The 72,089-nt window shown below is 40.5% G+C and overlaps 1 protein-coding gene across 11 annotated transcripts; it reads left to right on the forward strand.

Annotated features, from left to right (window-relative positions):
- Positions 1–7,303: 7,303 nt before the first annotated feature.
- On the forward strand, positions 7,304–56,767 carry LOC141917785 (chromodomain-helicase-DNA-binding protein 1-like). Of its 11 annotated transcripts, none has more exons than XM_074811288.1 (33): positions 7,304–7,367; positions 8,331–8,480; positions 8,780–9,030; positions 14,778–15,003; positions 15,934–16,034; positions 16,285–16,463; positions 16,943–17,070; positions 17,157–17,373; positions 17,997–18,086; positions 18,941–19,131; positions 20,223–20,411; positions 20,577–20,739; positions 22,430–22,582; positions 23,471–23,542; positions 28,790–28,939; positions 29,608–29,756; positions 30,029–30,125; positions 30,216–30,311; positions 37,259–37,435; positions 37,633–37,793; positions 39,616–39,657; positions 40,401–40,531; positions 40,956–41,094; positions 41,811–41,961; positions 42,952–43,074; positions 43,437–43,571; positions 44,776–45,033; positions 45,469–45,609; positions 48,651–48,829; positions 54,059–54,155; positions 54,338–54,395; positions 55,372–55,579; positions 55,777–56,767. In XM_074811288.1, exons 2-33 carry the CDS (start codon positions 8,344–8,346, stop codon positions 56,138–56,140), a joined length of 4,953 nt encoding a protein of 1,650 aa, XP_074667389.1. In that variant the 5' UTR covers positions 7,304–7,367; positions 8,331–8,343; the 3' UTR covers positions 56,141–56,767. The 11 variants fall into 11 exon arrangements, with proteins under 11 accessions (XP_074667389.1, XP_074667390.1, XP_074667391.1 ...); XM_074811289.1 differs by having other exon boundaries at positions 54,341–54,395; XM_074811290.1 differs by lacking the exon at positions 55,372–55,579 and having other exon boundaries at positions 55,777–55,996.
- The last annotated feature ends 15,322 nt before the right edge of the window (positions 56,768–72,089 follow it).

Genomic DNA, 72,089 nt, shown 5'->3' on the forward strand with positions numbered 1-72,089 from the left:
ACCTCAGTGCCCACTACGAGCACTCATCTCTTCCTTTTGCACTATCACTGTGTGCTGCTGGTACAGTTTTTCCTTGCAGACCTTGCTTGTGGATGTCTAGAGCTGTTAAAGCTTCATATCTGGTTTTGGTTGTAATGCTGGACAGTGGGGACTGAAGCAGAGTCCTGCTTTTGTGGGTCACCAGCGTCCAATGTGCCTCAGTCTCTGTGGTGTCCACCACAGGAGCATGGTTCTGAAACCACTTATCTCCCTCTTGGCCCCTCAAATACTGTGCAGCCTTTTAACTGTTTCCTGCAACTCCGCCAATTGATGCAACAGATCATCTTTTGCAGGTACTTATCTTTTATCCAGGAGAAGGGTCTGGGCACTTGTTGCAATCTACACTCTGTACTGAAGTCTCCTTCCTTAGCAGTTTCATCTGGGTGGAAGAGTCAGACATCTTGGAGGCTTTCTCTGTAGAAACACTGGTTTTAACTCTGAGGCGAGTGACCACTATCCTGGCAGAGACCTAGAGCACTTCCCTGGGCTGTGGGCCTACAAGCAGGGTGCACAGCCCCTCTCACACACCTTTCTGCATGAACTGCTGTGCAAACTCTGGTGCCCTCTCAATCCCTGTTTGCAGTTTTCCATTTTATTTTTGTGTGTGTGTGTATGTATATGTGTGTATATAAATATATATATTTTCCCCTAGGTTTAAGAAAAAAATTATTTCTGTGAGAGAGCAGAGGCAGTGAGTTTGATAGAGGGAGTGGCTAAACTGAGTTCCTTGTTCTTAAGCCTTTTCATGACACCTATGTTAGTGTAAAATTGAATTTGAAAGATGCTAGTATTAAGTTGTTATTTAAAAAAAAGTCAGTTGAATGTCATAGTTTGAAATAGTGACATATCAGTTTTTACACTTTGTGAAAGAAGGAATGTTTTTTAAAAAAAAAATAATTTTTTTTTTTAAGGTTTGGCCGAAGTACAGGAAAAACAAGGACACAGTCTGCACCTGGAAATATGTGACAGCTAGTGATTTGCCTTGGCACAACTTGTTCTCTTCTGGCTCTTAGACTACAGTGATCTCAGTGGTAGAAATAAAAATATCCATTTTCTCTCTGATATTTGGAAAAGTTGGGGTTTGGGGGTGTTTTTGGGGGGTGTTGGTTGTGTTTGTTTTATTTAATGCTGAAAACTGAGCATTTATCCTGTAGCATTTACTGTATAGTGTGTGTTTTGCCTGGGGTTACTCATCACTGTTACTGTTGTTTAAATCCTTTATATTTCTCAGAGGAAAGTCCTTTGATATACAGACTATTGCAGCTATTTGAGTTTTAAAAGTATTGTGTCATGTAGTGCTGCTTGTACGGTCTCAGCAATCTATAGTGTATCTTCATTGCAGAATATGCAGAATGTCCTCATATATTGCCCTGCTTCCTATCTCCTTTGCAGATACAAACTTTTGGGTTTTAGGTTATAATATTGTCCTTGTAGGGGTTGTGTCTCCAAGTCAAAGTTCTGCTGAAGATTAGGGTAGAAATGGACCTCCCCCACAGTGCAAACACATGATACATTAAATGTGTGCTAGTAGTCCTCAGAGCCTTCCACAGCTGGCCATCCTGTGGCCAGTGAATAGGCAAGTTCTCCACACTTCAGTAAAAATAAAGTCACAGCTATTCATCTTGTCTGGTTTTTGTGTGTGCTGTAGTTACATCAAGATCTCTGGGAATATGTGGTACATATAAGAGGGTGTACAGACAGAAACTCTAGTGTAGTTTCATACATCTGCATTAATTTGGATGACTAGAATTGAAGTAAACTACCCAGTATGCACTAGTCCTCTGTGCTTGAACTCCCATAGGTACTTTTTACCAGTGAATTTGTAACTTTTTTTTTCTTGTATTTTCCTTTCTTCATCTCCCCATCCCTCTTGCTTCTAGCTACAGATTTGTATTATAATCTTGCATTTATTAATAAATCAGTTGAATATTGACTTTGAAGCTTTTACTCTGTTTCAGGTGTTATTATTAATTGATATGCAGTCTGGTCATATTACCGTCCTCATGTCCGAATTGGGTCAATTTATTGTGAGAAGCAGGGATGATGAGAGAGGTCTTGTTTTGCTGATCCTGCTAAGCCAGTGGGGAATCCATTCCCAGGCAGCCATTGTTAAGAGGTAGTGTTGCACTAAGGAATCTGTATTTTGTCTGAACACTGAATGTTGTATGATCCACATCTGTTGACAGATTGGTATTACTTAATGGAGAGCATAGATGATAGCTAGTTGATCTCTTCATAAAGAAAATGATTTGGAATTAGTCAAGTTCTTTACATCTAGCTCCTGAGCAAATACTTGCAATATCTATTAGACTTTTTCTTTCTATCTCACAATCCTTTTATTTTTGAACTTGCTACTTACTATGTTGAAAAACATTAGACTGTTAAAATTTCCCATCAACTGTGAATCTTACTGACATGATTTTTGCTTATTTATCTAAATGTAGGATTTAGGCTTTTTTGGTGGTATTTTGTCACAGGACTTGTCTGGCAGGTATTTACTTGTATCTCAAGGTTTCTCCTTGTTGAATTTTCTTCTCTTCATGTACCATCTTCCACTGTCCCTGTGACATTTACCTGTGGCACTGTGCTATGCTGAGAAATGCTATTGGTTTATAATGCTCTAATTTACCCAACACTAAACGTAAGGTAAACAGTTGTGTATAATAATACTATTGTATTTGAAATATCTTTGGTGAATCATGGTGGATATTGCCCTTAATTTCTGTAAATAGTTTAAAGTCCAGTCATATTCTACAGTGGGTGCCTTGCTTTTATTTTTCAAGTTAGGTTAATATGTTAGTGTTATAGCATCATGCCTGAAGTAGGCCCTTGATGACAGGAATGGAAATATGGAAGCAGCCTTGTTGCTCCTCAGTTTTGTCCTCAGTAAGTGTAAGTAAACCTAGCAGTCGTGTTTCTTCATATCCCTGACTTCAAAATAAGGAAGCTTTTTCATGGTTTGTTTCTTTCTTTCAAAGTCAACAGATGCAGATGGTTGGTTGATGTACTGTCTACAGGACTCAATTTGTGAAGACCTTAATTTTTTTTTTTTCCCTCACTAGTGCAATTTAATTGGTGTTAGGAACAGGGAGAGTAGTAGTTCTGTTTTGTGGCTTAAATGTTGTCAATCTAGTGCAGAAGATGATCAACCTGCCACCACCACCCCCTATACATAACCCCTTGCTGGCTGACAGCCAGATGAATTGTGCTGTCAGTGATAGGCTTAGACTTTGATATCAGCTTTGGGTTTTTATTGTTTCGGATTTTGGTATTATCTTTACTGGGGGTTTGTTTCTTTTTAAATGCTTGCAACCCAAGTGTACATAATTTAAAATTATTTTGCTTGTGTGGTGGTAGTATTCCAATGTTTTCCCTCATGATATCTCTAAAGTATGGTAGTATTTAACTAATGAGGAATTTGATTAAAGTTTTAACTCAGTTCCTTTTTAAAATTGTTTTAGAAAACCAAATGTTTTCTATGTTTTGAATAGACATGAAATAAATGTTTAACTTCAAATATTACTCTATGTTAAATCTAGTGCGAAATGAATATATAGGTGGAGTAATTCAGTGGCTCAAGAATATGCTAAGGTCACTGATTATATGACTTGGCACAAGTCATATAATCAGTGACAAATTCAGAGATTGTCTGCATGGGGAATTTTACTGCTGTTATTTTAACAGTATAAGATGGTCTGCATGGATTTATATTATGTGGGACAACACACTTCTGGTTTTCCAGTTACTTTTATAAACACTTTATTTAATCAAGTGTTTGGTAGTATTTTGTATATAGTTGATCCAAATCACAACATGAAATGTAGTTTGCAAGTACTTCCTTAAGATACGTTTATCCCCTATTGTTTTATGATCTAGGAAACAAAATGGACTTTATATTTCCTTTGAAAAAATGAATGCTCAAAAAAAAAGGGGGGGGGGGGTGAATGACACTGCTGATCTGAAAAGACTTAAAACAATTGCGTGTCTGTGTATACACAAAAATGTGTGAGGTTTGATAGAGCTAAGTAAGAGTTTGGGTGGGTGAGAAATACACTTGTTTGACTCCTCTATATTAATGATTATTGTTCTCTCCTCTCTCCCCCCCACTCTCCTCTCTCTCTCTCCCCCTCCTCTCTCCACCCCCCCTCCTCTCTCTCCCCCCTCCCCCCCTCTCCCCCCTCTCCCCCCCTCTCCCCCCTCTCCCCCCCCCTCCCCCCCCTCTCCCCCCCTCCCCCCCCTCTCCCCCCCCTCCCCCCCTCTCCCCCCTCTCTCTCTCTCTCCTCCCCCTCCTCTCTCTCCCCCCCCTCCTCTCTCTCCCCCCCTCCTCTCTCTCCCCCCCTCCCTCCTCTCTCTCCCCCCTCCCCTCCTCTCTCTCCCCCCCTCCCCCCCCTCTCTCCCCCCCCCCTCCCCCCCCTCTCTCTCCCCCCCCCCTCCCCCCCCCTCTCTCCCCCCCCCTCCCCCCCCCTCTCTCCCCCCTCCTCCCCCCCCCTCCCCCCCCTCTCTCTCTCCCCCTCCCCCCCATGCATTGTGTAATGTCCTGTTAACTTCTAATTACAGCCAATCGGATGATGATTCTGGGCCAGCATCAGCTTCTGGATCGGTTCAAGCTCTGGAAGCAGTAGTGATGGAAGTAGCAGTCAATCAGGTAGCAGTGACTCTGAGTCATGTTCAGAGTCATGCAGTCAATCAGAATCAGAGTCTGACACCTCTAGAGAGAAGAAACAAGTTCAAGCTAAACCACTACCAGAAGTTGATGGATCTGAGGTATAACAAAACATAAAAATTAACCCTTTGTGGGTAAAAAACCCACTCTGTACAGAGTAGTTACAAAAGCAGTTTTAATTTAAACAAACAAAACCACCATAATTTGTACTCAGAATTTTAACTTGATTGGGTTAGTGAATGCAGATGCTTAGCTCTCATAACAAACATTGGGCTCTAAAGCCACACATAGTATTTTTATTTCTAAAATTTTTTAAAGTTCTCTCTAACACTTAGATTCTTTTGTATCAATAAATGATTGTACAACAGTTTCAGGGTTAGATACGGCCTGTCTTCTGTATGGTGAAAAAGTGCCAATTCAGAAAAAAAGTGTTTAGAAATATCTTAAATCGCAATGGATGAAAGTTACCTGAACTCTCCTCTGTTTGTCTGTATAATATACACAACTATCGTTATACTTACTGTTAAAATTGTGCTGGTAATTCTCAGATACATTCCTTTCTGCAGGAGTCTCACTACTTTAAAATGCTATCCAGTATTATTAATGCGTGCAATATTTTATAGTGAGTTGTTTATTATTAATAAAATTGAGATCCATCTAACAGTGATGCAGAAAGTAAGTATGTGGAAAAATTTAAAGTATCGATAGGTTTAAATCACTCTTGTATCTGAATTCCAATTCAGTTTTGGAAGTCCAGTCCAAATATACTTGCTGTGCAGAGATCAGCAGTGCTCAAGAAGCAACAACAGCAGAAGGCAGCCTCATCAGACAGTGGTTCAGAAGAGGTGAATAACATAAGTTAGTAAATAAAATGTAAACATGCATGTCTCATTACCCCATATGTTAGAATAAATTTATGTAGAGCCAAGTTCTGTTCTCTTAAGTGTGTGTGTTTAAAAAGTCTGGTGTTAGTTTATAAAAGTAATGTTCAAATAACTGTCATGTTTATAAGGAAACATAGGGGGGAAATATTTAGTTGCATGTTTTCAGGTGAGTTGTGCCAAAATTATAGCAGTTTAGATTAATATTTTTAGCTAGATATTCTGTGATGTATGGACAAAATTTTCAAGTCACATAGTATTAACTTTCATTGTATTTCTGCCTTCTGAGTTCCATAAAGACAGTTAAAAATACTAAAAGACCTTTCAGCTATTGTTTCTATATAAAGGTAGCTGCTGAAGCTTTCAAAAACACTATATGGAGTAGAAAGCTAGATTTTTGCAACTTTTGTGACAGTTATGAGAGAATTCTTGTATTTTAAGAACCATACTTCAGTCTTAGAGATTTTAAACGTCTAAACTCTAAACAAAAGTTGACTTTGTACAGTAGGAATATCTTTTAAGGACACTAGTGACTGAATTAGAATTTATTTAAAAGCAGACTTCCATATTTCCTTGATTATAAAAAAACCTCAAAACATAAACATTGTGATCACAAGTCCTAAATCATTACTCTGGGTGTCTGTGGGAGTGTCAGCCCTGCACAGCTGTGGGAGATTCAATACTTAAGAGCCAAATAGACATCGGCTGATCAGCTCAGCCAGGGAGCTCTGTTTGGGAAGCTCAGTGAAGGTGGAGAGCTCTGCCCAGAAGAACTCTGCTTGGTCGAGCCAGGCAGGAGCTCTGTCCTGTGCTGGCTTGGAGAAGCGCCAGCTCTACTCTGTGCAGGCCCGGAGAAGCAGCAAGGTTTGGAGGAGAAACAGGCCACGGAAGAAAGATAAGTCAGCTCAGAGAGATTATGGAACTGTTTGTGGGATAAGAGTGTTGATGACCATCTAGCTGCTGACTTGCTAATTACAAAGTGAGAGCTAAGGTAGCGAGAGCATAGCAAGACCATAAGTATGTATCACTTTAATAATAAAGGATTTATTATCACTTCAATGGAGAGTCTGTGCCTCAGTTGCCACAGGTGTGTTAGTTTTTTTTTTGTCAGATTTAGCTGCTCATGGTTAAAGCTAAATAAAGGAGTTAATCATATATAGTTAAAATATTAATTTAGTTGTTGCTTAGTACTCTTTTCCTGAAGACTCTCAGGATAAAAATGATCTAAATTTAATCTCTATGAGATTGGTTTTAGGAAAATAACTTCAAGAGGGTTCATTGATTTATTTATTATTTTTTGTTTAGGAGTGGAGAGAGAAGAAACATGCATGCTATTCTCAAAATTTTCTTAGGGGTGTTTAAATGTGAGAGGATATGAAAGGTGAGAGAACTCTCAGAGGGTGTGAGGTTTTATCAGGCTTTGGATAGAACCTATGTTTATATGTAGGCACAACTATATTTTAAGATAGGAGGCTTTTTTTCTAGTGTTTTCTAGAGTTCTGCTGACATGGTATATTCATAGATAGAGAAATACGAAATCAATGGCAATCCTGTTCTTACTCAGTATCAGTGGGTACACTGAGAGGGATGAAGAGGATAAGACATAAAGAATATGATTTCTGTTTAAAAGTGGGAGCTGAATTACCTTTTTAATACTAAAAATACTTCATTCTTTTTGGGGTAATGAATCGTATATATTCTTTTCTTTATCTGAAGAATTCATCGAGCAATGAAGATTCTGCAGATGACTCTTCCAGTGAAACTAAGAAGAAAAAACATAGAGAGTAAGATGGTTTTTCATAAATAATTTTTTGTTATGGTGACATAATGCTTATAATTACCCAGGCTTCTCTTCTCTGCACTTGAAATACATAATCTTGTGCTTCTCAATTTTGATTAACATTTTGTAATATTTTGAAATAAATACTCTCAAAGGAACATATAAATAAATGCTCTCAAAGGAACGTTTGACAGTAATAAAATGTCTTGGCTAGTTGTCAATAAAGCTAAGTTGAATTTGAGCTGGTTTTAAGCTGTAGATATACCTTCTTATTGGTAGTGACCTGTGTGTGTGTGGGGGGGTGGTTTTGTGTTTTCTTTGGCATTTTGTGGGTTTTGTTTGGGGTTTTTTTTTATGAACAGTGTATAGAAATTGAATCCTTCTCTTATTCCTCTTCTGCAGTTAATTGTATCATCTCAATATTTAGGGTTGCCAATATAATATCTTCAAGAAATGGGAGGGGAGGAGGAAAAAAGCTTGCTATGCAAAATAGTACTTCTCTAGTCATGAATTGTTATTCACAGTCTTCTGTTACTTAAGAATGTGATTACACCTAATAACATACTCTGTTACAGGAAAGATATTTAAGTTTAGAAACTACTAACCAAATAACCTGATATATCCAGTGCTTCAATTTTGATTTATACCTATTTTTAACTCAATTATTAAAGCTGTAATTTATACAGAAATCCATATTTTTGCTTTGATTTGTTTTTTAAATCTACCTCTTGATAACAGAAAATTTAATTCAACTCCCTTTGAAGCCACTGGGTATTTTTCCCTGTTATTCATTAATGATAAGTTTCTGTCCTTCTAGCTGAAATGACTATTATAACACTTCTAATTCTGTGAAGAATGTTGAAATTAAAGCAGCAAACCTGTGGTGAATACCTGATTTAAAACCAAACCAAACAAAACCCCCAAAAAACCTAATATGAGTTACTGTTTTGTCTCTCAATATGTACAGTGAAGACTGGCAAATGTCTGGGTCAGGGTCAGTATCAGGAACTGGTTCTGATTGTGAATCAGAGGAAGATAGAGAGAAAAGCAGTTGTGAAGATAGTGAATCTGACTATGAGCCAAAAAATAAGATCAAAAGCCGGAAACCTCCAAGCAGGTAAGAAGTCTTGCATTTTAGATACTCTGGTACTATTTCTAATTCGTAATCAAGTATTGTACTACTATACAGGCAAATGAAAACATTAATATTAATTACAGAACTTGAAGACTTTTTCTAAGCTACAAAAGATGTTATCATACCAGTGGTTTGTGTTGAATACCTCTTTCCTGTCTGCTCCATCTGAAAGTGGTGTAACTGAGCAGTCATGAAATATATGTATTCAGAAACAAATAGAGAAGGCTTGTAGTTGTCTGTGTTTAAACCCCCATGTTGTGTTGTATCTTATTGTCGCCAAGAAGTGGCAAAAAGATTGCAGGACAGAAAAAGAGGCAGCTTGATTCATCAGATGATGATGATGATGATGACTATGACAAAAGAGGATCTCGTCGCCAGGCAACAGTCAACGTTAGTTACAAAGAAGCTGAAGAAACCAAGACAGATTCTGATGACTTGTTGGAAGTTTGTGGAGAAGATGTCCCACAGCCTGAAGAAGATGAATTTGAAACTATAGAGAAGTTTATGGATAGTCGAATTGGCCGAAAAGGAGGTATTTTTAAATCAGTGTTTTTAAGATGCTGCAGTGCATTGTGGTGTAATGTAAACAGCAGTTATTCTCAGCTGTAGGTAACCTGTGATGTTTGTAAAGAATAAGTTTAAAAATACCAGAAAGTAATCTTATTTTGGTTTTCATACTCATAAGGATGTTTCTTTTGTAAGCCTTATAAAATAAAACACAGAAGAACTTAAATAACTAATTAATGCAAAAAGAAAAGTGAAGTGGAATATAGCTTCATATTGCATAAATGCATACCATACCGTTACATCACTATTATTGATACCTGGTATAGGTATAAACTATATACAGGGGAGAGGAGAAAAAGTAGACTGGATATGACAGCTAACCAGTAGCCTCAATGCTGAAGGATGATGTTGGGAAGGCTGAACCATTGAGACTGTGACTTCAGTTATTCCTGTACAAATAGTCCAAATACAATGGATGGTGGAATCTAAAATTTCAGTGGTGTGTGGCTTGCATGTGCACTTCTAAAAGTAATTTGATGAATGATGGTAGGGGTGTCATATTTCTAGCAGCTGACGGGATGCAGTGTCCTGCTTATGTGGGCTTTTTTTTTTAGCCTGCAAATTAGGGTTCTGATTATAGAAAACTTGGGCTTACTTATACTTCAGAACTGCCTTTCTTCATTAGTTTTACCTGATCTCTAGAGTTTCTGACCTATCTCAAAGCTTGCACTCTTTCTTCTCAACTTTCTTTTCCCATACTGCCCTAAATTCCAGTGTATTCTTATTCTAGCCTCTTATTCCAATGCACAGTGTCACCACCGTGTTAAAATCCTTTTGGACTAGGCTTCTTACATTCTGCATGCCCAGATGTTGTTACTGCTTGTTCTGTCCTTTGCTATTGTCACGCTCTGTTGCTATATCTGTCCCCTGCATCTGGTTGGGTCCACTTCCTTATTTGGTTCTCCTCACATAAATGAGCCTGTTTCCTGCTGCTAGTGTACTTCAGCTGTAATACTGACTGAATTTAATTAAAAATTACCCCACATAAGATTCCAAAGGGGGGGGGGGGGAGTAGTAGTAAAAGGAGTTTAGGAAGAAATAGTTCAAGAGCAGCCCATCCCAATGAGCAGGAAGTTGGGAAAAAATGCTAGTAGGCCTGCATGGATAAACAAGGAGCTCCTGGCAAAATTCAAAACCAAAAAGGAGGTATACAGAGACACTCTCAAGCATGCAGAGATGCAGTTAGGAAAGCCAAAGCCCACTTGGAATTTAATCTGTTGAGGGTTGTCAAAGACAACAAGAAGGACTTCTATAAGTATATAGGTAACAAAACAAAGACTAGGGAAAATGTGGGCATGCTGCTGAATGGGGCAGGGTCCTGGTAACACAGGACATGGAAAATGCCTTCTTCACCCCAGTCTTTACTAGCAAGACTGGCCTTTAGGAATACCTGGCCTCAGAGGCCATGGGAAAGTCTGGAGCAAAGAAGATAAACCCTCAGTGGAAAACGATCAGGTCAGGGAATACTTAGGCAAACTGGGCGTATGTAAGTCCATGGGCCCTGATGTAATGCACCCACGAGTGCCAAGGGAGCTGGCAGACATCATTGCAAGGCCGTTCTCAATAATCTTTGATCATAGCAATTGGGAGAAGTGTCCAAGGACTGGAGGAAAGCAAATGTCATAGAATCAAAGAGTAGTTTGGGTTGGAAGGGACCTTTAAAGGACATCTAGTTCAGTCCACCTGCAATGAGCAGGGACATCTTCAACTAGATCAGGTTGCTCAGAGCCCCATCCAACCTGACCTTGAACACTTCCAATGATAGGGCATCTACAACTTCTCTGGGCAACCTGTTCCAGTATCTCACCACCCTTGTGATAAAAAATTTCTTCCTTGTAACAAGTCTGACTCTACCCTCTTTTAGTTTAAAACCATTACCCCCTGTCCTATTGCAGCAGGCCCTATGTCATAGTTTAACCCCAGCTGGCAATCAAGCCCCACACAGCTGCTTGCTCACTCCCACCACAGTGGGATGGGGGAGAGAATCAGAAGAGTAAAAGTGAGAAAACTCATGGGTTGAGATAAAGACAGTTTAATAAGTAAAGCAAAAACTGCACATGCAAGCAAAGCAAAACAAGGAATTCATTCACCACTTCCCATTAGCAGGCAGATATTTACCCATTTCCCAGAAAGCAGGGCTTCATCATGCATAACAGTTACTTGGGAACACAGATGCCATAACACTGAACATCCCCTTTCCCTCTATCTTCCCCGCAGTTTTTATTGCTGAGCATGATGCCACATGGTCTGGAATATCCCTCTGGTCAGTTGGGGTCAGCTGTCCTGGCTGTGTCCCCTCCCAGCTTCTTGTGCACCCCCAGCCTCCTTGCTGGTGGGGTGGGGTGAGAAGCAGAAAAGGCCTTGATACTGTGTAAGCGCTGCTCAGCAATAACTGACCCATCCCTGTATTATCAACAGTTTCCAGCACAAATCTAAAACATAGCCCCATACTAGGTACTATGAAGAAAATTAACTCTATCCCAGCACACCCTACTAAAAAGTCTGTCCCCATCTTTCTTATAAGCCCCATCTAAGTACTGGAAGGCTGCATTAAGGTTTTTCCAGAGCCTTCTCTTCTCCAGGCTGAACAAACCCAACTCTCTCAGCCTTTCCTCATAGGAGAGGTGTTCCAGCACTCTGATCATTATTGCGGCCTTCCTCTGGAACCACACCAACAGGTCCATGTCTTTCCTGTACTGAAGACTCCAGAGCTGGATGCAGTACTCCAGGTGGGGTCTTTCTAGAGCAGAGCAGAGCAGAGGGGCAGAATGACCTCCCTCCACCTGCTGGCCATGCTTCTTTTGATGACGCCCAGGATATGATTGGCTTTTTGGGCTGCAAGTGCACATTGCCAGCTCATGTCCAATTTTTCATCCATGGGTACCCCCAAGTCCTTCTCTGCAGGGCTGCTCTCAATCCATTCATCCCCTAGCCTGTATTGATACTGGAGGTTGCCCTGACCCATGTGCAGGACCTTGTGCTTGGCCTTGTTGAACTTCATGAGGGTCACATGGGCCCACTCTTCAAGCCTGTCAAGGTCTCTCTGGATGGCATCCCGTCCCTCAGGCATGTCAATCACACCACTCAGCTTGGTGTCATCTGCAAACTTGCTGAGGGTGCACTTAATCCCACTATGTCATTGATGAAGATATTAAACAGTACTGGTCCCAGTATGGACCCCTGAGGGACACCACTCGTCACTGATCTTCATCTGGACATTGAGCAGTTGACCACTACTCTCTGGATGTCACCATCCAGCCAATTCCTTATCCACTGAATAGTCCACCCATCAAATCCATATTTTTCCAATTAAGAGAGAAGGATGTTGTGGGGGACTGTGACAAAGGCCTTACAGAAGTCCAGATAGATGACATCCGTATCTCTTCCCTTGTCCACTGATGTAGTCGCTCCATCATAGAAGGCCACTAAGTTCGTCAGGCAAGACTTGCCCTTGGTGAAGCCATGCTGGCTGTCTCGAATCCCCTCCCTGTCCTCCATGTGCCTTAGCATAGCTTCTAGGAGGATCTGTTCCATGATCTTCCCAGGGACAGAGGTGAGGCTGACAGGTTGGTAGTTCCCAGGGTCCTCCTTTCTACCTTTTTTTAAAAACGGGTGCAATGTTTCCCTTTTTTCAGTCACCGGGGACTTCACCTGACTGCCATGACTTTTCAAATACAATGGAGAGTGGCTTGGCAACTACATCAGCCAATTCCCTCAGGACTCAAGGATGCATTTTCGTTAGGTCTCATAGACGTATGTATGTTCATGTTCCTCAGGTGGTCTTGAACCTAATCTCCTCTTATAGTGGAGACTTTGCTCCCCCAGTCCCTGCCTTGAGGTCCATGCACTTGAGAGGTGTGGGAAGAGAAAATGCCAGTGAAGACTGAGGCAAAAAGGTTGTTGAGTACCTCAGCCTTCTCCTTGTCTGTTGTTACCAGTTTCCTATCTGCAAGAAGGAGGACCCAGGGAACTACAGGCTCATCAGCCTCACCTCGATCCCTGGGAAGGTGATACAGCAGCTAATCCTGGAAACTGTTTCCAGGTACATGAAAAACAAGGAGGTCATCAGGATTAGTCATCATGGCTTCACCAAGGGGAAGTTATGCTTGATCAACTTGATAACCTTCTGTAATAAAGTGACTGGCTTGGTAGATGAGGGGAGAGCAGTCTAACTGCACTTAAGGAAGGCCTTTGACACTCTCCCAGAAGCTCCTCATGGACAAGCTGTTGATGTATGGGCTGGATGAGCAGACAGTGAGGTGGGTTGAAAACTGAACAGCTGAGCCCAGAGGGTGGTGATCAGTGACACAAAGTCTAGTTGGAGGCCAGTAACTAGTGGTGTACCTCGGGGGTTCAATGTCTTCATTAATGATCTGGATGATAGGGCAGAGTGTATCCTAAGCATGTTTGCAGATGACACCAGATTGGGAGGAGTGGCTGGTATGCCAGAGGGTGGTGCTGCCATCCAGAGGGACCTTGACAGGCTGGGGAAATGGGCAGGCAGGAACGTCATGAAGTTCATCAAGGGGAAGTGCCAACTCCTACACCTGGGGAGAACAACCCAATGCAGGACGTGTTGGGGGACTGCCCAGCTAGAAAGTAGCTTTGTGGAAGAGGTCCTGGGGCTCCTGGTGGACACCAAGTTGAATATGAGTCAGGAATGTGCCCTTGCTGCAAAGAAGGCTAACGGTATCCTGGGCTGCATTAGGCAAAGTGTTGCCAGCAACGTTGAGGAATGTGATCCTTCCCCTCTGCTCAGCACTGGTGAGGCTGCATCTAGAGTATCGTGTCCAGTATTGGGCTCCCTAGTACAAGAGATTGACAGCACTACTGGAGAGAGTCCAATGAAGGGACTGGAGCATCTCTCCTATGAGGAAAAGCCGAGAGAGCTGGGACAGAGAAGAGAAGGCTCAGGGGAATCTCATTTATGTATATAAATACCCAAAGGGAGGGTGCAAAGAGGATGGAGCCAGGCTCTTTTCATTGGTGTCCAGTGACAGGACAAGAGGCAGTGGGCACAAATGGAAACACAGGAGGTTCCATCTGGGCATCAGGAAAGACTTTTTTTGACCATGAGGGTGACTGAGCACTGGAACAGGTTATCCAGAGAGGTGGTAGAGTTTCCTCTCCTTGGAGATAATCAAAAACCATCTGGACATGGTCCTGGGTAACTGGCTCTAGGTCACCTTGTTTGAGCATGGGGTTTGGACCAGATGACCTCCAGAGGTCCCATCCACCCTCAACCATTGTTTGATTCTGTGAATTGGTTTTATAGCATCCATAATAATAATTGAATAGTAGGCTATTCAAGTCTCAAGGCTGATTAAGCACAATGTCAAATATCTATTATATTTTCAGACATGAGAAGGGTATAGTAAAGATGACAGCAAGCAGTGTTAGTGGAGCATTTTCTGGGGATCACTAGAAAAACTAGGAATGCTAAGAAAATTCTCATGAGATGTGATACTGTAGGTTAGATGCAGAGTTTTTTGGTTGCTTTTTTGAATCTTGTTGGTATACTTGTGCATGTGTTAACATAGCTACATTGTAATTCTTCAAATAAGAGAAGTGACATAAGAGTTGTAGATATCATTAGTCAACTTACATGCTCATATAAGAGCATCACAAATTGCTTTCTGCTGTATGTTTTTTACTGGTTAATTTATGGCAGTGCATGCTTAATCAAGCCTTATGGTGTGGTTTCTTTATCAGCCACTGGTGCTGCAACCACCATCTATGCAGTTGAGGCAGATGGTGACCCAAATACTGGGTTTGAAAATTCAAAGGAGCTAGGAGAAGTACAGTATCTTATTAAATGGAAAGGCTGGTCACACATCCATAATACTTGGGAAACTGAGGAAACACTGAAGCAGCAAAATGTTAAAGGAATGAAGAAACTGGACAATTATAAGAAAAAGGATCAGGAAACAAAACGCTGGTAAGTAGGTTTGTAACTACTTCCACATTGCATATTTTTGGTAACAATATAGATGTTTTATGGTGTTTCTGTGAGATCTATTGCCTCTTTGTGAAGGCATAGTTTCAAGTGCTTATTCAACAGGAAGACAAAAGCTTTAAAGTTGAAGTTTCCCTAACACCTTATGATCATGTAAGATTCTGAGCATACCAACTTTACTTGAGCAAGTGAGAATACTCACACATCTTGTAAAATCATGCCTTTAAGGAAACAGCTTCTGCACCTAGTGTCTGTTATAAATGAAGTTTTAAGAAGATGGGTGGTGGGTTTTCTGTTTTTGTTTTAAATCTTACCTTTTACTAATTTTGTCATTGATTGTATTTTGATCAGAATTCTTCAGGAATTGCTGCAGAGATAAAAAAATCAGAAATGACTAAAGCACTCAAAACTACAGCATTTAGTTTTCTTGGCTCAAACTTCTGTTAAAGCCTCAGAACCAAGAAGTGAAAAAAATCCTTATGTTTTAGTGCTCTGTTTTGGTATTCCATTTCATTAGTATGTTTAATATAATTTATGAGTACTGGTGGGATTTTTAGTGACTCCTATTCATAAGATAAACTCTTATAGTGAGCCATCAGTGCTGTTCTGTGAAAATACCATGCGAAGTACACTACTCGGTGTTGAGAACAGATCTTGTAAATGATCTGCGTGACTAGTACAAGCTGTAGCTGATAGTAATGTCTCTTGATAAGCTTTCTCAGTCATCAGTGATGAGGTACCTAGGCTAGATGCAACACTTTTATAGCAGGAATTTCAGAGTTGTAGCTTCTTCAAAGAAGCTTTCTAAGCAGCATTTCTATGGTGCTTATGTTCAAGCTTTAAAATTGCCAGATTTTCTTAGTTTTAGAGCTACACGATGTAATAAGTGCTGCAAATAAATTCCCGTTTCAGGCTGAAAAATGCTTCTCCGGAAGATGTGGAATATTATAACTGCCAGCAGGAACTTACAGATGATCTACTTAAACAATATCAAATAGTGGAAAGGATAATTGGTATGTGACAAATTTCCAGATGGAAAACAGTGTTGAGAATATTACAAGTTTATTGCTTGCATGTTGAATTTATAGTTAAAAAATTTAGGTTATTAATATCCCTTAAGGCAAAACAGAATCTCTGATGAAGAGAAAAGTTGTCATACTGTCTTTTCTGTAAAACTAGTTCATGTTGTCTTATCACCTAAAATGAGTGCTTTCTTAAAATACAGAAGGAAAATATTGATCTGGTATCTTTGCATTTCTGCAGCTCATTCAAATCAGAAATCAGCAGCTGGTTATCCAGATTACTATTGCAAATGGCAGGGTCTGCCTTACTCAGAATGTAGCTGGGAAGACGGTGCTCTCATTGCCAAAAAATTTCAGGCATGTATTGATGAGTATTTTAGCAGAAATCAATCTAAGACCACTCCATTTAAGGACTGCAAGGTGAGTGTGTAATTTCAATGGATTTATACAGTTGCAATAATAAAAAAAAAAAGTTGATGTATTTTACACGTCCAAAAATAAGATGCATATTATAAAATATTTTTGAATGTTGTCCAGAACAGTAATAATGATAGTTATATTTATATATGGAGCAAGTATCACTATTAAGAATAGACTTTTTAAGATATTTGTTCCCTACTTATTTTATTGCCATTCAAAGATGGAATTTTTTAGTAGTTTGTTTTAAAAGTAACCTTTGTGAATGAGTTCATGTCACTTCTGTTGTGGAATTTAGATTAGCAGTCACACTAATTTTAGCTTGCAAATGGGTTGATATTGTTATATGGTTTAGTTGTCTGTGATGAATAAAGATTAGACTTGGTGACCAAACAGATTCCTACTGCTACTTTGTGTCTATAAGAAGACATCTTGGTACCTTCACTTAGTAGTAGGACTGATGCTCAATTTGCTTTTGACAGATTCTAAAACAGAGGCCAAGGTTTGTTGCACTAAAGAAGCAACCATCTTATATTGGAGGACATGAAAGTTTAGAGTTAAGAGATTATCAGTTAAATGGACTGAACTGGCTTGCTCACTCGTGGTGCAAGTAAGTATAGTCTTAAATTAGTCTTCCTGGTTTTAATTTAAAAGCATTTATAATGTTTTGTGTTTTTTTGTTTTTTGTTTTTTTAGAGGGAATAGTTGTATTCTTGCAGATGAAATGGGTCTGGGTAAAACAATACAAACGATTTCTTTTCTGAACTACCTGTTTCATGAACATCAACTGTATGGGCCTTTCTTGCTAGTCGTGCCACTTTCTACCTTGACATCTTGGCAAAGAGAGATTCAAACTTGGGCTCCTCAGATGAATTCTGTGGTTTACTTAGGAGATATAATTAGCAGAAATATGGTAAGTATTTCCTTGTATCCTTGAAAAAGATTAGTGGTAAACAAGACTCACTTCATGTTCCTGTCTTATGCTAATCTCCAATATTTTGATTAGGAATGAGCAAATACTTATTTGAAACATTGTATGTGTTTAAAATGCAAATTAAAAGCATAAATTTTGATCTGATATAAATGTATGTGAAAGTTTTCATTCCTGCTTAATACTAAAAAGGATTAAAAATGCAACCTTGCATTTGAAAATAAATTGTTTTTGTCATGTGATTGTTTAGGTGCATAAAATAAATATTTAAGACATCCAGATATAATCTTAATTTGTTTTCTGAAAGGAGGAGGGTATCCATTAAAGTTTAAAAAAAAAAAAACAAAAAACACAAACCCCAAAAACAACCAACCCACAAAAACCCCAAAACCACACACACAACAAAAAAAATCCACAAAAAAACAACAAAAACCAACACCCCCCACTGTTTAATAACTAAAAAAAAAAAAGCTTCAGTGTTGTTCCTTTTTCATGATCAGATTCTTTTATGTCATTTAACATCTATATTGCTGTAGTACCTGAAGTCATCCTGATCAATAAGACCATTTTTCTCTAGCTTATAGTTCACTTGATTCTTCTTGTAGATAAGAACTCACGAATGGATGCATCCGCAGACCAAGAGATTAAAATTTAATATACTTCTAACAACTTATGAAATTTTGCTGAAGGATAAGGTAATCACACTTATTTCTTCAGGGAGATAAAATCATTTGTAGAATGTAGAACTCCTTTAGAGTTGGCGCATATTTGGGTTCTGGGCCATTAAATAGATGGGGAGTATGACAGCTTTACTCTTGGAAGTATGACAGTGAAGTTTTCTTTAAGCACTTTTAGATTTTATGTATGTGTGGTGAGGCTTTCTGCCCCCTCCCTTCCCCCCCCCCCATTGAGTGGGTAAAACTTCTTTTTCTTCAGTTTGCTTGAGCTTCACGTTGCTGTAGTAATTTCTTCACGTCTCAAAATCTCTCTTTTCCTGTTAGACCATCATCCAGGAACTGAAAAAACAAACCAAACCCTAGCCCCAACCACCTGTGATTCACAACTCTGAAATCCCATGTTTTATCTTTGTATTTGTGTGTGCAGTATTATGTATATTACTACTCTCTTCATGATGGTAGCACATAGAGTTATTGTTAATCCTAACAGCATATGAAAATTTTAATAAAAAAAGTTCTGCTTGTTGGCTATTTCATTTGTTTGTACATGCTGGAAAGAAGAGAGTCAATAGTGGATTTTTACTTTTTTTTTTTTTGTCAATTGAAAATGTATAGATCATCTTTTTGCCTTCCTCCTCCCCAGATATAAACTTGGTTTATACTTTCCTTTTAAACTTGGGATGCCTGCATAGCCTTTTGTTGAATCTAGCAAACATAAAAACCATAATTAATACTAAAAGCATATAGGTGTCCATTTGTTATTAAAATAAAAGGAGTGATGGTGTATATATAACCTCATGTAAAATGTCAGAAATTGCATAATATATTAACTTGTATAATGTCTTCCCCCCCTCCTCCCCAATTTCTTTAAGTCATTCCTTGGTGGTCTGAATTGGGTATTTATAGGAGTTGATGAAGCTCATCGTTTAAAAAATGATGATTCCCTTCTGTACAAGACTTTAATAGACTTTAAGTCTAATCATCGTCTTCTTATTACTGGAACCCCTCTGCAAAACTCCCTCAAAGAGCTTTGGTCTCTGCTGCACTTCATCATGCCAGAAAAGTAAGGAATGTGATATTTTTATTTTTTTTGTGGTCTAGTTTCTTATGATGGAATACTATATTGATTGGAGAATCAATAGAGATAAAGAATTTCATTGTGAAATAGTTTAAATATTTTATATAAAATAGATGCACATATTTTTCATGCTGCTCTTGATAAATTGTTTTGGTAGCACTTTTTCTGTTTTAGCAGTCCACAAAAAAGATGGATTGATGTATGACTCAGAACCCTGAAAAGGCGCTTCATCTTAATCTAAAAGGAAAATCACATGAATTTACTCTAGAGAAATAGAATGGGGCTGAGGATGTCTTCTTTTCTGTGTTAGTACCATGAATGAAAACAAGATTGTACCACAGGGCCCAGTATCCAGTAGTTCAGTCAGGCAGCCAGTTTGCCCTTATGGTTTGCATAGAATAGGTTTACTGTATTGATGTTATTCTATACTGACCTCTGTTTATATCTGGGATAAATAAGAGCACATGTTCCTTTCGGATATCTTGTAAATACAGAGCACTGTAGCTCCAATTAGTTTCAGAGCTATGCATTGCATTGGCTTCTTCATTCTTCAGAACCTTACAAGCAAAGCCACTAAGGTTGTTGTCTGGCACCTATTCTTCATTTGATCACAAAATCCATTCTCATAGTCTGTTAGCACATACCAGATGATAATCACATTTCAGCTAGTCCATTCAAGCTGCAAAAGGTGAAGTGGTCTGTTCTCTTGTACTTCCTCCAGCTAAACAACTATTTTTTCATGCTGTTCTTGAGAAATATAATGGAATTTCTGCAACCTTCTACCTTGGTTTCTACGCAGAAAAGTAAAATGTTGGGTTTTCACTGGAGAAATTAAAATTTGGTAGTTGTGCAGAATGAAAATTTAAAACAAAGTTTGGAAATTTCCATTCTCCTATTTGCAGACAAAATATTTGGAATTGCTTGTGAGATGCAAATTCAGAAACTTATTTAATAAAACAGAGGGGAGTGGGGAAGAAGTCCATATGTGTTTGTGCACATGTGATATATTTATGGTCTCGGTGTGTCTGTGTTCATGGTATGTCACTAGTTTACCTTTATTCTTTCTTATTTTGAAGGTTTTCTTCCTGGGAAGATTTTGAAGAAGAGCATGGCAAAGGGAGAGAGTTTGGTTATGCAAGTCTTCACAAAGAACTTGAACCGTTTCTACTCAGAAGAGTTAAAAAAGATGTAGAAAAGTCTTTACCTGCTAAGGTTGAACAAATTTTGAGGATGGAAATGAGTGCATTGCAGAAGCAATATTACAAGTAATTATACTTTTTAATTCCTGCTATGTTAATGTTATATCTATATGAAAATTACTGAAGTGTAATAGTTCTCAATGCAGTTTGAACTGATATTTTGAGAGCTTACATCCTTCATGTTTCCACAAATGGTTAGAAATTACTTCCATTGCACATTCTATATCGTAGGTGGATTTTAACCAGGAATTATAAAGCCCTAAGTAAAGGTTCAAAAGGCAGTACCTCGGGCTTTTTGAACATCATGATGGAACTCAAGAAGTGTTGTAACCATTGCTACCTCATTAAACCACCGGATGATAATGAATTCTATAATAAGCAGGAGGCCTTACAGGTAACACCTTTTTTTAAATTTTTTTTTTTAAAAAAGTGTTTTTACATCTCTAATATGCACACAGTAATTTTATAGTGTTCTGACAATTCATTAGTTCTTATTAAAGTATATTAAGAAAGAACAAGTTCTCTAATGTGCATCCTGGGTTTTACAGGTAAGTGAATTGATTTTTTTGTTTGTTTCTTAACTAGAACTGAATAATAGAGAGATCAATACTAAATAAAATATCTCTGGCTTGAATTATGATCAAAATAAAAAGGAAATAGTTGAAATACTCTATGTATTTTCAGACTAAACAAACTTAAGACCTATTTTAAACCCAGATTAAAATAAAGCAGTTAAACAGGTAAATTTAATATAAATGCATGTGACTGGCAGTGGTACACCAACAATCCATGTGATAGCAGAAAGTAATCTGCAGAATCTCTTTAAGCTTTTTTTGTAATCAAACAGTTTTCTGCATGCCTTCAAACATCCAAAGTGAAAGGAAATAAAAGTAATAAGCATCCAAAGCTTAGTCTGGTTGTTTTGTTGTTATAAATGAAAGCAATTATAGTATCACTATCAAAGATGGTCTGTGATTGTGTTGTGGGTTTATAGTTTGGGTTTTTTGTAAAGGTTAACTAATCTTTGTACTAAAACTGTTGAGAACCACAGCAACAAATAAAAGGACTGTTATAATTGATGCAGTTTATAACAACATAAATGTTTCTAAAGATCAGGGGTCTTTTTCTGTAAGCTTTGAAGTTCATAATTTAAATACTTTCCCAAAACTACTAGATTGAAATCACAGGCTGTCACTGCACAAGCTATTTTATATTATAAAGCACTTATCAAAGCTAAAAGATGTTTCATTTGCTTCTTGGCACACTCTTAACTACTTAAATTTACAGTTAAACTCATCAGAACTGTTCACCTATTGCTAATAACTGCATACTTGTAACAGTGATTTCCTTGGTTCATCTGAATAAGCTTTGTTAGCTCTAATTATGAATGATACATCCTTCTCATTTCTGGCATAAAGAATAAAAGTACCTAACTCCAAAATTTCTATTTCCCAAAATTCTATCCTGAGCTTCAGCTAAAGAGGCCCAATGTTTTCAACATTAAATTTGGCATGCACCTGAGTTCCTGTTCTAGTTATTCCCACTGGAGCTGAGAAGGCTTAACATTGTAACCTAGCTAAAGCCTGTTGACCTCTGCAAACAAGATTGCTCTCACTTTTATCTTGCCTGAGAAACTTGACTGATTAGGCATTGTTTAAAAATACTTAGATGATCAAGTAGCAATGCTTATTTCTGTTCAAATGACAGAAAGTGAGGAGCAAGTAGTACTAAGGTAGTCAGGTAGTCTCTTTGTTGTTGTTTATTTGGTAGAAAATAACTTGAATCTACACTGTAACTGCTCTAACTCATAGCACAGTATATTTACTTAATATTTTAATGAAATGTTAAGATGCTGTTTTATGAGCCAGAGCTGAGAAATGCATTTATTTGAAAAACATGTTAGTCAGTACTCCTGTTGATTTCAGTTGGAGTGCTTAATGCTTTTATAATGAGTTTTTACAAGATCAGGACTGACTAAATACTTATTAAACTTTCACATTCAGTTCATGAATGTCTAACCATCTGCGGTCTATGTTAGTGTTGAGGTGAACTTATTTTGCAATACACGTTTTCTTCTATTGTAGCATTTAATACGTAGCAGTGGGAAACTAATCCTTCTTGACAAGCTACTGATTCGTCTACGAGAACGTGGTAACAGAGTACTGATTTTCTCTCAGATGGTGAGGATGCTAGACATCCTAGCAGAGTATTTGAAGTATCGTCAGTTTCCCTTTCAGGTAAGAATTTTGCTGGTAGTACAGAATCATAGAATGGTTTGGGTTGAAAGGGACCTTAAAGATCATCTAGTTCCAACCCCCCCTGCCATGGGCAGGGACACCTTTCACTAGACCAGGTTGCTCAAAGCCTCATCCAACCTGGCCTTGAACACTTCCAGGGAGGGGGCAGCCACAGCTTCTCTGGGCAACCTGTGCCAGTGTCTCACCACCCTCACAGGAAAGAATTTCTTCTTTATATCTAGTCTAAATCTACCCTCTTTCAGTTTAAAACAGTTACCCCTTGTCCTATCGCTACACTCCCTGATAAAAGAGTTCCTCCCCACCCCTTTCCTGTACCCCCCTTTAAGTACTGGAAGGCTGCTATAAGGTCTCCCCAGAGCCTTCTCTTCTCTAGGCTGAACAACCCCAACTCCTTCATCCTCCGATCATCTTCGTGGCCTCCTCTGGACCCGCTCCAGCAGGTCCATGTCCTTCTTATGTGGGGGTCCCCAGAGTTGGACACAGCACTGCAGGGGGGGGGGTCTCATGAGAGTGGAGTACAGTGGGAGAATCACCTCCCTTGACCCGCTGGCTACGCTTCTCTTGATGCAGCCCTGGATACAGTTGGCTTTCTGTAGTAGCTAAGAAGCCTTGATCTTTACCACTTTATCTTAAGAAAAGTGTCCTTTTTGTAGAAAGATTTATCAAAGTTTATGTACAGGAAAAGACTCTCAATTACTATATGCTAAATAGTATTTTGAAATGAAACTGATGAATTAGAAAGATGAGGTGTTACATTACTCTTATCCCCTCTCCCCCCCCCCATTGTTTTGGCAATTGAGAATTCAAGTTGCTCCAATTAGAATATAGTAGGAGTTCCTTTTTAATTGTATTATTCAATCTCTTTAGAGACTTGATGGATCAATAAAAGGGGAATTGAGGAAACAAGCACTGGATCATTTTAATGCAGAAGGATCAGAGGTATGGTATTAGTGGGTGATTGTTTTTTTAATCTACTCAGCTTTATTTTTTTTTTCCCTCCCAAGAAATATAACAAATATTACACAAAAACTGAAGATAGAATAAAGTGAGGGATGCATTATGTTGAAATTCTGTTGATATTGCCTAGACTATAAGGTTTACAACTCTTAACAAACAAACAAATGAACAAAAACCCCACAACCAAAAAAAAATCCCCCAAAACAAACACCAAAAAAAAGTAAAAAAAAAAAAAATAAGAGGAGGTTAAATAGGAAGCACAGAATTTACTAAAATGGTGTTTAACTAATATAACTTCATAGTTATATATTTAGATTTTTGTCAGTGCTCTTTGTCAATTTAATTTTAAGTACTGTATACAAAGTGAAGAATTTATTTTGTTGTGTAGGACTTAATCCTTCAATTTTTACAGGAGCACTGAACTTTTACACAAGCTTTTGACATGTAAAACCTACTTAGGCAATGGGAAAAATTGAGTTGTATATGTCCTTACATGAAGAAAAATGATCTTTAATAGCTTTAAATCTGGGTTCTGTTATATTCATTTTTTGCCTCTTATTTCATTGCCCTAGAAAAAACTGAAGAACTGATTACTAGCCATTGTTTGTGTACCACTTAAGATTCCTAGTTTATTTAGGTTTCCTATTATGGAAGCCATTCCATACCTTTGATAATCTTAGGTCTTTTGTCCTGCACTGACATGTTTTTTCAGTAATAGAAGCATAGCGTTTGTCAGCTGCTGCTGAGTTTATGTTTCTGCTATGGTTGAGGAAGAAGGACTTAATTTCATAACATAAACTTCAGATATTTGTTAAATACAGAAGTTAGTTCTGTTTTAAATTTCTAGTACAGACATCACTGCCTTTTTCTGGAATCCTTGTAGTTGTACTGTACAGTTTCTGATATAAAGGGGGATCCAAACTTCACACGGTATCCAAGAATGGAGGCAAACTATGGAGTTGTGCAGCAATAAAATTGTTTCCTGTTTTATTCTCTATTTCTTTCCTAATAATCAATAAAACTTCATACTTTTTGCTATTACTGAGCTAAGGTATTCATGGAAATACCTACAACAACTCCAAGGACTCATTCCTGAGCAGTAATGGCTTGCTATTACCTTTTGCTGTATTTAAAACTCAAATTTATTTCCTATTTCACTTTATCTTATTGCCTGTCTCATAAGACCCTTCTGTAGTCCTTTGTAGTTGTCCCTGAATAACTCAGTATCATCTGCAAACTTTGTCACCTCATTGCTCATCTCATTTTCATATTGTTTATGAATATGTTGAAGAGCATTGACCCCAACAGAACACTTCAGTTTTCTTAACAAAAAAACAGAGGGACTTGGGCACACATCAGGCTTTAACAACAAGGGGGTTTATATTTTTGGCTAGTGTTTTGCTTGGTTTTTATCCCCCAAGTAGCTTTTGCTCATCTTCTAGGATGCTGCTTCCTTTAAACCACAGAGAAGCCGACAACTATTCACAAGAGAAATTGATATCAGTTTGCTTTATATTTATACTGGGTCTGGCTGGGCTAGAGTTGTCTTCATAGCAGATTGTATGGTGCTGTGTTTTAGGTTTGTGACAAAAACAATGAACAATGCTAATAACACACCAGTGTGTTATCTGTTGCTGAACAGTGCTTGCATAGTGTCAAGGCCTTCTCTGTTTCTCTCTCTGCCCCCCCAGTGAATAGATTGGGGAGTATGCAAGAGGTTGGGAGGGGACATAACCAGACAGATGACCCAAACTAACCAAAGAGATACTCCATGCCATATAACATCATGCTCAGCAATAAAAAGGGAGAGGAGGGAGTTTAGGGAGGTTAGCCATCTTTTGCTTGAGAACTATCTGGGCATTGGTCCTACCCATGGGAGGTGGTGAGTGATTGCCTTTGCATCACTTGTTCTGTTTGTTTTCTTTTCTTTCTCTCTTCTTCCACTTTTCCTTTGCTTATCTCGACCCCCAAGTTTCCTTGCTTTTAGTCTTCCTTTCCTCTTCCCCTGTCTCCTGGGGGTGTGTGGGAGAAGTGATTGAGTGGCTGCGTGGTGCTTAGCTGCCTACCGGGGTTAACCCACAACATAATGATCAAGAGAGCTTTAAACTAGAATCCATGGGGGAAGGGGATATCAACAGAATTGCAGTAGGTAAGCCAAGGGTTGGCATGGCATCATCTGAGGGTAGTAATGCTAGTGGGAACATTTACACTGCTCCTGGGAGCACAGAGGGCTCAGGAGTGTATCTGAAAAACGTGTACACCAATGCATGCAGTATGAGAAACAATCAGGATGAACTGGAAGCGTTGGTCAGCTCTCAGAGCTACAATATCATTGGTATTAGTGAGACCTGGTGGAATGAGTCCCACGACTGGAGTGCTGGCATGAAGGGCTACAGGCTCTTCAGGAAGGACAGGCAGTGCAGGCAAGGTGAAGGTATCACACTATATGTAAGGAAGAGGTTTGATTGTACAGCACTTACAGTTAGCGATGATGTGGTTGAGAGCCTCTGGGTGAGGATTAGGGGGATGGAAAACAAAGCAGAAGTTGCAGTGGGTGTCCACTACTGATTGCCCAGCCAGGATGTAAGCACTGATGAGTTATTCTATAGGCAATTAGGAGAAATCTCTGGATCAGTAGCCTTGTCCTTATGGGAGATTTCAACATCCCAGATATCAACTGGGAATACCATACTGCTATGACAAGCAGGTCTGGGAAATTCTTGACGTTTGTAGGAGATAATGCCTTGTCACAGGTACTCAGTAAGCCAACTAGGAAAGATGCCTTCCTAGACTTGCTGTTTGTGAATAGAGAAGGACTCGTGGGGGATGTGATGGCAGGTGGCTGTCTTGGACACAGTCCTCATGAAATGGTTGAGTGTAAAATTTTCAGTGTAATGAGAAAAAAAGGACTGCAGACCCTGGACTTCAGGAGAGCAAACTTTAAACTATTCAGGGATCTATTTAGCAGAATACCCTGGGAATCTGCTTTTGAGGGCTTAGGAGTCCACGAGTGCTGGTCAGTCTTTAAGAACCACCTTTTAGAAGCACAATAGCAGGCAATTCCAGTGTGTCAAAAGTCAAGCAAGCAGGGCAGAAGACCAGCTTGGCTGAACTTGTGGAGCTCAAGAGGAAAAAAGTTGTACGATCTCTGGAAGTGAGGTCAGGCTTCCCAGGAAGACTACAGAGCCGTGGTTTGTATATGCAGGGAGAAGACATGAAAGGCCAAAGCTCAATTAGAGTTGAAACTGGCCAGTGTTGTTAATAAGTATGTTAATAGCAAGAGGAGGTCTAAAGAAAACATTGGACTGATACTTGTTGAAGATGGTCACCTGACTAATAGGGATGAAGAAAAAGCAGAGGCGTTCAATGCATTTTTTGTCTCAGTCTTTAATAATACTGACAGACCTTGGGCTGCCCAGTCCCCTGAGTTGGAGGACCACAAGTGTGGGAACAGTGACTTTCCATTTGTGGACACTGAAATTGTAAGGGACCAGCTGTATCAGCTGAATGTTCACAAGTCCATGGGGCCTGATGAGATTCATCCCAGCGTACTGAAGGAGCTAGCGGATGTCATGGCAGGACCCCTCTTGATCATCAACCAAAGGTCTTTGGGAGTCTGAGGAGGTCCCTGCTGACTGGAAACTAGCCAATGTTATTCTAATCTATAAAGAGGGAATGAGGGAAGACCCAGGAAACTACAGACCTGTTAGTCTAACCTCAGTTCCTGGAAAAATTACGGAGGTGGTCATACTGGATGCTATTGCAAGGCATTTAAAGAGCAATTATCAGGCACAGTCAACATGGGTTCACAAAGGGAAAGTCCTAACTAATTTGATCTCCTTCTATGATAAGGTCACCTGCCTAGTGGATGAAGGGAAGACTGTGGATGAAGTCTTTCTGGATTTTAGTAAGGCTTTTGATACTGTCCCTCACAGCATCCTTCTGGACGAGTTGTCCAAATGTGGGATGATCAGGTTCACAGTGTGCTGGCTAAAGAACTGGCTGAAGGGCAGGGCTCAAAGGGCTGTAGTGAATGGAGCTACATCTGGCTGGTGATCAATCACTAGTGATGTTCCTCAGGGCTGAGTTCTAGGGCCAGTTCTGTTCAATATATTTATCAATGATCTGGATGCAGGAGTTGAATGCACCATTAGCAAGTTTGCTGATGATACCAAACTGGGAGGTGCTGTTGACTCTCTCGAGGGACAAGAGGCTTTGCAGAGGGATCTAGATAGATTGGAGCATTGGGCAATGATTAATGGGATGAAATTAAACAAATCCAAATGCTGGATTCTGCACCTGGGACAAAATAATGCTGGACACAAGTATAGATTGGGAGAGGAGTGGCTGGAGAGCAGCCCTGCAGAAAGGGATCTGGGGGTGCTGGTTGGCAGCAGGCTCAAGATGAGTTGGCAGTGCCCTGGCAGCCAAGAGGGCAAACCGCATTCTGGGGTGCATCAAACACAGTGTAACCAGCCGGTCAAGAGAGGTGAATATCCCTCTGTATTCGGCACTGGTGCAGCCTCATTTAGAATACTGTGTGCAGTTCTGGGCCCCACAATTTAAGAAGGATGTTATGGTCCTTGAATGCATCCAAAGGAGGGCAACAAAGCTCATGAACGGGCCGGAAGGCATGGCCTATGAGGAATGGCTAAGGACTTTGGGCTTGTCTAGTTTGGAGAAAAGAAAGCTGAGGGATAACCTTATTGCTTCTTGAGGAGGGGAAGTGGAGAGGGAGGTGCTGAACTCTTCTCCCTGGTATCAAGTGACAGGATGTGTGGGAATGGTTCAAAGCTGCACCAGGGGAGGTTTAGACTGGACATTAGGAAACATTTCTTTACCAAGAGGGTGGTCAAACACTGGAACAAGTTTCCTAGATTAGTGGTCGATGCCCCAAGCCTGTCAGTGTTTAAGAGGCCTTTGGACAATACCCTTAATAACATGCTTTCACTTTTGGTCATCCCTGAACTGGTCAGGCAGTTGGACTAGATGATTTTTGTAGGTCCCTTCCAACTGAAATAGTCTAGTCTATTCTAATAGTGGTCTACTGGTTCTAGCCATGACAAGCACCTTATTGTATTACAAGTCTAACATATGTTTATGATATACTTAAAGAAGTGTATGAGTTCATAGTCTGCTTCATAGAGCATATAAAGAAGTGTCATATTGGTTCCTTGAAGAATATTATAGCCAATATATATAAAGCTATTTCTTGGTTTATAATTTCAGGACTTCTGCTTTTTGCTGTCTACCAGAGCTGGAGGATTAGGTATAAACTTGGCATCTGCTGACACTGTAGTTATATTTGATTCTGACTGGAATCCACAGAATGATCTGCAAGCGCAGGCTAGAGCTCATAGGATTGGACAGAAGAAACAGGTACGTATACTTGTCTTTTAAGCACCAAACCCGAAGGAGGGTTTCATGTGGTAGCCATAAGCTGTCTGTCTGGGTCGTTGCAGTCCTCATGTACTTTGAGAATAACTTAATACTTGCCAAGAACGTCTAAAATTGTTAATAATGCTAATTTGCCTTTTAAATTTTTTTTTTTTAAAATCTCCCTATATGGAGAGATTGCACAGCAGCCATAGTATATGGATGGGTAGGGAGAAGAGTTGTGGACTTGTCCCACGTTCATTGGCATCATGTCATTCTAGAAAGTAACTGCTATACTTCAGGCGCATCCATTTTACTTGAAGTTAAATACTTCGTAGTTCTCTTTGGGTTTCTTTCTTGCCGAAGACTTCAAGTAGTAATCAGATATAACACTTTTCATTGTGGCCATGCTTGTGCATAGTCACAGAAGTTTAAAGAGGAGAGGTCTAAAAATTACTTTTTTTAAAAATAATTAATGTAGAGACTATGGTAACATGGATTGACTGGTTTTGTATATGAAATACTAATTCAGTAAGATTTAGGAGATTTGTAATCACAACTAACATTTCTCCCTGTTGTTGCTCAAGGGGTTTTTATTAACTTAATCTGAATATTGTTTTCATGTGTAATTTCTGAGCATATAAATAAAGCCTTTTTTATAATATGCATAGGTTAATATTTATCGGCTAGTCACAAAAGGATCAGTAGAAGAAGATATTCTTGAAAGAGCCAAGAAAAAGATGGTGTTAGATCACTTAGTAATTCAGAGAATGGACACTACAGGGAAAACTGTACTACATACAGGCTCTACTCCTTCCAGGTATATTTTTTATTCTTTCATATTAACTTATACTTAAGTATACCTGACTGAGTAAAAATGAAAGTCATTTCACTCAGTTAATAAAAGGCAAAAAATATGTGGTAAGGAGTTATGTAGGTAAAGACTGCAAAGTATATTGTCTTTGTACCTTTTTTTTTTTACATATTAAATATAGCTTTTATTTAAGTCAAAAGAAAATTTGACTCATGGTTATAGTAATTTGAAAAAATTCATTAAGATACAGAAAGTTTCAGATAAACACTTTATTTCAGCTCAACACCTTTTAATAAGGAAGAGTTATCAGCAATTTTGAAGTTTGGTGCTGAGGAACTTTTTAAAGAACCTGAAGGGGAAGAAGAGGAGCCTCAGGTAAATGGAACAGTGCATCTACACTTGATGAACAGAGAAACTAAAAATATGTATGAATTGTTTTGTTGTAAAGAGAAACTTCTGTTTCAGGAAATGGATATAGATGAAATCCTGAAGAGGGCTGAAACTCGAGAAAATGAGCCAGGCCCACTAACTGTAGGAGATGAGTTGCTTTCACAGTTCAAGGTATTGCTCTGTTCCCTCCCTCTTCCCTTAATTATACTTTCCTTTATAAATGCTACTTTTTCTTCTTCTTTTGTGCATCTATTCATCTTTTCTTCATTCTTATGAAACAGGTGCAACAGTAAGTCAACTCTTTGGCATAGAATGTCTTTTCACCTATACAGGGTAATTACTGCCTGTGCAAACATTTAAAAATACATAATGTATTTTGCTAGCAAAATAAGAAAGAGATTTATCAAGACATTAGTCTTTGATTTAATTATTAGAATACTGGGGAGGGCTGGTTTTCATTTAATGCTTTATGCTGTTAAGCACCTGTGGTACTTTTGAACACAGAGAATGAAGTTTGCATTTCTTAGAAATTAGAATTAGAAATTAGAAATTCCTTTCAGACCCCATGTAAATGTGAATGCCAGATATGCTTAACAGGATAACACTTAAAATATTAAGTGGGTCCAAATTGTGTGTAGAGGTTTTGTTTGGGTTTTTTTTTTTGGTGGATCTTTTTGTTGTTGTTTAGGTTTGGTGTGTGTGGTGTAGTTTTGCCGTTTGTTTGTTTGTTTGTTTAAAGCAGGGCAGGACTTTTTTAGATCAGTAGAGTACTAAATCACTTTCCTGCTAATCATTTGCAACATATTGTGATTTCTAGTTTATTAAAGGAAATTAAACAACAATCACAGCTATTGGGGAGGTATTTCATAGTCTTTCTATATTACTGTGGTGGTTTAGCCCCTGCCGGGGTCTGAGACCACGCGGCCGCTGCCCCTCCCCCACAAAGGGAGTGAAATACAAAGCCCCAAGACTGAAATAAGGAAAGGTTTAATACAACAGTGCAATAGCAACACAACAAACAACAACAATAACAATAACAGTAATAGTGATAGCAATGAACAGAGCAAAATAGCTACCAAATACAGCAGTGGGAAGCACGATGTACAAAACCACGAGTGCACCGCGCTCCCGCGCCAGGAAAATGTGACCTGCCAGGATGTGACGTCAGCATGGTATCTGAATAACCCGGCTAGAGCTCCCCCCCACTGCTGGGGAAACTTAACCCTATCCTGGTTAAACCAGGACATAATCCACCCCTTTATTCTATACCATGTACGTCACATCCAGCTGCCACTTAGCAATTAGCATTGACAAAGAAAAATTAACAAAAGCACAGTATAACTCACGGTGTGTTTTCACCCACAATCAAGTCCCCTTGTGGCACGCATCGGACCTCTCCATCCTTCTGCATCACCCACCAGGTGCACCCAGGTCCTTGAGCAAAAACAATCCCGTGGATGGGTTTGCCTTTGCCCGGCGCAGGACTAACCCAGACCATTTTTCCCAGCAGATCCCTCATGCGCACTACAGGGACTTTATCCCCGTCCACAACACGTGGAAGTTTTGACTGAGCCGGGCCAGCTCGATTGGCAGATCCTCTTGTGTTGACTAACCAAGTGGCCTTTGTCAGATGTGTGTCCCAGTGTTTGAAGGTTCCACCCCCCATTGCTCTCAATGTAGTTTTTAACAGTCCATTGTAGCGCTCGATCTTCCCGGAGGCTGGTGCGTGGTAGGGGATGTGGTAGACCCACTCGATGCCATGTTCTTCTGCCCAGGTATCTATGAGGTTATTTCGGAAGTGAGTCCCATTGTCCGATTCAATCCTCTCTGGGGTGCCGTGTCGCCACAGGACTCGCTCTTCAAGGCCCAGGATGGTATTTCGGGCGGTGGCGTGGGACACTGGATAAGTTTCGAGCCATCCAGTGGTTGCTTCCACCATTGTGAGCACGTGGCGCTTGCCTCGGCGGGTCTGTGGCAGTGTGATGTAGTCGATCTGCCAGGCCTCTCCATATTTATATTTCATCCATTGATCTTCATTCCGCTGGGGCTTCACCCGTTTGGCTTGTTTGATTGCAGCACACGTCTCACATCCGTGGATGATCTCTGCGATGGTGTCAATGGTGAGGTCCACCCCTCGATCTCGAGCCCACCTGTATGTTGCATCTCTGCCTTGGTGGCCCGAGGTCTCATGGGCCCACCGGGCTATGAACAGTTCACCTTTACGCTGCCAGTCCAAGTCCACCTGAGCCACCTCAATCTTAGCAGCTTGGTCCGCCTGCTGGTTATGCTGATGTTCATCAGTGGCCCGACTCTTGGGTATATGGGCGTCCACATGGCGCACCTTCACAACGAGGTTCTCCACCCGGGCTGCAATGTCCTGCCATATTTCAGCGGCCCAGATGGGTCTGCCCTTGCGTTGCCAGTTGTTCTGTTTCCATTGCTGCAACCACACCCACAGGGCACTTGCCACCACCCACGAGTCAGTGTAGAGATAGAGCCTCGGCCACTTTTCTCGCTCAGCAATCTCCAAAGCCAATTGGATGGCTTTCACCTCTGCGAACTGGCTCGATTCACCTTGTCCCTCAACAGCTTCAGTGGTTTCTCGTGTGGGATGCCACACTGCAGCCTTCCATCGTCGGTGTTTTCCCACAATGTGGCAAGACCCATCAGTGAACAGGGCATGTTGCTTTTCTTCCTCTGGCAGCTCGTTATATGGTGGGGCCTCCTCAGCACATTTCACCTCTTGTTCTGGTGACATCCCAGCATCTTTGCTCTCTGGCCAGTTCATGATCATTTCCATTAATCCTGGGGGGTCGCGGTTCCCTATTCGAGCCTGTTGTGTTATCAACGCAACCCATTTACTCCACGTGGCATCTGTTGCATGATGTGTGGAGGGAGCCTTTCCTTTGAACATCCATCCCAGCACCGGCAGTCGAGGTGCCAGGAGGAGCTGTGTCTCAGTGCCAACCACTTCTGAGGCAGCTCGGACTCCTTCATACGCTGTCAGTATCTCCTTCTCAGTCAGGGTATAGTTAGCTTCAGAGCCTTTGTATCCCCGGCTCCAAAAGCCTAGAGGTCGGCCTCGGGATTCCCCATCTGCTCTCTGCCAAAGGCTCCAGGAAGGGCCATTCTCCCCGGCTGCGGTGTAGAGCATGTTCTTAATCTCCTGCCCTGTCCGGACTGGCCCAAGAGCCACTGCCTGGGTAATCTCCTGCTTAATTTGTTCAAAGGCTTGTTGTTGCTCAGGGCCCCATTTAAAATCGTTCTTCTTGTGGGTTACGTGGTAGAGAGGGCTCACAATCAGGCTGTAGTTTGGGATGTGCATCCTCCAGAACCCCACAGCGACCAGGAAAGACTGAGTCTCTTTTTTGGTGGTTGGTGGGGCCATGGCTGTTATCTTGTTTATCACCTCCATTGGGATGTGGCAACGCCCATCTTGCCATTTTATTCCTAGGAACTGAATCTCCCTTCCAGGCCCCTTAACTTTCTGTTGCTTGATGGCAAAACCAGCCTTCAGGAGGATTTCAATTACCTTCTTTCCTTTCTCAAAGACTTCCTCAGCTGTGTCCCCCCATACAATGATATCATCAATGAACTGCAGGTGTTCTGGAGCCCCACCTTTCTCCAGTGCAGTATGGACCAGTCTATGGCAAATGGTGGAGCTGTGTTTCCACCCCTGGGGCAATCAATTCCAGGTGTACTGGATACCCCTCCAAGTGAATGCAAACTGTGGCCTGCACTCTGGTGCTATTGGAATGGAGAAGAACGCGTTAGCGATGTCAATCGTGGCGTACCACTTGGCTGCCTTCGACTCCAGCTCATACTGGAGCTCTAGCATGTCCAGCACTGCAGCACTCATCGCTGGCGTAACTTCATTCAGGCCACGGTAGTCCACGGTCAGTCTCCATTCGCCATTAGGTTTTCTCACTGGCCATATAGGGCTGTTGAAAGGTGAGTTTGTCTTGCTGATCACCTCCTGGCTTTCTAGTCGACGGATCAGCTGATGGATGGGGACCAGGGAATCTCGGTTAGTACGGTACTGCCGCCGGTGCACCGTCTTGGTAGCAATTGGCACTCGCTGCTCTTCAACCTTAAGCAACCCCACCACCGAGGGATCCTCTGAGAGGCCGGATAAAGTGGACAATTGCTCAACCTCCTCCAGGGCAGCTATACCAAAGGCCCACCGGTACCCTTTTGGGTCTTTAAAGTACCCTCTCCTGAGGTAGTCTATACCTAGGATGCACGGGGCATCTGGGCCAGTCACAATGGGGTGCTTATGCCAGTCCTTCCCAGTTAAGCTTACTTCAGCTTCTAATAGGGTCAGCTGTTGGGACCCCCCTGTCACTCCGGAGATGCAGATGGATTCGACCCCGCTGTGGCTTGATGGCATCAGGGTGCACTGTGCGCCAGTGTCTACCAAGGCCTTATATTCTTGTGGGTCTGATGTGCCAGGCCATCGGATCCACACCTTCCAGTAAATCCGATTATCCCTTTCCTCCACCTGGCTGGAGGCAGGGCCCCTCTAATCCTGCTCACCATCACTCACTTGATCTAAGAGTGACTCCTGCAAGAATGACTTCCTGGTGCCCTCAAGAGGGTCAAGCATACTGTCGGCCATTCTATTCTGTCTGGGGGATTTCTGACTAGACACTGGAGCTGCATCTCTCTTGGAAGACTCCCCTTTCATGGTGGTCTTCCCTTTCAGCTGCTGTACTCGTGCAGCTAGGGCGGAAGTGGGCTGCCCATGCCACCTTCTCATGTTCTCCCCCTTGTCACGGAGGAAGAACCACAGGGTGCCCCGTGGTGTGTACCTTCTACCGCCCTTCTCTTGGGTGGGGAAACGCCTGCTTCTAATGGCTGAGACATCGGCCCGTGCAGGTGGAACGTAGGACATGTCCTGTTCCATTTTCTGGACCCTCTGAGACAGTTCCTCTACGGCTGAAACCAAAGCATGTTGGGAGGAAGGGAGAGTTCCCTCATAGTGCCGGAGCTGCATAGTCACTTCATCCACTGTCTGATTGTCTCGCCACCAGGACGCTACTGCTAATGCTTTGGAATGTGCCTCTGGTCCACTTTGCAGGAACTTCCGCCACATCAGCTGTGTGCAAGGGACCTGATCTGGATCCATTGGTGACTGCTCATCATTCAGATCACCATAGACCATGTCAAACACAGCCATTTCCCTGAGGTTTTGAATGCCTTTCTCCATGTTGGTCCACTTGCCTAACCGACATAGAGAATCATCCTTGTAGGGGTACCTCTCCCTCACAGCGAGCAGGAGTTGCCTCCAAAGGCTGAGGGTTTGAGCCTGTTTCCCTATTGCCTTGTCAATACCAGCCTGCTTGGCTAAAGGTCCCACCTGCTTGGCCTCTCTCCCCTCCAATTCCAAACCAGCAGCTCCACTATCCCAGCATCGGAGCAGCCAGGTGCAAATTTGCTCGCCTGCAATGCGGCTGAAATCCTTCCGCATATCTCGCAACTCACTGAGGGATAGAGATCGGATGGTTACCTCCGGCTCTTCCTCCTGCTCTCGTGATGGGCCTGGTTCATCATCACCCTGTGCACTGCGAGGGGATTTTTTGGTATATTTGGTTTTCCGTATCGGGGCAACTGATAGTGGTACTGCTTGTCCCTTCGGCTCAGCTGCTGTGCTGGTGGAGGCGACCGGCACTGGCGCTGCCTGTCCCCCTGGCCCAGCTCCTGTACCAGCAGGCTCACTTTCAGATCCTGCAGCTCTTTCGCCCCCTTGAGGGCAGTGAACAGTGTTAAAGATGACACGGTAAGCATGGGCAAGCCCCCAGCACATCGCAAGGATTTGTGTCTCCCGGGGTTTGTCAGATTGGCAGCACACCTTTTCCAAACACTCCACCAGTTTATCAGGACTCTGCACTTGTTTGGGAGTGAAATCCCAGAACGATGGGGGTGACCACTCACTCAGGTACTTGCCCATCTTCTCCCACACACCTTGCCATTTATAACTATCTGCCCCCGGGGCAGGTTTCCGGGTGGTGCTATTGTTGGAGAAGTACCGCATGGCCCAAAACAGGATCAGGCAGACATTTAGAAAGCATTGTGCCACGAACACACTGGCCTGGATGCTCCAGGGATAGCTGAAACTCAAAAACCGAGAGGATCTCTTCCCCTGGCTCACCCATAGAGGGGGTGAGACCCCAAACAAAAGACCAGGCAGCAAACAGGTACCGGTTCACCCCCACAAGCAGCGAAACGAGCCCATTATAAGCAGACAGTAACCAGTAGAGCAGAACAAGTCCCTTGATACATTTTCCACCGAGAACAAACACCAGCACTGGGAACACACAGGGGATATGAGGATTAATCCAGCCCCACCACGCAAGCAAATTGGCCAGCATTGTAAACGCTTATCAAACAATACAAGTAAATCCAGAAAAAATTACACCTAACAGATTGCTCTAACACACTTCTCCTTTTGTCCTTATTTCAGTCTTCTCCAGCCCCACGTTGGAGCGCCAAAGTTGTGATGGTTTAGCCCCTGCCGGGGTCTGAGACCACGCGGCCGCTGCCCCTCCCCCACAAAGGGAGTGAAATACAAAGCCCCAAGACTGAAATAAGGAAAGGTTTAATACAACAATGCAATAGCAACACAACAAACAACAACAATAACAATAACAGTAATAGTGATAGCAATGAACAGAGCAAAATAGCTACCAAATACAGCAGTTTGAAGCACGATGTACAAAACCACGAGTGCACCGCGCTCCCGCGCCAGGAAAATGTGACCTGCCAGGATGTGACGTCCGCATGGTATCTGAATAACCCGGCTAGAGCTCCCCCCCCACTGCTGGGGAAACTTAACCCTATCCTGGTTAAACCAGGACAATTACTCGACTTGTAAACGAAGAAAAAGATTCTCATCTTTATATTCAGCTATGTTGCAGGGAGCGTGTGCATTTCATATATGAAAATACTTTCATTAGTGACAGTGCTTCATGAAGCATTTTATATGTGTACGTTTTGTGTATATATAAATAAAATAGGCTATTCTGAACTAAGTTTTCCTAAAATATTAATTACTGACTTTTTGTTTAAATAAAATAATGTATTGATTTGGTGAAAATACTTATGTTCCAATACATAAGGTGGCTAACTTTTCCAATATGGATGAAGATGACATTGAGTTGGAACCAGAACAAAATTTTAAAAAATGGGAAGAAATCATTCCAGAAGTCCAGCGGCGACGAATAGAAGAGGAGGAAAGACAGAAAGAGCTTGAAGAAATATATATGCTCCCAAGGATGAGAAACTGTGCAAAACAGGTATCTCTGTGTTTTGACCAACTAACTTTGATTATTTTGTTGTTGTTGTTTGGTTGGTTGGTTTTTCGTTGCTGTTGTTTTGGGTTGGGTGTGTTTCATGCATGGCACCCCCACCCCCCTATTTTTGACAGACTAGATAACACATTAACAAAATTTTTTAGTCACGTAGCTTTGAACTACTTAATCTGAAATTCCAGATCAGCTTTAATGGAAGTGAAGGGAAACGCAGTAGGAGCAGAAGATATTCTGGATCTGATAGTGACTCCATCTCAGAAAGAAAACGACCAAAAAAACGTGGACGACCACGAACTATTCCTCGAGAAAATATTAAAGGATTTAGTGATGCAGAGATTAGGCGGTAAGATGTGGGGGGACATGCATGTTTAAAGGGACAAAACTTCTTTTTTTTTTTTAATCATCTTAGAGTTTGAAAATATGGAAAACAGTCTGTTTTTCCTAAATTTAGTTGAGAATTTTTATTCTAGGCATTTAAGGCTTTACTCTGTGTAGTTTGGGGTGCTGATATAAGGAACTGTTATGTCCAGAATTTGAACCTATTTTGGTGAGGGATAACATGGGGTTTGAAAAAAGTTCGCAATTGTTTTACAATCTTTTAATATGTAATATTCTTCCTGCATCCCCTGAAGACGGTGATTTGAAAAAACAGTTTCTAAAATGGGTGAGCTTTTTTTTTTAACCCCACAAACAATATATTCTACTTTCCATCATTTAACCTAAAAACTGTAGTTGAAGAAACGATAGGCACGTTTTTGTGGAAATAACTACAGTGAGTTTTGTTTTGGTTTAAATTTTTTGCCATTGTAGTTGAATTAATGTTATGTGGTGCTTTTTAAAACTAAAATAAAAAAATAAAAAGCAAAAAAACCCCCAAAAAACAAAATCCATTTTGATAAGTTGTTGTGGTTTAACCTCAGTAGGCAGTTAAGCGCCACACAGCTGCTTGCTCAGTCTCCCCCAGAGGGATTGGGGAGAGAATCAGAAGAGTAAAAGTGAAAAAATGTGTGGGTTGAGAAAAAGACAGTTTAATAGGTAAAAGCAAAAGCTGCACGAGCAAGCAAAACGAGACAAGGAATTCATTCACCACTTCCCATTAGCAGGCAGATATTTACCCATTTCCCAGAAAGCAGGGCTTCATCACGCATAACAGTTACTTGGGAACACAGATGCCATAACACTGAACATCCCCTTTCCCTCTATCTTCCCCGCAGTTTTTATTGCTGAGCATGACATCATATGGTCTGGAATATCCCTCTGGTCAGTTGGGGTCAGCTGTCCTGGCTGTGTCCTCTCCCAGCTTCTTGTGCACCCCCAGCCTCCTCGCTGGTGGGGTGGGGTGAGAAGCAGAAAAGGCCTTGACTCTGTGTAAGCTCTGCTCAGCAATAACGAAAATATCCCTGCGTTATCAACACTGTTTTCAGCACAAATCCAAAACATAGCCCCATATTAGTTACTATGAAGAAAATTAACTATCTCAGCGAAAACCAGTACATAAGTGAATCTGTACAGCTGGTACCATCAATATTTGGTGCTAAAAATACTTCTTAGGTAGAAGGAGGAGAAATGTTTTGTTTTACTTTGATTGGTTTCTGAAATGCTCCGTTGCTTCTGTAATTTAAGTATTTGTGTTTCTTTAAAATACTGTAAAGCTTATAAAAAAATTTTTATTATATAAATAACCTTAAAGAGCCTTGTATCCTTTTCATTTCATCTAACATATAATGGTTTGCTGCTTTTGTCAGGGGTATTCTTGTGCTTGCATTCCTTTATCTTTCATGTTATGTTTTCCTAATTCTTAAAATGAGCTTAAAATTGCATCTAGCTCCTCTTTATTATGAGAGGCCTAACATTATGTCTGAATTCTCTGTTTACTATAAACACATCACATTGATGAATCCTTTGTCTTGTGAAACTAATTAGTAAAGTAATTTTTGAAATAAATTGTATCTTCTATTGTTTTATTTATATCGGTTATTAAACCAAATAGAACTTTGGCTTTAAAATGTGGGTTATCTTGATATACTAAGCTGTCCTAGTCTCTCTAGTTCTTATTTTCTTTGCATTGTCCACATAGCCTTGTGCTAAGACTTTCCAAATACATTTTTAAAACTAGTGTAGTTAAGCATACAGTTTTTAACTGCAAAATTATTTTCTGTTACTAGGTTTATCAAGAGTTACAAGAAATTTGGTGGCCCACTTGAAAGGTAAACTTATTTGATTATATTTGTATAGCAACTTGGAACCTTGTTTTCATTAAAATTAGAACAATACACCAAGAAACTTTATGTTGAAGAGAAAATAGTGTGCCTAATCTTTTGCCTTGACTATAACATGAATTTAAAATAGTTTTTTTTTCCTTTCTTCGTATATGGTATGTATGTAGACAGCCAGTTTGACAAATTTTAAATTTTGCAAGACTGCTTTTCTCTATACTTTACCCACTGTCTTGTTTAATCTGCATTAGTGACAATCGTTCAGTTTTCTTGTTTGATAGAGTGGATAAAGCTGTAGGCTTTCAACAGCCTAACTGCCAGTTTTGCACTTTTCTCATTGTCAGTTCTTATTTTAAGCTTTCTGTATTACTCTGTATTTTGAGAATAATTTCCCACCTTCATTTTACTTAATAGTATTTATAGTCTATGTGATCTTATTATATATAATAGTTCATTTTCTATGTAAAAGAATGTATAATAATGTAACTCAAAACTGTATAGTTAGGGTCCTTTATAGTTCCTGTTGTATTGTCCTCTATGTGAAACACCCTTTTTTATAATTCCTGTATTCTTTTCTATAGCTGCTTTTAACTGCATGGATCAAAATTGTACACAGCATAGCAAGTGTGGATGAATGATAACTTACACGATCACTTCTCTAGTTTCAAAATCTGAAGGAGTCATTCATAATACTAAAGTTTTAGAGCTGTAAAAACATATTTGTTTTCTTACAGGTTAGATGCTATAGCTAGAGATGCTGAGCTAGTTGATAAATCTGAGATGGACCTTAGACGTCTGGGAGAACTTGTACATAATGGATGCTTTAAGGCTTTAAAGGACAATTCCTTTGGACAAGAAAGAGCAGGTAAAGTGTGTTTGGGGGTGGGGGAGAGGAATAAAAAGTGTCAAGAGATCTGAATAATTCTTGCACCTTGATTATAACAAAACAGTTATGTTAGGGGAAAACAATAACAAAATGTTAGCATGCTAGGTGATTTAGAAAAAAGGATTATAGTAAGAAGACTTTTGGGGTTTGGTTTTTCCCCCCTTTCCCTGAGTTGTTGCAGTAGAATGCAGCATGTTTTTGCTTTACTGTGAAATTAAAAATGAATCTGCTATTATCTGGAAGACCTTGAGATTCTGGAGTTTAATTAAAGCATTTGGTTAAGAAAAAGTCATTTGCTATAATTGAATGTCTGCTGCTGTAGCATCAAACTTTTTTCTTTATGGTTGTCTATAAGATACACATAAAGGCTAAATATTTTAATAGTTTGGTCCTTTATTTTAAGGAGCTAGACTTGGGAAAGTTAAAGGCCCAACATTCCGAATATCAGGAGTGCAGGTGAATGCAAAGCTAGTCATCTCTCATGAAGAAGAGTTGGCACCATTGCACAAATCCATTCCTTCAGATCCAGAAGAAAGGAAAAGGTATTTTTTTCTTTTCCTAAAGGAAGCCATAATGTAGAAAGTTATTCAAGGTTTTTATGCATATATTTAAGCAATCCAGACTCTAAGCACACTGGGACACCAGTGTTGCTCCATTCCCTCTAAGAACTGGCAGCAGAAATCTGCTCCATGTGCATTCTTTATTCTTTCTTCCCTCTCCTTAGAAACCAGTATTTGCTTTGGCTTCTGAACTGTATTCATTGGGGAATGGGTTCAGTTACTCCTAATTATTCAGACTAGAAATTAGGCTTGTTGAGGAGCTGCTTTTGTGTCACCTCTGCCTGAGAGAAAGCAATATTTGTCAAAGTGGAGCAGATGGTAATTGTTGGTAGTTGTTTAGCCCTCTGAACTTTTTATCTTGCTACCTTGTGTATCCTAGTCCCTAGACTATCTGCTTATTTAGTTAACAATTACACTTGAGTAATATTTTAAGCTTATCTTCATGGTTAGCCAGTTCTGACTCAGTCCATGGCCACAGATAGATGTCTGTTGTTCTTTATATCTTAATCCTGATCTGCTTTAAAACATGTTTTGGTACTGATTTCAATAAATATTTTATAGAAATTGTAAGAAACCTGATAGATATCTAGATTACTTACCTAAATATACCAGGATCTTAGTGATGTATGGCATGTTCCCCTCTCCCTTGCTAAATTTGAGAAGATCACTTATTTATGTTTCTAATTTATTTCTACTAGATATGTCATCCCATGCCACACCAAGGCAGCTCATTTTGATATAGATTGGGGTAAGGAAGATGATTCCAATCTGTTAATAGGTATCTATGAATATGGCTATGGCAGCTGGGAAATGATAAAAATGGATCCTGATCTCAGTTTGACACAGAAGGTATGTTATCTACAAAATTTCATCAAGGACTTTTGATGTTTAGGTAATAATGCTAATAAGAACAGTTACTGAAAGAGCTTATTTTATGATAACTGAAATTGCACAGAAGTTAGGTCAGTTGTACTCCTTTGTATACTTCTGGTAAATTATTTCAAGATTTTTTGTATTCAGTTGAAGTATACCTTCTTAGAGCCTGTCATGTTTCTGTATTTCTATGTATTTGGATCTCTGTCACTTGATTTCTTTCTCTTCCATCTTTTGCTTCGCTAGTTTAAATGCTCTAGTTGTGTTAACTTTATTCTTGATCTTTTGGAGGGAATGTTATTTTGGGGTTTTGGTTTGGTTTTCCTATCTGGTTTCTTTGCTTGAAACTTTCTTTTGCATCAGATTGGAAGTAGCACAATGGCTGCTTAGAAGTAGTGAGAAACATTTAGGGAAAGACTGGAGTGAAGCAAATTCAATGATATTGCCAACAGCCTATAGCTTTGGGATTTGAAGAGCCAGGGTTGTATACAAATCTGTTTAATGATATTCTGCCCCTGCCTTCGATTAATTTGCTTGTTTTATGAAACCAGTCATTTATATTTTTGGCTTCTGAAATATCCTGTGGTAATGAGTCAATGCATTTAGAAGCACAAGGCAGAACTAGGAGATTTGTGGATGACAGTGGTACAGGAGCTCTGAATTTTTTTAGATGAACTATGATAGTGGAAACAGAAATCTGAGGCTAGTTTCTTGAGTTTACTGTAAACTGTGAGACCATTTCCAAGACTACATTAGTTGTGTGTTTGGGGAAAAATAAAATATTTAAGAAATTATCCATTTCTTGAAGCATGCTGGCATATTGGTTAGGTATAGTTGGAGTAGATTGGTTTTTTACCTTTTTTTTTTTTTTTTAATTCAGCTTTTTCTGTTTCCAGTGCTCCAGACTAACAGCTTCCTAATTTGATAATGTGTACTCGTACTTGATACTACCATTGCTCTCCTCAGATTTTACCTGATGATCCAGATAAGAAACCCCAGGCCAAGCAGTTACAGACCCGTGCAGATTACCTCATTAAATTACTGAATAAAGACCTTGCAAGAAAAGAAGCGCAAAGACTTACCGGTGCAGTAAGTAAAGCTTGACATTCAGTAGCAAGATAACATAATATGCTTACAGGCATGTCAGCAGATACTTGTTTTATTCTTAGCTCCACTCTGCTTTATATAATTTTTCTCTGTACTGCTAATCATATTATATGAAACTAACTCAAGGAATGAATTGCAAGTTTAATATTGTTTTATTCTCTCTTATTTGTATATATTCTCTACTGTTGCATTAGGCTTGGTCTCCAGTCTGAGAAAAGTGGTAGTCATTAGTGGCAATAAACAAAATGAACACTTTCTTTAACATAAAAAAAAAATCTTTTTATGTAACTGTGGTGCAAAGACACTTGTCAGTTGACATAATAAAGGTACTAATTTGCATTCAGGGCAATTCAAAGAGGAGGAAAACAAGAACTAAGAAGAATAGAGCAACAAAGGCTGCAAAAATTAAAGAAGAAATAAAAAGTGACTTCTCATCACCGCCCTCAGAAAAATCTGATGAAGATGAAGAAGATAATGAGGTAAACATCATTCATATGGTAAAGATGGTTATTCAGTTGTTTCTATTAGTAACGCTTTCTATTTGATCTTCTGTTTGACTTAAATTTGAAGCACTTGAATGGCATCCTTCTCCTGTGGCAGTTAATGTTGCATCAGTATAATCACATGGAAGATTATATCTATTTTGATTTAATGGTAAGCCTGTAGCTCAGACATTATGATTAGTTTTCCAAATTATAATATCATAAAATAATGCTGTCACCCAATTACAAGTGACATTGTGCATTTTCAACATTCTTTAAAGACTTGAGCATTCTATCCGCTAGAAATGCCATTTTAATGTAATGTCTAAATATAAAATTAATGTTTCAACTAATCCATTTATTAATACTGATAATGATTCTTCAGGTAGCAACTTTTGTTCGGGCTCAGGAAAAAAAAATCAAGCTTGATTAGAAAGAACAGCATGAATAAATGATGTTTTGAGACATGCAAGTGAATGCTTCTGTGTATGTCAAGGCTTTCATTCTAATAGACTACTCAACTTTGGTTTTGTTTTTATTACTTCTACTGTATTCCTTTAGGTCTCTGGTTTTTGTTGTGTCATTTATTTAAATTTATCACACAGTAGAAACCACTAGAGAAAAAAAAAAAAACCAAAACAGATGAAGTTTAGGGGCCATGTTGCACCTAATTTTGTGACTTTGAAGGTAGCTGAAAGAACACCAGATTCTTCAGAACACCTCTGGAAAAGAGAAAGTTGGAACTCTGTTCCCTTCTCCTGTGACTGTGAATGTTTAATTTGTGGTCAGTAAAAAGTTACTGGAACAAAGCTAACCAGAACAGAGGTCTTTTATCATCACCATGCCCTGAAAAATCAGCTCAGTCTTGTGATGCCTACTTCCTTATTGTTTTTAGCTCTTTGCAGCTTAACTACCTTTTACAGGGGCAGATTTCTTTGAGGATATGAAAGTTAAATGGACTTAATCTCTTGCCACCCCCTCATTACCCCTGCCCAATCAGTACTTGTTTTCTGTCACATCAAGGAAATGAATGAGTAGTCCTCATTTTGTTTCTCAACTGCATCCATCTCCATTTGATAGGTGATAAACCTAAGTCTAAAGAAATCGCATACAGGTAAAAAGTACATTTTAATCTGGTGGTTACAAAACTTGTATAGTTAGGAACTCGACTTGATGTGGCATATATGCTGGTGTATTGCAGGATGGGATTGTTTCAGTGAAACATCTACATAAGAAAATAAAAGCAGAAGAAGAAAATGAAGAAAAGCCTGAGCCAGATATTGGTATAAAGAAGGAAGCTGAAGAAAACAAAGAGACAAAAGAAAAAGAAAATAAGAGGGATTTTAAAAGGGAGAAAAAGGAAAAAGAAGATAAGAAAGAATTTAAAAATATTAAAGAAAAGAGAGAAAACAAAGTAAAAGAATACACACAGAAAGAAAAAGAAGTTAAGGAAGAAAAGGTAACTAGGTTTATTTTTCTTATATAGCCCTGGAAAAGGCCACCAGGTTTTTGTGAACAATTTTGAGTTGAAAAGGTTTTTTGGATCATTTACTTTACAGTTGTCATTTCATTGAAATCTTTTGCATCATTTGAAGGGGTTTTTTTAATCACTTGTATCTACAAGGACAGGCAAATGAAATGGGAAATTAACTCTTTAAAGATGCATAGCTTAGTGGGACTGAGAGTGCAAGTGGTACAAGAAACTTATTCATTCTCCTTCTCCATCCCTCGGAGAGAGAAAATAAAAAGTACTGCTATTGAATGTCAGAATTTTATGGGGGTTTTGTTATTATTGAAGAGAATGCTGTAATTACAGGGATTGCCTAATTACAATATCATTCCAGCCCAAAAATAAGGTTTGCTTATCAGATACATTTTCATATTTTGTTCTTAGGTAAATGAAATCAAATCTGAAAATAAAGAAAAAAATAAAAAAGTTTCATTGATGGATATTCCAGTTCATATTACTGCAACTAGTGAACCAGTTCCTATATCTGAAGAATCTGAAGAACTGGATCAGAAGACATTCAGTGTGGTAAGTCCCTTGTTGATAACTTAGTGTTTACACTTGATATTTTAAATGAACACAATTTCTGATGGTTTTGATTCTGCTATTAGGCATTATAACACAGATCTCTATTACCAGTAAAATCTTAGATCAGTAAAGGGTTATCAACACTATACTAAAATCAGTTTTGTTTTCAGGCCAGTAGTTTTGTTTTATTGCATTTATGCAGTATAATGAAGAGTAGTTGTCTAGTCATCTATGCACTGAATAGTTTTAAAATACAGACTGTGAAGATCCATCCTCAAGAATAATTTGTGGATACTGCTTCTTAAAGGATAGAATCAAATTAATTTTAATGCAGCTGATGTAGTTTACTGGGTCTACTGTAGTGCTGGCTGTGAGAGGCAAATTATCTTGTTTTCTCATCAGTATGGTACTGACCAGTTTATGTATGTGGGAGTTTTTGTTTTGTGTTTTGGTTTTTATCTAAATGTTATAAGTGACTCATCCGTAATTTCCAGGATATCTTGTGTATGGCTAGGTGACTGAAAATCACTCGATTCCCATGTACAATTACGCTTCTCTGTTCACCTCTACACTTAAGCCGTGTACTTTATAAACTGTCTTTTTAAAGATTGCTTTGAGCTGTGGTTAGTGCAGTATGTAATGTAGCTGCTTAATTACTTAATGGCATGAACTAGTAATGGAACAGCTTCACTGATTTTTGAGTTGTCCCTAGATGTTGACACAGTGATGGTGATGTTCTCCCAAACCCATCATATTTTTGATTATGGATATACAGACTTGCCTGTCTTCCTTAATGGGAGCAATTCTAGGTTGGGTTTGTATATAGAACATTTTTTTTGTCCAGGCCCTCTGTTCTGAAAGGTATATTCATCATTGTGCCATGATCAGATGCAATCTAATTAGCATGTTTACCTTTTCAAATGGAAATTACTTTGTGGGTTGTTGAAGCTAACTCATTTGATTTCTTGTTTACCTTGTGACAGGTAAAAATATGCATTTCCTCTGCCTACCTTGCCATTATGATTGAATGGTATTTCCAAGCAAGTGTCTATAATTTAAAACATGCTAACTGGTTTATCCGTATTTACTATTAACATGTTTAAATTAGTGTGAAAATTAAAGAATGCACATATGAAATATATCTATGAGTACATCTGTGTTGTCATCACTGTTACTAATATAGGCACACCTATTTTTCTGCTATATTAAATAAGGACTTATAAAAAGATGATTATAAATGGCTCCAGCTTTTAATGGATTTACTTTTTCATACTTGCATAGCAATGCATTTTGTCCAGTAGGTGGAGTCATCTGACTTCTTAAAACCAAAAGCAAACAGAAAATAACTCTATTTAGAGTATATTTAATGTTTAGCAGAAAAGAGTTCTTATCATTAAAAAAAATCTGGCTTTCTCAACTTTGAAGTTTGTTTTGTTTGGGGTTTTTTAATTCATGCCAAAATTAGGCCATTATAATTTTTGCATTGAAGTCTGAATGATTTTGAGTTACTGAATCCTTTATTCTTTTTTAAAATATACTCTAAAATAAAATCAGATATTAGCTATAACTTTATAGAAAACATTTATCATAACATACTCAGAGATGTATTTCAAAAACTATCTTTATCCTAGATAGCTCAGTTTCTGTCAGTATCTGCATAGAACTCTGGCTTAAAAACTACTCATAGAAGGAATGCTGATCCTCTGTTGAATGCCAAGTTTAATTGTTGCAGAAATTATCTACTTAAAATATATTAAACATTCTCATACTTAACCTTGACAGAGTTTGTATAGCTTTCAAGGTCCTAAAAAGTAAAATAAGTCTTGTCCTATATACCTGTGCTAAAAGTTAAACCCATGATTGTAAAACCGAGTTATAATTCCTTTCCCTTAGAAAATCTTTTAAATCAGTGCTTTCTTAAATCTTTAATACTTGTTGCATACAATCTAATGCTTTCAAATAGGAGTAAATTTTCAACTGGATTTAAAATACTACTTTTTCTAAATTAAACCTTGTAGTAAAACTAAAAGAGCTGTGAGTGAAGATTTATTTTTCATTTGGCTTATGACAGTACTGTCTTTGCCTAATGTTGCAGATGAAAATATTAACATGGTAATGATTTAGCAGCAAATCAAGATTTATTAATGACTAGCAGCACTTAATCATTAACCATTTCAAAGATTTACAAAATAATTCAGTAAAATGTTATAATTAAAATAGCTACTTAACTACAGATTCGAAGATGACAATATTCACACTAACTTACTATATAGTACCTTAAATCAATACATATATACATGCGCATTCATAAACACAAGACATACAACACACAGACAGACAAAAGTATTTGGATCCAGTGGAATAAGTATGTACCCACGCTTGTAAAAATAACTGTGTATACGGGCGATAATTGAGACTTGAGCGGGTCAGCTTCGCTCTGGCCTCCCATCAGGTCTAACAGCAGATGGTACCTTAAGGTTTTTGGTACCTGAGAGGCATCCCAGCTCAGGGGAGATGCTGGTCACAGGCCTGCTGTGGTCCAGGAGAGCTCAAAGGGTCTCACTTGGGATCACTATTTATAGGGTCCAAGATAATTGACTTTTGTCAGGTACTTCTCACTCCAGCCCAGCTCGAACAATGAAGTATTCTGGTGTCTTCCACCAGTTGTGCAAGAACCTGATGGATGTGCAATTCTGTTATTGCCTTCCCTCGATCACATCCCAGGTACAGGTGTACCAGGCTGTTAGGAGGTGATGGGCTGTTATAACCGTTCCCAAGTGATAGGGAGAGCAGGAGCCAGGCTCGGTCAAAGGGGTGCCTTAACTCTCTGTTTACTGACATTAGTAGTCCTTACCTCCCCAGGTTGGTATGTGGCCCAGGATGGAGGTTGGAATCACGCTAATCACTGAGTGAGCAGGGGAGGGGGGAAATTGCACCACCACAACTATATAAATAGCACAGTAAGAGTGGGTCATGTTTTACAATTTAAATTATCTTTTATTTTCCTTTGAATTAATATATTCCTTTTTTACATTTTATAGTGCAAAGAGAGAATGAGGCCTGTCAAAGCAGCATTGAAACAACTGGATAGACCAGAGAAAGGCCTTTCTGAAAGGGAACAGCTGGAGCACACTAGACAGTGCCTAATCAAAATTGGGGACCACATTACTGAATGTCTAAAGGAGTACACAAATCCTGAACAAATTAAACAGTGGAGAAAGTAAGTTATTCTGCATGATTTCTCTTGAAAAAGGAAAATCCATAATAGCTTCTATTAAGCAGAATAGTTTTAAATTATTTCTCTTGTTTCTTATTCTCCCTTTCTTGTATTTTTCTGCTATATTAAATAAGGACTTATAAAAAGATGATTATAAATGGCTCCAGCTTTTAATGGATTTACTTTTTCATACTTGCATAGCAATGCATTTTGTCCAGTAGGTGGAGTCATCTGACTTCTTAAAACCAAAAGCAAACAGAAAATAACTCTATTTAGAGTATATTTAATGTTTAGCAGAAAAGAGTTCTTATCATTAAAAAAAATCTGGCTTTCTCAACTTTGAAGTTTGTTTTGTTTGGGGTTTTTTAATTCATGCCAAAATTAGGCCATTATAATTTTTGCATTGAAGTCTGAATGATTTTGAGTTACTGAATCCTTTATTCTTTTTTAAAATATACTCTAAAATAAAATCAGATATTAGCTATAACTTTATAGAAAACATTTATCATAACATACTCAGAGATGTATTTCAAAATGAAAGAAGAGTTTTAAGTGTTATACATCTGTGAGGTTGATACCAGGGTGTCACCAAATGGGACAAAAGAACTTATCGACACCAGTGTGATGCAGATAAGCAGACACTCCTTTATTAACGGCCGGGTGCGCAGGGGAGTCGTCTCACCAACAACGCACCCCTAACTCGTGTAGCATGCTGATTATATAGGATACAGTAATACATAATAAACAAGTTCTCATGCATAAACATGATAATTCTCATAGTTCATTTCTTTAATCCCACCTCTTTCCGGTCATGCACACTTGAGTCCTGAAATGAGTCGGGGGGCTGCTTTTATGACCACCATGGACCACTGACTTAAAAGAAAAGACCCTCCAGTGTCCTTGTCTCAAGGACTTTGGCTCACATTGCAATTTTAACATGCTTCGAGGCCCTTTCACAATGTATCTTTTAGAACACCTGGTCTACAGGGCAATAAATCGTCCTTACCAAACAGCCTAACAATAGTACCTGGTCATGAGTCTTATTCTTTGAATAGAAATCTGGTTAATGATTATTACCGGCCTACGTGGCCTTAGCCTGGAACTTTACAAAGGATTTTGTAGCAACATGACTGGTTGTATGGTTATTCTAAACTAAATACAATATTTCAATGGCTACTTAAAACATAACACAACTATCTTTTTATAAAACCGATACTCCTGTAAAATTCTATTTAATTGATTAGGCCTAATCATTCCTTATTAAATCAAAATCAACAAAAAATCATTAAAATCAGCTCAAATTAATAACAGATCAGTAACAAGGGGACTGGAACCAAGGACCTGTTTGTAAAACAAACTAGCTTATCTATAAATAACAAAATGTATGCTTCTCAGTTTAGAAGCCTTAACAGTAGATAACAGGATACTTCAGTGTCTGGACAAAGAAAATTGTGGCTTTGAACAAGTCCAGGCTGGACTCTATTTTGGCAATCAGCCTCCAGGAAAACTGAGCATGCACCGAGTAAAGGTTCATCAAAAGGACACGGTGAAGACGACTATAATTTGACACTAGAGACCACCAGAGGACCACCGACTCATTTAGATTAACGGAAGTGAGCATGTGCAAAGTACTAATGCATATGTTAACTAATTCTAGGAAAAGTATGAATATGTTAATGGATTTGTGGAAATTTAATGAATATGAATGAATTGCTTTCAATATAAGCTGTGTAGTGTTAGGAGCTGGCACGCTCACCTTTGCGAAATTATTCGCGTGTGCGCCCAGCACTGTAATAAAGAATGCTTGCTTTCTAAAACTCCAAAATGAGTCTTAGAGAGTTTCTTCGACCGGCTTTTTGGTATCAAGGTGATAACTTCGGAAAAAATAAGAAAAATGTTGGTTTATGAACTTGTTATATTTTGTTGTTAAGTTCTTAATACAATTTGAGTTAGTTTATCATAATGTGCACTTCAGTCCTTTATGGTTTCAAATCTATCCTGCTCTTCCATATACGACACTCAATTAAGTGTTTAATTTCCTTATAGACTGTTGTTAACATAGAATATTTCTGCTGTTTGTACTTGCTTTACTTCAAAATATTAGGGTGAACTGAAATAAAAAAGCAATATCCATGTCTTAAAGACACCTTGGTGAACATTATATTTCTTTAAGTGGAAATTCATAGTAGAGCTACTATAATATTAATTCATACAGTAACATACATAGATTATTAAAATATATATTTCATCTATCTTTAATAAGACATAGAATTTAGTAAAAGCATTCATTCTATGTTTCTTATACAGATGTCATTGGGCACACCATTGGCTGGTTGCACCTACTTTTGCAAACCTCTAGGCCAAAACTATAATGTTTAAATCATCACAGTGAAAGAGCAGATAGATGCTTCTTGAGCCTACACACTTCAGATGTTTCTGAACTAAACACTAATTAGAACAGCATTCTACCTGTAAACTTTGCTAAAAGAATTCTAGACTTCAGATCTGGTGTCTACGATCATAGAAACAAATGTTGTCTTTAGGGTTCTGGCTTCTTGACACCAAAAGAGATAATTTGGTTTCCTTTCTTCTTTCATAGCATAGATTAGGATCACAGTTTTTGCCATGCTACTTCCATACTCTTTTAGATTTCTCATTTGGTTTCAAAAGGTTTGACCAGGCTTTGGAATTCTGTGAAAAAATCCTGTCCCTGATATCTATAGGAAATGAGGCATGTCGGTCAAATTTCTTATACTGCAAGAGATTTCAGGTTTGGAAGAATCTTTACTGAGTATTAAGGAAGTGTTAATGGCACAGGAGCAGGCTGTCCCCAGGTGCTGTAAGAGAAGCTGGTGCCAGAGAAGACCACCCTGGCTAAACAGGGAGCTTTGGCTGCAACTCAGGGAGAAAAGGAGAGTTTACGGCCTTTGGAAGAAGGGGCTAGCGAGTCACAGTGATTACAAAGAGGCTGTGAGGCTATGCAGGGCAGAAATCTGGAGGTCTAAAGCCCAGGTGGAAATTAATCTGGCTTCAGCAGTCAAGGACAACAAGAAATGTTTCTATAAGTATGTCAGTAGCAAAAGAAAGACCAGGGAGAGTCTCCATCCCCTGCTAGATGCAGGAGGAAACATGGCAACGAGTTATGAGGAAAAGGCTGAGGTGCTTAATGCCTTCTTTGCCTCAGTCTTTAATAACAAGACTAGTTGTATTGAGGAAATCCAGCCTCCTCAGCCAGAAGACAGAGACTGGGAGAAGGACCCCCCGCAATCCAGGAGGAGATAGTCAGTGACCTACTGCATCACATAGACACACACAAGTCTATGGGACCGGAGGGGATACACCCGAGGGTGCTGAAGGAGCTGGCTGGGGTGCTCGCCAAGCCGCTTTCCATCATTTCCCAGCAGTCCTGGCTGACCGGGGAGGTCTCGACAGATTGGAAACTGGCCAATGTGACACCCATATATAAGAAGGGTCGGAAGGATGATCCGGGAAATTACAGGCCTGTCACCTTGACTTTGGTGCCCGGGAAGCTGATGGAGCAGCTCATCCTGAGTATCATCACACAACACATGCAGGACAACCAGGGGATCAGGCCCAGTCAGCATGGGTTTATGAAAGGCAGGTCCTGCTTGACAAACCTCATCTCCTTCTACAACAGGGTGACCTGCTTATTGGATGAGGGAAAGGCTGTGGATGTAGTTTACCTTGACTTCAGTAAGGCCTTTGACACCGTTTCCCACAGCATTCTCCTGGCGAAACTGGCTGCTCGAGGCTTGGATGGGCACACACTTTGCTGGGTAAAAAACTGGCTGGATGGCCGGGCCCAAAGAGTTGTGGTGAACGGAGTTAAATCCAGTTGGCGGCTGGTCACGAGTGGTGTCCCCCAGGGCTCGGTTTTGGGGCCACTCCTGTTTAACATCTTTATTGATGATCTAGACGAGGGGATTGAGTGCACCCTCAGTAAGTTTGCAGATGACACCAAGTTGGGTGGGAGTGTTGATCTGCTCGAGGGTAGGGAGGCTCTGCAGAGAGACCTGGACAGGCTGGAGCGATGGGCTAAGGCCAACTGGAGGAGTTTCAATAAGGCCAAATGCCGGGTGCTGCACTTGGGCCACAACAACCCCCAGCAGCGCTACAGGCTTGGGGAGGAGTGGCTGGAGAGCTGCCAGTCAGAGAGGGACCTGGGGGTGTTGATTGACAGGCGGCTGAACATGAGCCAGCAGTGTGCCCAGGTGGCCAAGAAAGCCAATGGCATCCTGGCTTGTATCAGAAAGAGCGTGGCCAGTAGGGACAGGGAAGGGATCTTGCCCCTGTACTCGGCACTGGTGAGGCCGCACCTCGATTCCTGTGTTCAGTTTTGGGCCCCTCACTACAAAAAGGACATTGAATTACTCGAGCGTGTCCAGAGAAGGGCAACGAAGCTGGTGAAGGGTCTGGAGCACATGTCGTACAAGGAGTGGCTGAGGGAACTGGGGTTGTTTAGTCTGGAGAAGAGGAGGCTGAGGGGAGACCTCATCGCCCTCTACAGCTACCTGAAAGGAGGTTGCAGAGAGCTGGGGACGAGTCTCTTTAACAAAGTAACAAGCGATAGGACAAGAGGGAATGGCCTCAAGGTGTGCCAGGGAAGGTTTAGACTGGATATTAGGAAGTATTTCTTTCCAGAACGGGTTGTTAGGCGTTGGAATGGGCTGCCCAGGGAGGTGGTAGAGTCCCCATCCCTGGAGGTGTTTAAGAATTGGGTTGACATGGCGCTTGGGGATATGGTGTAGTTGGGAACTGTCAGTGCTAGGTTAACGGTTGGACTAGATGATCTTCAAGGTCTTTTCCAACCTAGATGATTCTGTGAAATACTCAGGTTTTCTGATATATTTCAAACAACCTTGCAGAAGTCTTACACAATAAATTGAAAACTACATTTTTATGCAATTACATAAATCATTCTATTAACAGAATTGCCATTAATACTACTTTTCATACACTTTGCCTTCTGCAGTCATTGTGATAAATATTATAAAATGACAAATTATTAAAGTAATTCATTTCTGAAACGTTTGAAATGCAGCTAAGTATTGTTTGCTGTGCAGCTAGGTAATGTTCTGTGTAACAGACTTTACAGTGATTTCAGTTTACTGAAGTACTGTTGAAGTAATTTCATTTAAGTCTATGTTCTGTTGTATGATAGAATAAAAACTAGTATAGGGAAGAATTATAACTCTCTCTCTTTTTCCTCAGAAACTTGTGGATATTTGTCTCTAAGTTTACAGAATTTGATGCCAGAAAGCTGCACAAGCTGTATAAACATGCAATCAAAAAACGCCAAGAATCTCAGGTAATACTTTCAGACTCTAAATATACAAATATATATTCTAAGTATCAGTTGAGTACACTCAATACATTTGAAGTGTATGTTACTGTTCATTGTGAATTAGTCTGTATTCTTAGGATATTTTCTGAAGAATTCAGATGCAACTTTGGGATTTATCAATGACAGTTTTTGTACTTGTCTTTTAGCAGCACAGTGACCAGAATATTAGCAGCAGTGTGAATACACATGTAATTAGAAATCCAGGTAAGAAATCTCGAGCATATTATTGTGCTGGATATCTTAAATGACGATATATAAAATGAAGTAAGCTTAAAGCGGTCTCCTAGAACTCCCATACTGCTGGATATCATAGGGATGGGCTGATTTAGTGTAACTTCACTAGTTTGCTGATGAAATTCAACTGAGCATGGAGTGAACTTGGTACTTACTGATTTTAGTAGCAAGTTACTTGGCCATTCTTTTAAAGTAAATAAATTAATTTTTAAAGAAAAACAAAACACTTTTTTTGGTTTTAATTTTGAGGAGGGAGAGAGGCCAACGCAATGCTTGTAAACTTCTTGGAGGCTCTATACCTGTTTGTAGCAGTTGTAATGTCACCATATCATAAGAAAGATATTTCCTGAAGTCATGGTTAGCAATCATTTATATGGGTTATCTTTTATCGTTGACAATAATACTGTTTTTCTATGCTCCCACACTTGCCTTCTTGTAACACTTCTTTTTATATCATGTTATGTAAAACCTTGAGTACGTTATCATGGGTTTAAAATTAGTATAATGTATTTTAGGAATACCACTAAAAACCTTTCATTAACAAGGTGTACCTCTAAAACTGATATTCATGCTAGGGCTATCTCTCCTTAAAGAGGAACTTCCTACCATTCTGTTTAAAATTGCTCTACTAAAGGCACCTGGTCTCTACTCACTACTCATTTGTACCACGCTGATCCTCTCCAGTTTGTAAGGTGAAAAATTTTAGTTTCTCAGCCCTACATATCTACATTTCTAGCTTGCTTGCCTTCTATTTACTTCTGCGGTTTCTCTCAGTTCACTCACATTAGTGTGTTTCTCTTTCAATTATTTAGATCTTGTTTCTGCCAAATTATAATGCCACTTTCATATTGTTTTGAATCTGACAGGTAGAAGTGCTGTTTGAGTTGGTGAACAAAAAAATGTATAGTGTATGAGACTTCGTTATAACCTCTGCTTTATTAAACAGATGTTGAAAGACTGAAAGAGAATACAAACCATGATGACAGTAGTAGGGACAGTTATTCTGATAGACATTTGTCACAATATCATGATCATCATAAGGACAGACATCAGGGAGATGCTTATAAGAAAAGTGACTCTAGGAAAAGGTCCTATTCAGCTTTCAGCAATGGAAAAGACCACAGAGACTGGGATCACTATAAACAAGACAGCAGGTAAATTGCTTCAGCAATTGTAAAATCTGTTAAGAATTCCCTTCCTGGTTTTGCAGTGTGCTTGTAGTAAGCACCAAAGTATCTTTTCTGAGTTATGCAGAATTGCAAAGAAATTTCTCTAATGCAGTTCTGTTGAATTGACATAATTGTAGCTTTACTATGTGTTCAATAATACTAATATAAGTAAATCTTTTCAGATACTATAGTGATAGTAAACATAGAAAGTTGGATGACCACAGGAGCAGAGATCACAGGTCAAACCTGGAAGGAAGTTTAAAAGACAGTCGGCCTCATTCAGATCACCGTTCCCATTCAGACCACAGGATACATTCAGATCACCGTTCCACTTCAGAGTACAGCCATCATAAATCTTCCAGAGATTATAGGTACCACTCAGACTGGCAAATGGACCACAGAGCTTCTGGTAGTGGCCCAAGGTCACCATTAGATCAGAGGTCTCCTTATGGTTCAAGATCTCCTTTAGGACATAGATCTCCATTTGAACGCTCATCAGGTCACAAAAGTACACCTGAACATACATGGAGTAGCCGGAAAACATAACAAAGACTGACATTTTCTGGACCTTCTTTTAGCCATATACAGTAAGCTAACACAGTAATTGCCTTATGTGACTTGAAAGATATGGACTGGATATTCTGTCAGTAGCAGTGTTGTTACTTCTTTCCAGGGTGCAAGGTCTATTATCCCAACAATAGAAAAATATTTTTGTATTTAGAGTTTATGCTGCACTGTGCTGCAAATGTTGTGGCACTCCTCCCCCCTTTTAAGAAATGGAAAATGTTTACTTTTACAGGGACCTCAACACTGCCCCATTCAGACTGGATCTCATAAAACTGTTTTTAGGCTGAACACATTTTAAATTATGTTTGCAAATGAATTTTTAAACACTGACCTGTGATCATGTTTCAGGAAGGAATGAGGAGTTCGTTTTGTTTTCTTAGTAAAGAATTCTCAAGGACTTTCGTTCACTTTCCAAAGCTATTTGTTTACACTGTACACTGCAACCACCTTGCCGATTTTCATCACAAGCTTGAATATTTAAATTCTGTACCTATAACTGTAAAATACCCGGGATTCTCCTGTTTGTGATCAGTTGTAATAATGCCTTTTTACAAAATAAAATAAATGGCTGGAAATTATTGCAAACTAATAAAATGAGCTTGCTTTTTTTTTTTTTTTTTGCTTGTTCATTCCCCCACCAACTCAGGCCTTCTTGTCGCAAGTATGAAACAAAGTCAATATACTAACACTTTTTAATAAAATATCTTTATTAAATCACTGTTCGGAATGCAAAAAGGAGGAAAGGGAACATTTTTATTCCATTCAGTACCCCCTTTTTATTGGATGCTTCAGATACATGTTTTGGTTTTAATATTAAACTGTCAATATTGTGATTTCTTGTAATGAAATGGTGGGAAATATTCAGCTAAACTGTGATCTGGAAAGTTTTTTCCAGTCCATTGGTTTTAAAGAAAGTGTTTTCAATATCTGAACACTTCTGAATCGAAATCAGCTAAAATTTATTGGAAATATATTTGTTTTCCCTCTTAAAATGGGCAATAATGTCAAATGTGCTATGCAGCAAGTTAATATTTTAGATTTGGCTTTCTATTAATAGAATTATTATAGTGCACACTGATTGATAGGCTCCAAGAGAACTCATGCTGCTGATAAAGTTTCAGTTGTTTCATCTACCATGCATAGAATCATTTAGGTTGTTAAACACCTTTAAGATCATCGAGTCCAACCCCTAACCTAGCACTGCCATGTCCACCACTAAACCATGTCCCTAAGCGCCATGTCTACACTGTTTGAAATACCTCCAGGGATGGTGACTCAACCACTTCCCTGGGCAGCCTGTTCCAATGCTTGACAACCCTTTTGGTGAAGAAATTTTTCCTAATATCCAATCTAAACCTCCTCTTGTGCAACTTGAGGCCATTTCTTCTCATCCTATCGCTTGTTACATGGGAGAAGAGTCTGACACCCACCTCACTATAACCTCCTTTCAGGTAGTTGTAGAGTGATAAGGTCTCCCCTCAGCCTCTTTTTCTCCAGGCTAAACAACCCCAGTTCCCTCAGCTGCTCCTCATAGGACTTGTTCTCTAGGCCCTTCACCAGCTTTGTTGCTCTTCTTTGGACCTGGAAGTCTAAAACTTCTGTCTTAATCCTATTAAATATTTTAATATTTAATCTTTTAGTACTACCTATAAAAAGTAGGTTGTGGTCTGTAGGCAAAAGCGCATTAAATGCATTGCTGCTATGAGTGTTTTAAGGACAGATAAATGTATTCTCTGACTGGTTACCATTAGCTCATCTGCTCTTGCGTTGGCATCACCATTTACCTGTTTAGTCACTCAGTGTTTTCCCCATTTTGATCTTCAGCCTTGGTATCCAAGCTACACTTAAAGAGCCTCTGGTTTCTGAGGGACTCTCAATACTGTCAAGTAAGTACAGGACTTGCAGATGATTTGAGCACCAATGACCTGCAATCAAGTGAAGAGGCAGTGGCCTGGGTTGGCAAGCAAAAGGTGCAGGGTGATGTGGACAAAAGACACCTTGACACCAACAAAACAGGGCAGAAGGGAACTGACCTTAGGTGTACACACACAAATAAGGACACACTGAGAGGACAGCATGATGGGGGAAGCTCACCCTTTCTGGGAAAATCAGCGTGAGCGTGGGCCTCTCTGAAGCATCTGTACGCTAATGCACACAGCATAGGAAACAAGCAGGAAGAATTAGAGGCCTGTATGTTGTCCTTCAAGTGGGGTTGTTTACCCAGTGTGCAATACGCCAATATACACCCAGAGCAGAGGTATTTATTTATTGCATGTCTGCACAGAGTGGGGTGCTAGGTGGTAATTCCACAAAGCTAGCACACCGCACAAAAGAACTTCAGTGTATTTATACACTCCAGACTACACAAATACACCTTTACTGTAACGACCATTGGTTAATTTCTTATCACTTTGTCCTTCATTGGTTAACAACATGCCTTGTCTTGATTTAAAGTTACAGTGTCTTTTAATTATTCTGCGCAAACTCAAAGGGTGGGGGGGTATGTCTTCTTGGTCTTAAAATGAGTCGGTGGTCTCAGTCTCCTCCCTGCTGTTATCTTTTGCCCAGCTACTGCCAATTTTCTTCTCAGACAATCATCCATCTTGTGGCGCCTCCTGGGGTAGGATGATCGGATGATCCCCTCCTATCAGTCTTTTTAGCATTAACCAGACATGCACTGTTTATACAAAGTTGGAGTAACTCACTCCCTTATCTCCTGGTTCCTTCTTTTGACCACAACACTCTTAAATCAGAAACTTACCCTGTAATTGTTCTATTTGCAAGTTTATAATGAGCAGAGTAGAAAATTCCATAGAGACATCATTTCCCCCCTTGAGACTGTGAGACTTCATTTTGTGAGTCTCATAAGTCTCACTATTTCTTTTTACTAGCATTATATATATTCCAGTTGTGGCCTGTATAATCAATTTCTTTACACAAAGCTATACAAATTATAACTATTACAATTACATTTTGAAGTAAGCTCGCTAGCCAGCCTGTAAGGGAGAATCCCAATCCATATAATATTTTGTTTAACCATCCCACTTCCATCGTGGCTTTGAGATCGCAGCTTGTTTTTGCTACCTGTTTCATTTTATCCAACTGTCTATCTAAATCATGAGTAACATTGGGAATGTGAACACAACATTCTTTGTCATTTAGATTTAAATATCCACAGACCCTATGCTCATGTAATAGCATTAGGTCTAATGCTAATCTATTTTGTAAAGTCATTTTAGATGTGGCTTGAAATTGTAGGTTTAATTCCTGTAGTCCTGTCTTTGTTGCATTAGCTAATACTTCTATTTGTCCTGTTAAGTTGTACAACCACATCTGATTTTGGAATGATGTAATTTGTGGGCTAAAAATAGCTTCAAGAATCCACCCTACCTCAGTCCCAGTAGAAGGGTGTTTCCAAGGATCTGTGTTATCTCATTTAATTTTTCCCCATAGTTGGGAGTAAGAGACTTTTTTCTCCATAGGGGCATAGAGTTAACATACCTAGGGTATGTTGGTGCATTCCCTTATTTATAGGTAACTGGGTAGCCCAAGATCCATCACTACTAACCCATACTGTGTATCCCATAGAAGGCACTGTTCCCTTTTTACAGCTAAAAGGGTTCCCTTTCATTACAGTATTAGTCCAAGTATCATTTATGTGTGTAGTGGAATCTTTGCAGTTACACCCCAGTCGCAAAGCTCTTGGCAATTGGTCCTAATTGTTGAAGTTTATAATCCTTTGTAGAACAATTAAAAATTTGAGTACAGTTCCATTTAGGATGTTGATTTATCTTGAAAAAAGAAGCATCCCACTGTATACACCATGAAATGTTTCCGATAGAGTCCCATTTACCCTCTTCGGGTCCTAACCATATTTTAGGGAGATGAAACCCCCATGGGTATAAATGACAATTTCCAGTATTATTTCATCTTAACTGTTTGCTAGTATGGTGTTATTATTTCTTTGGTGATATTGGATTATTTTGTTCACATTTCCTTGTGGGAGCTTCTATGCACCAATTATCTGCTTAGTCTGATCATTGGTGAGATTTAAGAATGAAGGAGACCGATTCCCTAATCCTATTGCTACTGTTGATTTATTAGTGGTATAATTCTTGATAAACAATGTTCCATTTTGTGTTCCTAACATAGCTTTAAAAATTCTATTTAAATCAAGAGTCAGTATTCCCCATTCTACGGGTTTCTCAGCTGACCTTGGTAAAGGGAGACAGGCAACAATGCTACTGCTATTCTGGATTCTCCCAAATGACTGGATAAGCTGTAAATTTAAATTACAGTTATAACACATTAAAATCAAGGATATAATGGTTACAATCCTCATGTTGATAGAATCAAATTCGGTAATTTTTTGTCAATCGAATCTTGAGTTCTCCAGTTGGAGTGGAAGTCCACCTTTCTGTTTCCTTTGGTGCTTTTTTCACTCATGTATAATGAATCCAGGAGTCAATTCCTTCTACTTTAACTGCTGTGTAGGTCTTTAATAATACAGTGTAAGGTCCTTTCCACCTTTGCTTTAGGGGTTCATCTTTCCAGGTTCGAACATACACAGTGTCCCCTGGTTGAAATGGATGAACTGGTGTATCCAACGGGAGAGACCTTTTGATTCAGATACCTGTGCAGTGAAGACAAAGTCTGTGAAAGAAAAATCAAATATCCTTTAATATCAGCCTGTCCTTTTATATGCATCTGGTCTCCCTTAGCAGTCAAAAGGTTCATGGGATATGCTTTTCCATACACAGTTTCAAAAGGACTTACTTTTTCTCTGACCCTGGGGGTTATTCGAATTCATAAAAGAGCTAAAGGTAGGCTTCTATCCACTTAAGATGTGCTTTCTGACAGAGTTTAGAGTTTTGTCTTTTGATTGTCTGATTCATTCTCTCTACTTTTCCACTAGATTGAGGCCTCCAGGGGGTGTGTAATTCCCACTTAATCTGTAAAAACTTGGAAATTCCCTGTACTACTACTGTGATAAAGTGAGGCCCATTATCAGAGGAGATACCTTCTGGAATACCAAATTGAGGTATAATTTCTATTAACAAGACCTTAATTACTTCTTTAGCCTTGTTGGTACGGCATGGAAAAGCCTCTGGCCAACCTAAAAATGTGTCTATCAATACCAACAAATATTTATATTGGTTGCATCTAGGTGATTCTGAAAAGTCTATTTGCCAATATTCCCCAGGAGTGATTCCTTGCTTCACAATTCCTCCCATAATCTTTTTCTCAATTTCTGAGTTATTGGCACAACAGATGGCACATTTCTTCACTACAATATCCGCTATACTCTGCATTTTGGGCCCAAAGATGTTTCTTTTTGCAGTTAATACCAGTGCATCTGCTCCTGCATGCATTTCTTGGTGTAACTTTTAAAGCAAGGTTTCCATCATTTTCTCAGGAATCAATAATTGTTTCGGTGGCGTTACCCACCAACCTTGATCCTTTTCGGAACAATCTAACCGTACCGCCAACTGGTTTTCCTTTTCAATATATTTTGGGGGAGCCAGTTACAAGTGGGATCCAGGAATCAGAGCCCCCTCTAAGTTTGGCTCTTTCAGGACTGCTTCCTTAGCTAGTCAATCTGCTTTTCGATTTCCTTTTATGATTTCGCTATTTCCTTTTTGATGTGCTTTACAATGTATTATCACAACTTCATTTGGCTGGAGAACTGCTTGCAACAGTTTCATAATCTCTGGCCCATATTTTATTGGAGTCCTTTGTGAATTTAACAGTCCTCTTTCTTTCCAAATTGCTCCATGTGCATGCACAACTCCAAATGCATATTTAGAGTCGGTATATATATTGACTCTCTTTCCATGACTTAGTTCTAGAGCTCGAGTTAATGCTATTAATTCTGCCTTTTGAGTGGATGTATTATTAGGCAGTGCCCTAGCTTCCAGTGTTTGGGTATTTGTGACCACTGCGTATCAAGCTCTTCATCTTCCTTCCAACATGTAGCTGCTGCCATCTGTGAAGAGCTCCACTTCCACATCAAACAGGGGTTCATCCCGTAGGTCTGGCCTGCTGGAATACACTTGTTTAATAGTGGTTAAACAATCATGTTGCAATTCATCAGACTCAGAGGTTGGGAGTAAGGTGGCAAGATTCAAGGTGGAGGTGAAAGACAGTGTAACGTCATCTTGTTCCAATAACACAGCTTGTTATTTAGCTAATCTACTTGGGGAAATCCAGTAGTGTTCCTTATTGTCAAGGAGGGATGATATGGCATGAGGTACAAACACAGTAACTGGTTGGCCTAGTGTCAGTTTTCGAGATTCTTCAATCAGGATTATAGTCGCAGATACTGACCTCAAGCAAGCAAGCCAACCTTTACTAACCTCATCCAGTTGTTTGGAAAAATATCCCACTGGTCTTTTTTCATTTCCCAATTTCTGTGTTAGTATTCCCAGTGCTACTTGCTATCTCTCATGTACATATAATTGAAAGGGTTTTTTTTAAATTTGGTAGTCCCAAAGCAGGGGCTTCCATCAATTTTCCCTTGATCTCAAAGCTTTTGCAGCACTTTGCTCTCCTTTCTAATGTTTCTTCAGGTCCTTTTGTGGCAACATATAGTGGTTTGACAATTAGTCCGTGTGGTGGTTTGACCTTGGCTAAATGCCAGGTACCCACCAAGTCGCTCTATCACTTCCCCCCCCCTTCCCCTTTTTTTCTCAACAGGGCAAAGAGGGGAAAGAAAATAAGATAGGAAAAAAACAACCCTTGTGGGTAAAACAACAGCAGTTTTAATATAAGCAAAGCGAAGCAAAGGTCCGCGCGCGGAAGCAAAAAAAAGAAAACAGATTTATTCTCTACTTCCCATGAACAGGCGATGTCGGGCCTTCTCAGGAAGCAGGGCTGCGATACGCATAGTGGTTGCCTCGGAGGACCAAGGGTGACCCCACCCCCTTCCTCCTTTCTCCCAGCTTTATACTGAGCAGACGTCATATGGTCTGGAATATCCCTTTGGTCAGTTCGGGTCAGCTGTCCTGGTTGTGTCCCCTCCCAAGATCTTGCCCACCCCGTCCCACTGTGGGGGGGAAATGTCGGAAAGAGCCTTGGTGCTGTGTAAGCACTACTCAGCAGTAGCCACACCACCAGTGTGCTATCAACACCCTGCCAGCTCCCAACATAAAACACAGCACCATGAGGGCTGCTACAGGGGAAAACCAATTCTGGCTCAGCCAGACCCGGTACAGTCTCCACCCCTTATTCCATACCATTTACGTCATGCCCAGGTCCCACATAACACTCATTTATCCATTCCGTAAGCTTTCTTCACTCCTCCAGATGTTCAGTGACTTGGCTCCCATCTGTCAAGATGGATGTTCAGGACAGGAGCAGTATGTTTGTTGGACTCCAGCACCGGCTAGGTTTGGGTCATCATCGCACGTATCTGGTTCACTCTTCGTCGTTCCTACTTCCTCCATCACTTCCTGCAACATACAAATAACCCCACAGATTATTTCCCCCCCAAGGTTAAATCTCCTTGAGGCACACACTGAGTAGCCCCATTCTCCCGCATTACCCACCAAGTACATCCAGGTCCCTGAGCAAAAACAATCCCACGAGTGGGCTTGCCTTTTCCCAAGGGAGGAGCAATCCACACTGCCTTCCCCAGTCATTTCCCTGTGTGTACTACAGGGACCTTATCTCCTCCCACAGTATGAAGGGGTTTTGTTTGGGCAGGACCAGGACAGTTAACAGATCCTCTGGTGTTAATTAGCCAAGTGGCTTCTGCTAAATTTATATCCCAGTGCTTCCATCCCCCATTGTCCAATGCTCTCAACATAGTCTTCAACAGTCCATTGTATCTTTCAATCTTTCCAGACACTTGTGGGTAATAAGGGATGTGATACACCCACTCAATGCCGTGTTTCTTTGCCCAGGAGTTTATGAGATTATTTAAAAAATGGGTTCCATTGTCTGATTCGATTCTTTCAGGAGTACCATGTCGCCATAAAATTTGCCTTTCAAGACCTAAGATGGTATTTTGGGCAGTGGCATGATTTACAGGGTACGTCTCAAGCCAACCAGTAGTTGCTTCCACCATGGTGAGTATGTAGCGCTTGCCTTGGCGTGTTCGTGGCAATGGTCCAATATAGTCAATTTGCCAGGCCTCACCATATCGAAAACTCAGCCATCGCCCTCTGTTCCAGGAAGACTTTACTCGTGTGGCTCGCTTGATTGCAGCACATGTTTCGCATTCATGAGTGACCTGTGAGATGGCCTCCATGGTCAGGTCCACCCCTCGATCACGAGCCCATCTGTACGTTGCATCTCTCCCGAGATGCCCGGATGTTTCATGGGCCCATCGAGCTACAAATAGCTCACCCTTGCGCTCCCAGTCCAGGTCCAACTGAGCTACTTCAATTTTGGCAGCCTTGTCTACTTGCTCATTGTTTTGATGTTCTTCGGTGGCACGGCTTTTGGGCATGTCAGCATCTACATGACGTACCTTTAGAGCCACGTTTTCCACTCGGGCAGCGATGTCCTGCCACAATGCAGCAGCCCAGATGGGTTTACCTCTGCGCTGCCAATTGGTCTTCTTCCACTCCTGTAGCCACCCCCACAGGGCATTAGCCACCGTCCAGGAGTCAGTGTAGAGATACAGTACTGGCCACTTTTCTCGTTCAGCAATCTTTAGGGCTAGTTGGATCGCTTTTACTTCTGCAAACTGACTTGACTCGCCCTCTCCTTCAGTGGCCTCAACGACTTGTCTTGTGGGGCTCCACACAGCAGCTTTCCACTTTCGATGGTTTCCTACCACACGACAGGATCCATCAGTAAACAGAGCATAACGCCTTTCATCTTCTGGTAACTCGTTATATGGCGGTGCCTCTTGGGCACGAGCCACCTCCTCAGACAGTGCTCCAAAATCTCTACCTTCTGGCCAGTCCATGATCTCTTCCAGGATTCCTGGACGGTTGGGTTTTCCCAGTCGAGCTCGTTGCGTGATTAACGCTACCCATTTACTCCAGGTAGCACTGGTTGCATGGTGCGTAGAAGGGATGTTTCCTTTGAACATCCAATGTAATACAGGCAATCGTGGTGCCAAGAGGAGCTGTGCTTCTGTACCAACAACTTCGGAAGCGGCTCGAATCCCCTCATATGCTGCTAGTATCTCCTTTTCAGTTGGAATGTAGTGGGCTTCTGATCCTCGATATCCCCAGCTCCAAAATCCTAATGGTCGACCCCGAGTTTCACCTGGTATCTTCTGCCAGAGGCTCCATGTGAGGCCATGCTCCCCAGTTGATCTGTAAAGTACATTTTGCACATCTGGTCCTGTCTGAACAGGCCCAAGAGCTACCGCCCGAGATATCTCCTGTTTGATGTGCTCAAAGGCTTGTTGTTGCTCAAGACCCCACTCAAAATTGTTCTTCTTTTGGGTTACTTGATAGAGAGGGCTCACCAGCTGACTGTAACCTGGAATATGCATCCTCCAAAATCCCACAAGTCCTAAGAAAGCTTGTGTTTCCTTCTTGTTGGTCGGTGGAGACATAGTTGCTATCTTGTTGACAACATCCATAGGCACATGGCGGCGTCCATCTTGCCATTTTATTCCCAAGAACTGAATCTCCTGTGCTGGTCCCTTGACCTTGCTTTTCTTTATGGCAAACCCAGCTCTCAGAAGAATCTCAATTACTCTTTGTCCTTTCTTGAACACTTCTTCTGCCTTGTTGCCCCACACAATGATGTCATCGATGTACTGTAGATGTTCAGGGGCATCACCCTTTTCCAGTGCAGTTTGAATTAGTCCATGACAAATAGTGGGGCTGTGCTTCCACCCCTGGGACAGTCGATTCCAGGTATATTGGACACCCCTCCACGTGGAAGCAAACTGTGGCCTGCACTCTTCTGCCAAAGGAATTGAAAAGAATGCATTGGCAATGTCGATTGTGGCGTACCACTTGGCTGCCTTTGACTCCCGTTCATATTGGAGCTCTAACACATCTGGTACAGCAGCACTCAGTGGTGGCGTCACTTCGTGCAGGCCACGATAGTCTACTGTCAACCTCCACCCTCCGTCAGACTTTCGCACTGGCCATATTGGGCTATTAAAAGGCGAATGTGTCTTACTGATGGCACCTTGGCTCTCCAGTTGACGGATCAGTTCTTGGATGGGAGCCAGAGAGTCTCGGTTCGTGCGATACTGCCGTCGGTGCACGGTCCTCATAGCAATTGGCACCTGTTCAACTCGCAACAGTCCTACAACAAAAGGATCTTCTGAGAGGCCAGGCAGATTAGACAACTGTTTGACCATCTCTGTGTTCACACTGGCCACACCAAAAGCCCATCGCTATCCTTTTGGGTCTTTGAAATACCCCCTCTTGAGGTAGTCAGTGCCCAAGATACAAGGGGCTTCTGGGCCAGTTACAATGGGATGTTTTTCCCACTTGTCCCCGGTCAAGCTAACCTCGGCCTCCAGTACTGACAGTTCTTGACATCCCCTGTCACTCCTGAGATCCAGATAGGTTCTGCCCCTCTATAACTTGATGGCATTAATGTACACTGTGCCCCGATGTCGATTAAAGCCTGGTACTTCTGTGGATTTGATGTGCCAGGCCATCGAATCCACACTGTCCAATACACCCGATCATCCCTTTCCTCCTCCTGGCTGGAGGCAGGGGCCCTCTATTCCCGTTCTTGGTCAGAGTATTCACTGTCTGACCCTTGCCGTGCCAGACGAGTTTCCTTCATCAGGGCCAAGGGAGGTGATCTCAGTCTTCCTGTATCTGGGAGATCGCTGATTACTTTCTTGCGGTTTCACACCAGCTACATTAACAACCTTCTTGGATGTCTTCTTCTTGGCAGGGGTCTTTCCTCGCAGTTCATGTACACGAGCTTCCAACTTGAAGGTGGGTTGACCATCCCACTTCCTCATGTCCTCCCCCTGGTCACGCAGGAAGAACCAAAGTTCGCGACATGTCATGCGCCTGGGTTTCCCTTTCCCTCTGACTGGGGTGGAAGAGAATTGATTTCTTGGGGTGCTCCTGACATCCAGGGCACTTGCCCGTAGAGATGAGGAGGTACCAAGACTCTCTTCAAAGTTCTGAAGCCAGGAAGAGACTGCCTCCACAGTTGGCATACATCTTAGTCCTTCTCCCACATCCATTTCTGGATAGTACATCGCAGCCAAGCCGGCAGAATACGAGGATGGCACACCTTTAATCACCTTCCTCCACATGGCCCGTGTGCACAGGACATCCTCTGGATTTTTAGGGGCTTCATCATTATCTGGATCACTATAGATGACCTCCAGCACTGCTAATTCTCTCAGGTACTGGACACCTTCATCTGCAGTAGTCCACTTCCCTGGGGAGTTGTCCGTAAGATCTTCCTTGAAAGGATATCTTGCTTTAACACTTGAAAGGAGCCGTCTCCACAGACTGCAAATTGCTGTCTCTTTTCCAATTCCCCTTTCAATTCCTTGATCTCTAGCAAGGGAACCCAGCTGTTGGGCTTCCTTACCTTCCAGCTGCTGAGCATCAGCCCCATTATCCCAGCACCGAAGCAGCCAGGCAGCAATCCGCTCACCCGGCTGGCGGCTATAGTCTTTCCGCAGATCTCGCAGTTCTGATGACGTCAGGGACCGGGTAGTTTCTGCCTCCTGTTTGAGTTCTGTTATTCCCTCTTCTGACCCCTTTGCTGAAGGACCTGCTTCTTCCTCTTCTTTCTCCTCCCTTATTAATCGAGGGTATGGACCTGTTGTTCTCCTTGTCCACTGTTTCTTTTTTACTACTGGGGCAATGTCTGCTGTTGTTGTTTTTGTTTGAGTTCCCATTTCCACCACAGTCCTTTGAGAGCACTGAACTGCAGCTCGATAAGCATAGGCCAGGCCCCAGTACAGCGCTAGGAGTTGCTGATTTTCACTGGGATAGACAAGGCACCCTTCTATCAGGTGTTGTGTCAGTTTTGCGGGGTTGCTTGCCTGTTCAGGGGTAAGATCCCAGGCTACAGGAGGTGATAACCGTCCTAGGAATCTGCCCAAATCCTTCCACTCCCCCTGCCACCCAGGGACAGGCCGCCTCAGGGCACATTTTGGTATTCTCTCACCCAAAATTTCCCTTCTCTTACACCAAAAACCTACCGAGCTCCACACAGCCCACAATAGGCGAACAGCATTAATGAACAGTATCAAAGAGCTAACATAAGGATTAATAAGTACTTTGGGAGCTTGCAGAATAAAACCACTCATGATGTTCCCAATTTCTTCCAGCATGTTCCCGAGCTTAGCAAAATAAAGATAAGCAGCGCAATAAACAAACCCGTGACCAGCACAAGAGCTTGTCGCTTACTAACTGCTATAGCTATAGCACAATTAATATAAAACTGCCATTGTCCCGCCCCACGTTGGGCACCAGAAAAGACTGTGGTGGTTTGACCTTGGCTAAATGCCAGGTACCCACCAAGTCGCTCTATCACTTCCCCCCCCTTCCCCTTTTTTTCTCAACAGGGCAAAGAGGGGAAAGAAAATAAGATAGGAAAAAGAAAAACAGCCCTTGTGGGTAAAACAACAGCAGTTTTAATATAAGCAAAGCGAAGCAAAGGTCCGCGCGCGGAAGCAAAAAGAAAACAGATTTATTCTCTACTTCCCATGAACAGGCGATGTCGGGCCTTCTCAGGAAGCAGGGCTGCGATACGCATAGTGGTTGCCTCGGAGGACCAAGGGTGACCCCACCCCCTTCCTCCTTTCTCCCAGCTTTATACTGAGCAGACGTCATATGGTCTGGAATATCCCTTTGGTCAGTTCGGGTCAGCTGTCCTGGTTGTGTCCCCTCCCAAGATCTTGCCCACCCCGTCCCACTGGGGGAGGATAAAATGTCGGAAAGAGCCTTGGTGCTGTGTAAGCACTACTCAGCAGTAGCCACACCACCAGTGTGCTATCAACACTCTGCCAGCTCCCAACATAAAACACAGCACCATGACGGCTGCTATAGGGGAAAACCAATTCTGGCTCAGCCAGACCCGGTACAGTCCGAAATTGAGAATCCATAGCCGACACCAACCAGCCATTCCAAAATTCCCCTTAATTGTTTCTTTGAGGTAGGTACTGCAATTCTGCAAATAGCCTCTTTTCTTTCAGCACTTAATTTTCTTTTCCCTTTTTCAACTTCGAATCCCATATACTGAACCTTTTCTTTTCCAATCTGTGCCTTTTTTCTGGACACTCAGTAACTGGCTAAGCCTAGAAAACTGAGTAAACTGATTGTGGCTTCTAAACATTCCTCACAGGTATCAGATCCAATTAGTAAATCATCCACATATTGCAACAATGCTATGGTGTTTTACTCACTGCACCATTTTTCTAATTCTTTTGTCAGTGCATTACTGAACAGCATGGGGCTGGTTTTGAATCCTTGGGAAAGGACCGTCCAGCAGAGCTGCATTTTCTGTCCTGTGGTTGGATTTTCCCATTCAAAAGCGAAAATAGTCTGGCTATGCTTGTCCACAGGTATGCAGAAGAAAGTATCTTTCAAATCCAGCACTGTAAAATAAGTATTGCTGTCAGGGATTGAGGCAAGGAGGGTATACGGATTTGGGACCACAGGGTGCACATCTATAGTTCTCATATTAACTTATCTTAAATCCTGTACCAACCTGTATTCATGAGAGTAAGGTTTTCTTACCGGTAGGATTGGAGTATTGAACTCTGATTGACATTCCCTTAATTGTCCATGTTCCAAAAAATAATTTATTATAGGTTCTAGTCCTTTCCGAGTTTCCAATTTAATGTGATATTGTTTCTTTCTTACCGGTTGGGCTCCTGGTTTTAGCTCAGTCTTTACTGGAGTCACATTCTTGGCTCGTGATGACCATACTATGGGTATTACTGCATTTAATACTTCATTTGGAATATTGTCTTCTTTTGCAGGATTCTTCTCAGTTAACAAGCATATCTGGGCTCTCCATGCATTCTCTGGAGGAATATGTAACTGAACAGAGTCCTCAGAGAAGGTTAATTGTGCATTCAATTTGCAAAGTAAATCTCATCCAAGTAATGGTAAAGGGCATTCTGGCATATAGAGGAATTTATGAGTTCATTTCGTATCCTCAATTGAGAGCTCCATAGGCTGTAAAAATGGTCTTAAGCCTCTTTTTCCTGTCGCACCAACAACATTTCTCTTAGTCTTGCTTAACGGTCCCTTACAACTAGTTACTACAGAATGGGTGGCTCCGCTATTAATCAAAAAATCTACAATTTCATTCCCCAGCTTAACTGGAACCAGAGGATCAACTGGAGAAACTTTAATGAATTCCTCCATTCCCCTTCAGTCTAATCCAATTTCTGCCATTACTCCAGCAGTTTCTTCTGTTTCTTTCTCCTGACAAATTAAAAGGCATGGACATGCCTTTTTCCAGTGACCTTCCTGTTTACAGTAAGAGCACTGATTTGTTCTTAGGGGGATTTCAAAGCGGCCTCCTTCGCTGCTACCTCCTTCCCTACCTCTACCTCTAAATCTTCTTTGTACACTTCCTCTACCTCTTCCTCTTCCCTGCCCTTCTGTAAGGGCAGCTAACAAGGTAGTCTGCAATTTCACTCACCGTCTCTTTTCTTTTCCTTCTACTTCTTTATTATTATACACTTTGTATACAATTGACATTAATTGTGAAATTGTCATTCCATCGGCACCATCCACTCTTTGCAATTTTTTTCTAATGTCTGATGCCAATTGACCAATAAATAACATATTAAATGGCTTCATATTACTAGCATCCTCAGGATTCAAATCTGTCCATTTTTGAGCCACCTCACAGTCTTTCATAAAAAGCAGATGGAGTTTCTTTGTCTCCCTGCCTTACTTAATATAACTTGTATAGATTTTTGGGCTTCTCTACCCCATTCTGAATTCCGTATAAAATTAACTTCTGGTATTCCTTTACTCTCTTTAATCCTTCATCTGTGTTAGGATCCCATCCTGGTTCTTCCCTTGGGAGATATGTGTCATGATCAGGTACTCCTCCATGTTTCTGAACCAGCCCTTCCCTGGCCTTTTCTAAGACTGCCCTTCTTTCCTCGTGGTTGAAAACAAATATGCCAAAAGGGCTTGTATATCTCCCCAATTAGGGTTATGAGTCATCATTACAGTCTTAACAGTGCTATACATTTCTTCTGGGTTATTTTGGTAAGATCCAACTGGCTGTTTCCAATTTAATAAATCAGATGTAGTAAAAGGCACATGGACATATACTGGTCTTCCCTCAGGTCCTACAGCTTGTCTAAGGGGAGCCTGAACCACAGGCCTCTGTCCCCTTGTCCTTCCCGATATAGGGCTCACAACCTCGCTTTCCTCCTCATTTGACCTGTCAGATTTTGGCTGTTTTGGAGGAGTGTGAGAGATGACTTGTAAAAACAGATCCTGAAAGAAACAGGCCTGTGAGAAACAAAGACTGAGAAAAACAGCATAAGAAAGAGATAAAGGATAGCGGGGGGAGTGGAGGCCCTCCGAGCTAAGGAATGTCTCAAACACTTGCAAGACAAAACTATGAGTCACAGGGTGGATAGTGTGGAGGTCGAAGCTGATAAGGCTGCCCCAATAACACAAGATGCAGCTGGAGGGGGGAGCCCTGTGGAGACAGGACGGCTCTGCTCTGGTGCACCTGGCCAAATTTCAAGGGCCATCTGTCTGGTGAATGACCTTTGCTTCATTATCCACGAAATGCATATTAAAGTTAACACCCCTCAATATGCTAATGAGGGCTAACATGATCATGCTAATTACATCATCCCATGAAACACCTCACCCCTCCCCGTACATGGGATACGTAGGAATGTGGGTCGACCTAGGGGACGGACCCAAGGAAAGTGGGTATAAATCAAGGGGGGGGGAAAGAAAGGGGGGGGGGCCCTGGAGAGTGCAGTGAAGCGAAGACGGATGCCTCCTGGAACCCTCGCTGGTGGGATCGACGC

This window comes from Strix aluco, chromosome W (assembly GCF_031877795.1).
Source record: "Strix aluco isolate bStrAlu1 chromosome W, bStrAlu1.hap1, whole genome shotgun sequence".
Classification (NCBI taxonomy): Eukaryota; Metazoa; Chordata; class Aves; order Strigiformes; family Strigidae; genus Strix; species Strix aluco.

Coding starts and splice junctions, on each gene's coding strand:
- LOC141917785 (XM_074811288.1), top strand. CDS start 8,344: ATGTCTGGGTCAGGGTCAGTATCAGGAACTGGTTCTGATTGTGAATCA. Junction 19,132..20,222: donor CACTTCATCATGCCAGAAAA/GTAAGGAATGTG, acceptor CTTATTTTGAAG/GTTTTCTTCCTGGGAAGATT. Junction 20,740..22,429: donor ATAAGCAGGAGGCCTTACAG/GTAACACCTTTT, acceptor CTTCTATTGTAG/CATTTAATACGTAGCAGTGG.